The 72,089-nt window shown below is 37.7% G+C and overlaps 4 protein-coding genes across 6 annotated transcripts; 2 read left to right on the top strand and 2 right to left on the bottom strand.

The window, feature by feature from the left end:
• Positions 1 to 20,194: 20,194 nt before the first annotated feature.
• Positions 20,195 to 23,018, top strand: LOC111906999 (mechanosensitive ion channel protein 1, mitochondrial). Its single transcript, XM_023902783.3, has 7 exons — positions 20,195 to 20,326; positions 20,720 to 21,449; positions 21,550 to 21,827; positions 21,924 to 22,024; positions 22,105 to 22,212; positions 22,287 to 22,508; positions 22,678 to 23,018. Exons 2-7 carry the CDS (start codon positions 20,767 to 20,769, stop codon positions 22,768 to 22,770), a joined length of 1,485 nt encoding a protein of 494 aa, XP_023758551.1. The 5' UTR covers positions 20,195 to 20,326; positions 20,720 to 20,766; the 3' UTR covers positions 22,771 to 23,018.
• A 16,725-nt stretch (positions 23,019 to 39,743) lies between these two features.
• LOC111907000 (protein GRAVITROPIC IN THE LIGHT 1) lies at positions 39,744 to 42,301 on the bottom strand. 2 transcript variants are annotated; one of them, XM_023902785.3, is made up of 3 exons: positions 42,145 to 42,301; positions 41,326 to 41,388; positions 39,744 to 41,233 (listed from the first exon to the last, which is right to left on the bottom strand). In XM_023902785.3, exon 3 carries the CDS (start codon positions 41,183 to 41,185, stop codon positions 39,911 to 39,913), a length of 1,275 nt encoding a protein of 424 aa, XP_023758553.1. In that variant the 5' UTR covers positions 41,186 to 41,233; positions 41,326 to 41,388; positions 42,145 to 42,301; the 3' UTR covers positions 39,744 to 39,910. The 2 variants fall into 2 exon arrangements, with proteins under 2 accessions (XP_023758553.1, XP_023758554.1); XM_023902786.2 differs by having other exon boundaries at positions 41,326 to 41,399; positions 42,145 to 42,294.
• An 18,060-nt stretch (positions 42,302 to 60,361) lies between these two features.
• On the top strand, positions 60,362 to 62,841 carry LOC111907002 (arginase 1, mitochondrial). Of its 2 annotated transcripts, none has more exons than XM_023902790.3 (7): positions 60,362 to 60,548; positions 61,178 to 61,329; positions 61,393 to 61,552; positions 61,632 to 61,765; positions 61,933 to 62,142; positions 62,243 to 62,353; positions 62,442 to 62,841. In XM_023902790.3, exons 2-7 carry the CDS (start codon positions 61,195 to 61,197, stop codon positions 62,700 to 62,702), a joined length of 1,011 nt encoding a protein of 336 aa, XP_023758558.1. In that variant the 5' UTR covers positions 60,362 to 60,548; positions 61,178 to 61,194; the 3' UTR covers positions 62,703 to 62,841. The 2 variants fall into 2 exon arrangements, with proteins under 2 accessions (XP_023758558.1, XP_023758557.1); XM_023902789.3 differs by having other exon boundaries at positions 61,169 to 61,329.
• A 112-nt stretch (positions 62,842 to 62,953) lies between these two features.
• LOC111907001 (protein NRT1/ PTR FAMILY 7.3) lies at positions 62,954 to 69,220 on the bottom strand. The gene is made up of 5 exons (XM_023902788.3): positions 69,098 to 69,220; positions 65,139 to 65,253; positions 64,832 to 65,049; positions 64,027 to 64,583; positions 62,954 to 63,862 (listed from the first exon to the last, which is right to left on the bottom strand). Exons 1-5 carry the CDS (start codon positions 69,173 to 69,175, stop codon positions 63,037 to 63,039), a joined length of 1,794 nt encoding a protein of 597 aa, XP_023758556.1. The 5' UTR covers positions 69,176 to 69,220; the 3' UTR covers positions 62,954 to 63,036.
• Between the last annotated feature and the right edge of the window lie 2,869 nt (positions 69,221 to 72,089).

Below are 72,089 nucleotides of genomic sequence, written 5' to 3'. Positions count from 1 at the left end.
CCATTAGTCTAATCACTCTCGCTCGGGCCTCGCCCACGGGTCTCACCCAACCATACTACTGAGCAACCCTGCTCCCAAGTCTCATCTACACTGCTAATCTCATACGGGCCTCGCCCACGGGTCTCACCCGACTATATCCTGGAGCGGCCTCTCCCAAGGTCTCACCTCTCTAGGGCTATACAGGCAACTCCCTATCATTCTCATCCACTACCCATTCCTGATCCCTATCTGATCACTAGGAGATAAGGGTCTCACCCCAACTCCGCTAATGAAGCTACTAAGGAATGCTACGGCTTACCCGTAGTCTTACATCACCATCCATTGTTGACCGCTAGTGAATGCTACGGCTGCCCCGTAGTCTTACATCACTTCGTACCACTAACTGCTAATAAGAAGGCACCCATGTGCCATTAGCTCTCAAGATCCTCATTCCGACTCCCTCGAGTCCTACGGGCGATCCACAACCTGAATTCCCAACCACGTACCAACCATTACCATCACACACACTAGCTGATGGGGAGTTTCTCAAACTCCCAGCCCTGAAATCCTCAATCCATCAAACGATGAACCACTTCCTTTCCTTCTCGGAGGTCGCGCACTCATCCTGGGTATGCGTGCTGCTACCTTTGCACACTCGGAGGATTCTCCCCCACTTCGATCCCGCTTACCCCTTGTTACTCAATATTCAAAAAGAAATCCCAATCCTCGCTACCATTCCATTATCAATCTGCTGAGGAACCCAAGCTTACCATAGCTAGGGATCTAACTAATCCATCTCTAACACTATACAACTCCGATCTAGTGAGACATACCAAGTCTCTCCCAAGCATGCTACAGTTACTGCATCCTATGTAACCTTATCCAATAGGACACATCCCCTCACTACCATTCGAGTATCCAAGGTATGCAGATGGCATATAACTCGATCACAATCAACCGCTCAAAAATAAAATACTCATACCGATAATGATGCAGAACCATAACAATATAATCATGCACAAATAAAAGAACTGAAAACAGAAATCGCATACCTGCAACGTCCGGTGCTGATCGCGCCTCTAAGGTAGTCATCTGAAAAACTCTGCCTCCTACCGCAGGCGCCTCTGCCCGGCCCTGACGGCCATCTATGATCCTCAAAGTTGCTGGGGCAGGTGTCATCACCTGTCCTGCTGAAAACAAACTGGGGCACTGGCCTTCTTGTGGCCCCGCTGATTGCAGTGGAAACATATCAAGTCTGGTCCCTATGTCGTGGTAGCAGTACAATCCCTGCTAAAATGACCAGTCCGACCGCACTTGAAACAGCCAGACTCACCACCGCTACCACTCCTGCACGCGCCCCCGTGCGCCCTGCCACACTTCCTGCACCGGCTGCGGTCCTGATAATCCCTCGACCTCGAATCCGATCCCTTGGGCCTTTTGCCCGAACCTGTAGCTACCTGAACCTCATCCGGATTCCTCTTCCGGATCTGCTCCAAATCAATTTCCCTTTCTCTAGCCCGAGAAATCATATCTTCCAGCGTCTTACAGCTGGATCTGCTCACGAACTCCCTGATGTCATCCCTCAACTGATGGGTTTTAGCCATAAGAACTGTCCTATGTGCGCATGCAAAACCTTAATGCTTGGATCTAGGCTTTCTAATTAAACATGCTTTGAATCCAAGACTTCTAATGACTAATTAGGTATAAGAACAATACAAAATCAGATCTAGACGTTTACCTTTGAATCTCTTGTTTGATCTTGTTGTCTTGGAGCTCTAGAGTCACAATTGTCACTCCTCTAATGGCTTACAAACACCAACTAGCAAAGAGGATGATTTGAGAGAGAGGTTGGGAGGAAATCGGCCAGGGATTCCTTTCTTTAGAAGAGATGCCGATTCCCCTTGCTCTAGGGGTCTATTTATACTTGTAGACTCCTAGGGTTTCACCTTTAAACCCTAGCTGGATAATCTTTCCTTAAAGCAATCCAAATCCTTACCTAAGATAAGCCTTGGACGATTTTGAGCTATCCCAAGCCCTAGAATCCGTCCATCCTCTATCCAATAAGGATTTACAGTCTAAAGTGTAACTATCAAACAATTGACAGTTTATACCCTCTTATTTAATTAATCTCTTTAAGTCACCAAATTAATTCTAATTAATTCTATGACTTAAATTAATCAAATAACAATATTATTATTCCTTATGTTATTCTCATAATATATTAATAATATTTATTCTCTCATAATAAATCATCCTATCAAGTTGCTATGGTGAAGGCAACCCAAAAGGACCTTGCACAATTGGGTCAAATACTTGCCTAATATAGTTGCAGCCTTAGACACTATTCCAACAGTCATCTCATGGTATCGGGCGTTCTTCATCTCCTCATCCGCGACATACTGCGGTACAAGAAGAGCCCTCTCCCTGAACTTGGCGGTGATCTCCGCTACAGTTTTAGTGGTCTGCGTCAAATCCTGAAACTCTCGTGCCAACTGCTGCACCTCAATAATCGGTGAAAACTCCGCCCTGAACATGGCCGAGAAATCGCTCCAGGTCATTGCGTCCAACATGGCATCATCCCCCAAAGCATGACCAACCTCCTCCCACCAATCCCTCGCTCTGTCCTTCAGAAGACAGGAAGCGAGTCTGACCTTGTCCCCCTCAGGACACCGGCTCGTATGAAATGCATTGGCAACATCAGCCAACCATCTGCTGCTAGCGATGGGGTCCCTAGCCCCATGATAATATGGTGCCCCGCAAGCCCTGAACTCTTGAAATGTCAAGGTGCGCGCTCCCATCAGAGCCATCATCTCAGTACGGAAGGCTCCCAGCCTCTCATCCAAAATCTCCAATATACCCTCCTTGACCGTGCCAAAGATCACAGGAGTCTGAGCTAGAATACTGCGCGTAACCTCAGCTGATATCAACTCTCTCATCCGCTCCTTGAGCTGCTCGGCCCCTGAACCCGAGCCCGATCCCTCTCCGGCGTCTAATCCACCTGCTGGTCTCTCTCGCAACGTCACCATGCTAAAAGTATACCACAACCACTATCAGAATACTCATCACTGATGCGAGACCAAACACACCCTACCAGGTTCCCGGTCTAGTCTCGGCCTTTCCCGAATCGAGTACGGATCCTATGCTTTCAGTAGTACGGGCCCATACTACCTTCCACATCTATCCGTACTTTCCTCAGGAATTGCTTTGACTCCACCAGGTCCCTTAACCACTACTACTGCTCCCAGCACTATCTCATCCTAGGCTTACCCTAGGAAAACCTCTGACTCAACTCAAACCAGTCCTCAGCTGTTGAGGGTCTCCTTGTGATGCCAATTAGCCATCACCTGGATACCATCACATGTGACGAGGCTCAGATAATCCTTCAAGTAAAAGACTCGTCCCTACAACGGTTGGACTCAAACAAGAGCTGCGCAATAGGACCAAATCCAGCACTCTGAGATTATCCAACCCTGATCACATGTGACGTGCCGTATCCACCTAATGGCTAACTCCCATCACTCAGAATCCCATAATGCACAAAGCAAGCAACATTCAGACAAGGGAAAATCTAACCATAACATACTCAAGCAATCATATCCACGAGGCAAGAAACTGAACTAGCATGCAACACAAGCTCATAGACTCACACAAACTCATAAACTCAGTCATAACCTAAACAGGCTATCCTACTACTGTCTAATCAGCACTACTATGCAGCTCAAAAGCACAAATAACAGGCACATAAGGCATCATCTCTAGATCCTTAGTCCTATTCTAGCATGCTGTTCTATCAACTGATAATCATAACATAAGCTTGTATGGGTATTTTGGGGTACTTACTTGAGCTCGGTTGATTGCATGCACCACACCCTTTTTCTCTTTTCAAAGTTCTTTTCTTTCTGAATTTTTTTTGCCTTTCTAAAACTGTTTTCTTTCCCAAAACTCTCTTTTTACAAAACTGTCTTTTCATTTTGAAAACTTCTATACCAATTCCTTAGTTTGAGTTCAGACACACCCGAGAGTATGTCCGAATCCCTCAAACCAAGGCTCTGATACCAACTTGTAACGTCCCAAAATTCAAGACTAAAAATTTCTTTTAATAAAACATTACTTTAAGCAAACTCATCATTTCAAAACATAAACAGAGTATTAGTTTCCAAAATACATGTTCGTTATCATAGTAAACATTCTCAGGCTGTCTAAGCTATGGTGTGTGCCATGCGATCACCCCGAGCTCTTCCCTCCGCTACCGGAAGTACCTGAAACCAAAACTGAAAACCGTAAGCACGAATCGTAGTGAGTTCCCCACCCTACCACATACCATGCATAACCACATCCTGCACATACTGGGTCACGCCCGCTATCCTGGGCCTCGCCCGCTACAACGGCCCCGTCGCTCCAGGCCCCGCCTGGCTTCGTGCCCCGCTCGGATACATATCTGTTTCACTTAGGCCTTGCCTGTCATAGGGCCTCACCCACTAACATATAATAGCACACAAACATATCACATAAGCTAAACACATACTAACGGATCTTGTCCTAAGGCCTCGCCTATCTCTGGGCCCCGCCCCTGACCTGCTACTGATGAGTCACGGAACCCCGTCCATGCTCCTACTGGTAGTGAGATACGGGCCAAGCCCACACTCACTCCTTTCTTTACTTGGGCCTCGCCCCTGCTCTGCTGCTACTGAGATGTGGAACACCATCCACACTCTGCTATTGGTGAGATACGGGACCTCGCCCACACTCACCTCCCTACCAGGCACATACGAGTATCACACAGACAACAAGTATAAACTATCACATAAACCATTCCTTGGGCACCCGCCCTCAATCATTGGACCTCGTCCCGAGTATCATACTAGCATACTGTGCCTAGGTCTAACCCCCGGGTCTTCTACTCATAACTACATGGGTCGGCATTATGGCCGTAGACCCATTCATACAAAGGGAAACTCACCTGCACTGGCTGAACTGGCTGATGAATCCACTAGCTGCTGCCCGGCAACTCTCTGAACTCCTGCTCCACTCGCTCCCCGAGCTACCAATATCAATGCAACACTGAGTCTAACTGGCCCCCGAAAGACAACCAAGTCAACTTTGGTCAAAGTCAAAGTCATGGTCAAAGTCAACCTTCCAGGTCAACCCTACTCGCCGAGTCACCCTATTGACTCGTCGAGTTCATATGCTCAGAGTCCTTCTATTCGTGACTCGACTCGCCGAGTCAGGCCATGACTCGCCGAGTCTACCGATTACCGAGTCCTGACCTGACCAACTCACTGAGTCTCCATTCGACTCACTGATTCGAGTCTTAAGTCGAAGGGTTTGGGGTTTCGCGACCTGACTCGCCGGGTCCAAGAACAGACTCGCCGAGTCCAAGACAACCTTCAATAGACTCGCCGAGTTGTTCATCCAACTCGTCGAGTTCCTGCCCAACATCATCTGACTCGACGAGCTGTTCATCCCACTCGTCGAGTTTCTCTAAATCTTCATGCTACTCGCCGAGTCCACTCAAAGGACTCGCCGAGTCCATTCAGATATAGGATACAACTCCCGAAATTAGGGTTTTCCTCACACAGACCAGACTCGCCGAGTCTCCTTGGCCGACTCGCCGAGTCGGTCACTTACTCCTCGACCCGGATCCCGCTCGGACTCGCCGAGTTCCTCCTTGGACTCGCCGAGTTGCCCCTAAAAATTAGGGTCTCTTTCCTTTCTTGGCCTTCCAGATTTTGGGTGTTACAACTCTCCCCCACTTAAACTAAACTTCGTCCTCGAAGTTTGCCATGGTCCACCGCCTATGATCTGCTTCCAAATCCCACCCTCATTTCCTCACCCCCTCAACCCTCTTCTTTCTCTCTCTAAACTCTTTCTCTAAACCTTTCTAACCCTCCAAAGCCTAGGGTAACTCCCTAGCACGAGGCGGAAGCCTCGAAGCGCCCGACGGCTCCGAGAAAAGAGCCTTTCGGCTCGGGAACGTTGCTCCAGCGAAGCCCGGTTTTGCGAAAAACCCGTTGTAAGTGAGCTACGCCTACGCTATTTTTAATATAGCTTCTAATTAATTATAGTAACACTATTAGGACCTTAAAATAATTGTTTGGGCTATTATTATGAGTTATATTGAGTGTTATTTAACACTTATATTATAATAATAATAGCTAGACTCTTAATTAGTCACGGTTAACGTCAGACTAAACCCTAGTCATATTGATACTAGGTTTTGTCGAGGAAATTGTTTTAAGAGTAACGAAGTGATGTCCGAGTGCCGAGTCACCACCTAATCAGGTGAGTGCATAGTTACTTTCATCTTACACATAGATATGAAGTATTTAATATAAATTACGTGCTATGTGTGCATATTGTCGGAATACTTGTTGTCTATGTTGGGTGAGAGAATTTTATACATGTTTTAAATGTTTTAAACTGTATACGTATTTTTATATCTACAAAATATGTTGGGTAAAACATGGGTAGATGAAGGACGAGGGGTGAAAGCTGAAATAAAGGAATATTAGTGGTATGGACCTAGTGCCCTATAGGTGAACATTGGCAGCAATGGACCTAGTACCCTATAGATGAGCACTGGCAGCTGCGCCACAAACTGTAGATGTTGTTGATCTACGATAAACATCCTAGCAGTTGTGCTCTAATGATAATATCAACAGTTGCACCTAATAGAGAACATTATAACATTGACAGTAGCGTCTAAATGATGATACTGACAGAAGCGCCTCATATAGAATGTCACAACTATGGCAGCTGCGCCTAAGTGATAGAACTAGCAGCTGTGCTTGACAGCTGTGTCATTGACAACGATGGACTTCGTACCTATTCCTTAGGAAAATCCTTAGGAATGAATGAACGAGAAATAGCTGATTCTTAGGGTAGATCCTTAAGATTAAAGAAGATAATGGGGATGGATAACTGGGTTAACTGTTTGAAGATTAAACATAATAATTATATTATTGTGGGTTGAGAACCCTATGTACTCACCAGCTTTCCCAACCTGACCCACTCAGTTTATTTATATCACAGGTGTCGATATGAAGTCACATTACACTGAGAGATTAAGGAGATATAGATCACTACTGATAATGAATGTAAGTTCTGTTTATGCTTATGTTTCTGTATTGACGATGACATCCCAATGTATTAAATGAATAAAAATACATTTCTTCGGAAATGCTTTGATAACGAATTTATCATGTTTCACTGGGAACAAATTCCGCACATTTTTTTTAAAAAGAGGTACTCTGATTTTTATAAAGCATAAACAAAATCGGTATTTTCTGGCCGTGAAAATGGGGATGTCACATTAAATGTTTTAAAAAGTTTTAAATTGGCTTGAATTTTATGGGTGTTACAAACACAACAACCAAGCTTGGGGAGGCTTCCGGGACAACTTCTAACCAAGAACCCAACAAAATTTTCAGCAAAGATGTAACGCTTGGAATTGGTTATGTTCCTAGTTGCCCTTCATAGTTCAAAATTTCAATTTTGACCCCTGTAAGTAGTACGCGAGGCGTACAACAGGTTACATTTGGCGTACTTGCTTAGAAGCTAGTACGCAGGGCGTACCTTAGGTGTACGCTTAGCGTACTAGTGGATGATGGTCGCGAGTCCGAAGCCTCATACACTGGGTGTACGAGGAGTACGCATGGCGTACGAGGGGGGGGGGTAAGAAAACCCTATTTTTCAAGTTGTACCCAAAATACCGCTCTACTCGAATTATCTGAAAATGACATAAAAATGCTAGCAGTATGAGAATTCTGATAAAAAATCTGAGCTGAACATTATTTAAACTGGTGACATGCGAATGTAAATGCTAATAAAAACTACACTAAAAGATGCATAAAATGACATCTATCATACACATCTAAAATCGATTTGCAAGAACTCATGGAGGTGCCCCGACATTCATAATTGATTTTAGATAAAGAACTAGAAAATCGATATACAGGCCTAATAATCATCAAAATGTAAAAAAAAAAAAAAAAAAAAAAAAAAAAAAAAAAAAAAAAAAACTTGTCTTGTCACATACCTCATATCAAAATTCCATGTCTCTAAATGTATTGAACATCATTTTTAGATGAAGAGCTTGATTAATGGGGATAAAAATCAGATAAAATAGTAAAAAGTGAAATCAAACATGTGTCTTTTTGTGTTTTACTTATTGAAATTAGACATGGGCGAGAATAACACATCAATGTATATAAATGTCAAATTGAGGCTCTAATGTCAGCAAAAACCAGGTGTGTATCCATGTGGGTTCCGATGGTAGCAAAAACCCACCACCTTGACTTACACCTTCTAATAATTGCAACATCACTACCCCTTCTCTCATTGCGTGTGTCTGTATAGATTCAACAATTGAGATCTCCATAATGAATAGAAAATAGTTTAAGGATCAACCCTCGTGTATGGATTTTGATTGTCTCTATTGCTGTGTGTCGTTTGTGAGTTTCAACCATTCCCCTTAATTTTAACCGAAGTTGCCCTCGATCAAAAAGATTATTCCCAAACCAAAACCAACCAAGAATTTAACTCAAACCTTTATCTTTTTTTTGTTTGTTATGAAGAACAAACTGAGAAATAAAGAAGATAGTAAAATTGAGTCGATAGACCCCCATGAACACCCACTAATTTGGGTTTAATCAGCAATCCTGTAACGACCCGTCTCCGGTATGATGATTCCTTGGTATTTATTTTGAAGTTGCAAGAGGGACTCGGCGAGTTCATAGCCTGGCTCGCCGAGTAGGGACGGGATTTCGAGCACGTGTTAGCTGGCGACTCGGCGAGTCCATATTCTTGAATCGGCGAGTCTGTCTGTCTGTGAGAAACCCTAAATCCCCGGGTTGCCTACTATTTAAGCCACCTTATAGCCCCCAATCTCGCCTCCTTCACCCTCAGAGAGCTGTGAGAAAACCCTAATTCGTTCTTGAGTGATTTATGTGATCTTGTGTGCATTTGTGAAGGCTTGAAGAAGGAGAAGAAGAAAGGAGCAAGGAGAAGAGTTGTAGAGCAAAGATTCAAGGGAAAACCAGAGTTCTTTGAGGTATTCTTCGGATTTCCTTCCCTTTTATGCTTTAAAACCCCATTAGAACTCTTCTAGATCTAGTTGATGCTTTTCTCAAGCCTTATGTTGATATGGAAGCCCTTTTATGTCGAGATATCCTTAGATCTGTCCATTTAGGAGTTGTAGAGCCCAGATCTATTGCCTTTATGGAGCTATTTTGCATAATAACCATAGATCTACCCTTTTAAGTGCCTTTTTAGCCTTTATCCCCTTTTTCATGTGTTTGTACACGTAAAGTTGGAAACTTTACGTGGTAAATCAGCTTATTGGACCTAGATCTATCATTTGTATGTAATGGATTCAAGCAGAATCGAGTGTAGAATAGTTGCATGGTTGTGACTCGGCGAGTCGGAAGAACGACTCGGCGAGTCGAGTCGCGAGTCCCCGATTTCCTTCTTTTGAGCGGTGTCGAGTGGGACCAGTGAGTAGTGGAGTGGACTCAGCAAGTTCGAGGGTAGACTCAGTAATGGAGGGACTCGGCGAGTTGTTCTTATAACTCGGCGAGTCCAAGGCAATCTCCTTAAGCTCAAGAACAACTCGTCGAGTTGTTCATATGACTCGGCGAGTCGGATGAAGATTGTCTGAGTTCTTGGATCGAGAGGGTACTCATCGAGTAGATGTCATACTCGACGAGTAGCCACGAGTAGGATTGAGAAGTGAGATTAGAGACTCGGCGAGTTGGCGGCCCAACTCGGCGAGTCAGGTCAACTGTGGGTTGACTTTGACCGAGAGTTGACTTTGACCAAGGGTAAAAGAGTCATTTTACCCAGTGCAGTGTTTAGTATTTGATTGAGTGTGTTTATGGACTTGTAGCCGGGGAGATACCGGAGCAGCAGCAGTTAGCCCTCAGAGCCATTCACTTAGCAGCCAGTTCACGAGGTGAGTTTCCTTCCAGTAGGAACGGGTCTAAGGCCACAATGTCGGCCCGTTTAGCTAGCAGTAGTTTTCGGATGTTGATCTGATACAGTAGTTAGTATGTTTGATGCCTTCGTGGCTCAGACATGATTTATGTGTTATGCGTTCCGGGCTACGGCCCGATGTAGTATGCAGTATATGTGAGTTTATGTCGGTTGATATGTTATGATATGCTGTGTTCAGTTAGCTTCGGACTTCGGTCCGATGGAGGGGCAAGGCCCCAGTCAGTTAGCTTTGGACTTCGGTCCGATGAAGGGGCAAGGTCCCAGTCAGTTAGCTTCGGACTTCGGTCCGATGGAGGGGACAAGGTCCCAGACAGTCAGCTTCGGACTTCGGTCCGATGGAGGGGACAAGGTCCCAGTCAGTCAGCTTCGGACTTCGGTCCGATGGAGGGGGCAAGGCCCCAGTCAGTAGCTTCGGACTTCGGTCCGATGTAGGGGACAAGGTCCTCGTCAGTCAGCTTCGGACTTCGGTTCGATGGAGGGGGAAAGGCCCCAGTATGTGCTTGATATGTTACTGTTTGGTATGTGGTAGTTTGGGGGAGCTCACTAAGCTTCGTGCTTACAGTTTCAGTTTTGATTTCAGGTACTTCCGCAAGCAAAGGGAAGAGCTCGGGATGATGGCATCGCACACACCACAACTTCAGCTTTTATCCTGGGAGTTGATCCAGTTTTTGATTTAGATATGATACAGTTTTTCCCTCACAGTGTTTTTATTATGTTTGAGATACATCATGTATGGTTTTATGATATGACACTCAGATTATGGTTTTTAGTTATGTTGAAAAATGAAATTTTTGGGTCGTATTTTTGGGTCGTTTCAAATCCTATTGAGATGAAAACTACCACAATTTATGAAGAAGAAATCAATTTCTACGATGAAGAAGACATGAAAGTGTCACTTTTAAAATCAAACATACCCATACTAATTTCTATGATGGAGACATAGGTCTTACCGACCTCCCCTTATTGCGATGGTTGGAGGTAGAGGTCTTATTGGAGAAGACGACTTCCCCTTGTTACGATTTGGTGGTCGGAAGCGGGAGTTATATGGTTGCAACTCGATTCAAAGGGTCTCAAAACAACTTACTGACTTTTTTAAAAAGTCAAAAAAAAAAAATGTTTGGCAAAAAGAAAAAGACTTTTAAAACAACTTCTCCTTAACCTTTCAAAAAGGAGATTTTAAGATGTTAGAATTTATAATTTTTTTTCTAAATTCCTTGTGACTTTTTGAGTTATAAAAGTCAATATCGCCTTAAATTACTCATAAGCTAAGATAAACATTAAAAAAAACTTATTGATTTATTGATTTTTTTAACAACAAAAATTAATCCAAACATTTTTCTTTTAAAAACTCGTTTTCCTTCCACCATAAGTTAATAAGTTATTTTGTATAAAAATCCTTTTTAGAACACCTTTCAGAGATGTCATTTATTTTTGTTTGAGTAAATGATAATTGAATAAATGATGTATTTCTCATGTTTTATTAGGGATGAGCATCGGAACCGGGTACCCGCTTTTGGAACCAGAACCGCCTCGGAACTGCAGGTTTTGGAACTGGAACCGCCTTAAGCGGATTCAGTTCCGGTTCCTAATGTTATGGAACCGCCTTAAGCGGTTCCGGTTCTGGTTCTCGTTTTTTCGGAACCGTACCCCCTGGGTACCCGCCGGAACCGGTATATATATATATATATATATATATATATATATATATATATATATATATATATATATATATGTTACTTAGACCGGTTTATGATATATTGGTCCGATTTTGTCCGTCTTTGGTCCAAATTGATTTGATTTGGATCGAACTAAATTGCGGTTTTGTCAAAAAATGTTAACAAAATTAATGCGAACGGGTTATCCGCTCCTGGAACCGAAACCGCCGGTTCCGGGACTAGTTCCAAACATTTAAGAACTGCCTAGAGCAGTTCCAGTTCCGGTTCTAACTTTTTAGGAACCGCCAGTTCCGGTTCTTGCTAAATGAGGCGGGTACCCGCCTATGCTCATCCCTATGTTTTATTTTAGACAAGAACAACATCACTTATTTTGTTTTCATGTTAACCTAAAAACAAAAAAGGTAAATGTAATATTATAAAACAATCAGTAATTTCTTACAAAAACTGGATATTTAGGTTAATATGAAACATAATTGAAAATATAAATTTTTTCTACATATAAACAAACTAATACATGTATTTTTTCTGAATTTTGCCTTATAAGTAGAGATCTTGAGATTAAACCTCAGCAACATATTTCACATTTGCCACTCTAATGCTCCAGCGTACCAGCATCAATGACGTATGCCTACTCATAAATGATTATATGACAGAGAGATATAATCATACAAGATTATACATGTTTATACGTATATGCATAATCATAAATGATTATACATATATGTCTGTTTACAGACTGAGTAATCATAAATGATTATTACAGTTAGTCGCAGAAGAGATGGTGGTGACAGAGGTGGCGGTGGTATAAGTAATGGAGGCGACAATGGTGGGGTCGACTAGTGTCAGAGGTGGTGGTAATGGTGGTGGCGGTGGTGGTTACGATGGTGGGGATGGTGGCGGAGGAGAAAGGAACGGGTGGCACTGTGTAATCATTTATGATTACACCAGACCTACCGCGCCGATACGCCGAAGGATTAGAGCGGCAAATGTGAAATACCTCAAGATCTCTATTTTATTTTTAATCTCAACGGTACCTACCTCTCTCTCTCTCTCTCTCTCTATATATATATATATATATATATATATATATATATATATATATATATATATATATATATATATATATATATATATACCTTAATAAGCATTTAGCCACAAATGCTGAATTTTAAGAGGTACAATCCTTAATGCATCATATACAACAACTTTATGCATTCCAGAAAAATAAGATCCATCGAAAAGGGGATAAGATTTTGAATGAGTCAAAGTTTTGATCAAGTGATAAGATTTTGAATGAGTCAAAATGATAAGATTTTGAATGAGTCAAAATGATAAGATTTTGAATGAGTCAAAATGATAAGATTTTGAATGAGTCAAAGTTTATGCATTCTAGAAAAATAAGATCCATTGAAAAAGTGCTAAGATTTTGAATGAGTCAAAGTGATAATATTTTCAATGAATCAAAGTTTTGATAAGTGATAAGATTTTGAATGAGTCAAAGTGATAAGATTTTAAATGAGTCAAAGTTTTGACGAAGTGATAAGATTTTGAATGAGTCAAAGTTTTGACCAAGTATTTCTCATATCCAACTGAATAGGTCTAGCAAACTCCTCATTATATCACCTTATTCTCAGTTAATTATAGCCACCCTCCCTTTCCCTTCATCCAATTTTCAATTTAAAATAGACATTGTTGCTTGAGTTTTGAAAATTTAAAAATATTCTCTCTATAAACATTGTTATCAACATTACTCTTGACATGGGTTTCTTCAAAACTCTATCTCTTCACTTATAATCTTTTTTCCCAACTCAAGTTTTTTATTTTTGTTGCTTAAAATCTCTATGTTTTTTTAGTTGCAGGTTATGGAGGTGGTGCTTAACACCATCGTCAAGCTCAACACACACATACGTATTTCTCTCATCTTTCTATCCACAAACCCTAATCAAAGCCACCATCACCATCTTCACCGCTAACACAACCACAACCACCACTCTCCTCCTTCTATTCCGTAATCGACACCTTCAACACCACACACCACCATCCTTGATTTTATCAGTTACATATTTTTCTAATCTATGTTTTATTTGGATTTCCAGGTCTCCGATGAAGTCTGCACTACCATTACCGCCATCACCACCCTTAATTTGTTCCAGTCACGACCATCCATGTATGATTTCAGATAAGCTTTCAACACCTTCTTTCCTTCTATTTTGTTCACCAGGAGTCCGGAAGCATCCGTGAATTGAGTAAATGATACGGGGGTTGATTCTTCGCTATTTCTTCGAAGTTTAAGGTAAGTCTAGAAGAGATAAACCTCAAAGTCGTTCATCTTTATCCCGTCTCTCTTTGGATTGATCGGTTCATGTTAGTAGTCTGTTTTTATTATTTCTTTTTTCATTTTTGGGTTATATATGATTTGGTTTTATAGATAGAGATAACGATGATCAAGCATAACTCAAGTTTATGATGTTTCCATGAGAAAATATTAAAGCTTTCCGGAGATGTGTTGGTAACCCATAACTCAAACCTTGATCATTTCTTATCTTTTTTCTATAATTTCTTTTAAATCATCCTCTGTTTAGAAATTTTGGTTGGGATGAATGAACAATGATTTAAAGGATTTTGCAGGAGAACTATTACTTTCATATAAGTGTTTTTTCTTTTTTTCTAAGGTTTTTTGTTTTTTAGTGAAATCTATGTTCCATTCTGGTACTTTGAGAAAAGATTTGAAGAATGTATGTTGCTAAGCATTTGGATTCGGATTGCCATCTAGGTAGGCATGAAAATATTTCTAAAACTCTCATTGAAGTAATTTCAAGAGTCAAATGATATTTTGATGAGTGTCCAACCTTGATGTTGCGGCATACTTTGTAAAATTTAGTAAGTTATAGCATTTATTTTCAATTTTTATCTTACTTTAGGATTGTACTTTGAAAAATGTAACCAAAGTTTGCATGATGTATGACAGAATGATAGATGTTGATAGCATGTCTAAGGTTTCTTGCAAAACAATGCCAATTTCAACACTATAACATAATATGCAAGGTGGCAGTACCACAACTCCTAGAATGTCTAATCTCTCTTTGAACCGAATTAATATTTTTTTTTCTAATTTCTGCAGGTTTTTTGACATTCAGATCTCTATTACCTTTTGACTAACTCAGGTGAATGTTTTTCGTTTCAATTTTTCTTCTTTTGATTCTAAAACAAGTTTTTCCTTCCAGTATTGGATTCTTAATCACAACCGACCATGCATTATTCTTTCCATTGTTATTGCTAAAATAAATCAACATACTTCCCAAATATTCCATATGTGTGTTTAAAGCATCCATTATTGACATGTATTGCTAATGACAGGAAAAGACCTTGACAATAGACAATATAAGGGTATTTGTCCTTCCTGATCTGGCAACAAGGCTCTGTTCTTAGCCTATTGCTAAATTGACCCGACCCCACATCTCATTTACACTTTTTGGTTTGTAAAAGTTCCATTTTGGAATACTGGTGGTGTGGTAATTTTGTTCTCTTTAAATATTCTATGTATAATCATTTATTTGCACATTTCCATGATACATATCACTAAAAGTTTACTGAAATTGGTATTAATTTATGTTTTTGTATGCACGTATGAGTTTTGAGGAGTGTAGAATGAGTGGTGGCATGAACCGGTTTATAAAGAACAATTGAGTTGAAGGTAAAATTGTAAAACCATATAGGTAAAGGTGTGTTTTAAAATCACTTGATTTTTAGTTGGGGAAAAAGTATGATTTTCAAGCATTATATTGAAGATATGGTACATTTAGTTGAGGAAGTACCAATTGTAACATTGTAATTTCATTGGTTTGTATCTTTTGACATTTTACTTTTAAAAATAAAAAAATAAAAAGGGTTAATTACAAGATATAGCAATGTACATTTGTTTGTTTATATATTTTGGCACCATGCTTTTTGTTTCTTCCTATTATAGCGTTGTACTTCCAAATCTCAACCAAATTATAGTAAATTGGCCTAAATCCAATATTGGAGTTTGTCTGTTATCTGGTCTCTCTATATAAGTGTGATCTAATATATGTATGTATGATCAACAATTTTCAGATTTACCTATGTATAATTGACTGTAAATTGAAAAGTTTTACGAAAATCGGCAACAAACTGATCGTTTGGTGTCATACCTATTAGTTGATAGAAGAAAAATTATACATTTGTGAATACATTGTATATCTTTCTTTTAGCTACGTGTATTACAATTACAAGAGCAATTGAAAAGATACAGAAGCTTAGACTATGTGCATCATAATGTATTACTCTTTTATCTGGTTAATAATATTAAACTATCAAATATGATTTAATTACTGATATGTCCTTTATGTGTTATTTTCTACCAAATATGAGCTGGAATGATACCTGATCATATAGAATAGTAATTCAACCCTTATTTACTGAAATGGTCCTTGCTGCAACTAGAGATGCACATTTATCGATTTTGTTTTTTAAAACCGATTCGATTTTCTAACACGTTTTTTCTAGATTGGTTTTGGTTTTTGGGTTTTTTTTGAAGTGAAACTGATTTAAAAACCGGTTTTTTCGATAAAAAAATGCTTCAGTTTGGTTATAGTATAAAAACTGTTTATATATATATATATATATATATATATATATATATATATATATATATATATATATACATATGTGGGAAAAGGGAATATACATTACAGCCCCACCTAAGCTTAGGTACTAAACCTCTTGAAAATACATTGTTTTACTATATAAAGATTACGGTTAATGGATTCACGATTAATACTTCAAGATGTAAATTCAAGATCGACACAATAGGGTTTAGGGTTTAGAGTTTAGGATTAGGGTTTAGGGTTTAGGGTTTAGGTTTAGGGTTTAGAGTTTAGGATTTAGGGTTTAGGGTTTAGGTTTATGTTTAGGGTTTAGGGTTTAGGGTTTAGGGTTAAGGTTTAGGGTTAGGGTTTAGGGTTTAGGGTTTAGCTTTAGTGTTTAGGGTTTAAATTTAGGGTTTAGTAATGTTCACTTGGATGAAGTAATAAACGATAATTGAGGAAAGAAAACGGAGATGATAAAACGATAATGAAAGAAAGAAATGTTATGGAGAATGATATATTTACCAAGTGAAACCAAACGGAGTAAATTTAGCATGTTAAAACGACATATTTTAGAGGTTTAGTACCTAAGCTTAGGTGGAGCTGTAATGTATATTCCTTATCACCTATATATATATATATATATATATATATATATATATATATAGGGTTAGGTTATATTGTTTCTAGTAACTATTGTGTGCCAGAATGCACAAATCTGGACCATCGGATGAATAGAATCAACAATCATGATCTGATGGTCTATGATATTACAATAGGGTAGTATGTATCATATAATCACACAATTTTTATCAAAAGGGTATTTTGGACAATTAACTACATTTATAAAAGGAAATTTTCGGATTTTTAGGGATGATTAATTATCCTAATTTACAAAAATCTGAATTTTTTAATTAATTCAATTTCAAATTTTACCGATTTTATTCTATCAGAATATTTTTTGTTAGAATGATACTCTTTCAGAATTTTATTCTAACAGAATATTACTGAAGAAAGACAAAATTCATGAATAAGATGTTCAAATAACAAACATTCTAATATATTCTTATACATCCGAACTTAAATACAAATTCATACATATTTTTACAGACTAAAAGTCTTATACATTTTAATATAGTTATAAAAATTCTAAAAGAATATAAACAAAAATGAATAACATTCTTAAAAAAAATAACAACATTCCGCTAGAATACTATCGTGTGCCATGTTTGCTTCTTGAATTCTGAAAGAATATTGCTGTTTTTGGATGTTGAATCTTGAAATTCTAAAAGAATATTGTTGTTTTTCTTCATTCTTTGAGAATGAAGTATCATATATCTTTTTTTCATAAGTTTCCTCATCATTTCTGCATCATCCTAACAACTGCACCTTAAACATGCAAATAATTAATTGCAATTCTTTCAGAATACAACAAAAATATTCTTACAGAATAAACTATTCTTGCAGAATGGTTTTAAATATTCTAAACAGGAATAGAAGTAATTTAATAGGATACCTATAATCAACATGAACATAAGTGGAATTATCATAAGTTCACCTTGATGTGAACCAATGACATGAATCCATGTATCTTTCAGAATGTATCTCTACATTTGTTTATTTCTTTCTCTTTCCAACAATCCAATAAATTAAAAGAAGTTCATACAACTGTGATTTAAAAAATGAAACAACATGGATGAAAAACTTGAAATTGAAATATATACATATATGTATGGGTTTAGATCAATTTCATCCACGTACATGCCCTTTTGATAACGAAATCTTTCTAGCACTTCAGGATACCCACTTCAACAAAGGTTTTGTATTCAAAACCGATAAACACTCTTTTCACTCCGACTGAAAGCGATTCCAACAACAATATCAGTGGTGTTGTTAGTGGGTTTGTTGCCAAGAAATAACCATAATCACCTAAATCGAATCGTGGCACAAACTGAGTTCTCCTATCAACGGCCAAACCCAAATCCAATAAACGGGAACATCAGGGCATAAAGTGATCACCTGGAAATTTGAAAAACCAAGAGGAAGAAAGCAGCATATCATCAAACAGATCACGATCACAAAATGATCGGGTTTAAAACAAATCCAGTTGTGAGAATACCTCGGTATAAGCATCGATGGCGGCTCCCAACCGATTCTTCTTGAAATAGAGATTTCCATCTTGCTTAAGTTGTTCTGCTTGCACGGCTGCCGAACTCACGCCCTTCGCCATTACCGATCCTTCTGTGAGTGTAATTTTCTCTCCCTCCGAATCCTTGATTAAAGAAACGGATCATAAAGGGTGAGAAGAGAGAGCAAGAGAAAAAAAAGAGAATGGATTAGGGTTACTAAGATGAAACAATGATTTAAAAAGGATATATGTGATATTAATTTAATGATTTTCCAAATATACAACATTTACTTTTGGTTTATAAAGGTAAAATGACTAAGCTACCCCTTATTATTTAATTAATGATTTCTTTTTTCCTAAATTCTAATTGGAGCATTTAGGCACACAATATTTGCTATAAACATTTGAACCTATCTCTTTCTCTCTTTCTCTCTCTCTCTCTCTCTCTCTCTCTATATATATATATATATATATATATATATATATATATATATATATATATATACAAACCTATTACTAACCAGTGATTTGGTTATAAACTAACATGTTTTGGAAAAACATGTTCTCAAAAACCGTTTTGGATTTTTTTTTTTGTCGATTAAAAAAATGGTTTGAATGTACACTTCCAGCTTAACAAAGTCACATTCTTGAAATAACATTGGACACTCATATTATAACAAGGTTTGGATAGTCTGTGTTATATTTGCTAACATTTATGGTATAAAGTTTCATTTGTTTATAATACCACTATAAAAAATATTTAGCTTTTTAACAACACAAAATAATTATTTTGACATAAAATTGAACATATAACTTGATCACTTTTTTACTAATTTGTCGAAAAATAAATATTTAAGTGGACCACTTTTAGACTAATTTGACAACAAAAAATTACTAGATGGACAACAAAAATTACCAGCTGACAGCAAAAGTTACCGCTTTTCCAATTTAATACTAGGAAACACTTAAAATGATTTTTTGAAGGAAAAAAATAGTTGGTGTCTTCAACGAAGAGGGCGTAGTGGTTTCAATAGTTAAATCAAGTCATAGTGGTTTTTATGGATTTGACCTTAGATTTTTTCGGAAAGTCACTTTAACGAAGTTTCCGTTTTTCATTCCCACATAATTATATCTTCATTCATTATTTTGTTGATTTCTTCTCCAAACATTTACAATTTTTATTTTTATCAAATTGATTAACAAAAAATCAATAATTAAAAATACATACATAAAAGATTGTCTCGGTTCGGTTCTTCAATCCTAAAGGAAACAAGAAAATGGCTTGGTAGCCAACACATGAGTACATTCATATGTTTTTCTGATTCGTACGTTTTAAGCATCTCCATTACGTATGTTGCAATTCTGTTAATAATTTGTCTTGTCACTGTATTGATGGGTATCACAATATTGCATATAAATTGTTCACATAATCCCCCATGCAAACTGTAATCACTGAAACAAAATATTCGCCGAAATAAAACTAATAGCTTCGACAGATTCTGGACCAATCATTTTATTTATTTTAAGAAAATAATTAATGCATATTACATGTTGAAGATATAATATGTATTAATTACATCTTCAGCATTTAATATGCATTAATTACTTTCTTAAAATAACTAAAATGATTGGTCCAGAATCAATCATACATGCGCACAATAGATAGTGAAAACATTTGAACCTAACTCTCTCTCTCTCTCTCTCTCTCTCTATATATATATATATATATATATATATATATATATATATATATATATATATATATATATATATATATATATATATATATATATATATATATATATATATATATATATATAATGATTTTTACATTTTGGGACAATATCTCTTCCTCTTCAATAATAGTCTTCACCCTTTTCGAGTCTTCCGCACAGTCATATCTAGCCGTCGACGTGAGTCCGAGTAAAGCAATGGGAATACAGGTAAGGATATCTTTTTCTCGCCTTGCTGTCGAAGGCTTTGATTTTCCTTGATGAACTCTCGGTAAATATACGAGAAGATTTTGTTTAGTGTTTGAGATGCAGAGGCTCTTTTTCCTATACTTCCTAAACCTTTGGGATCTAGTGAAAATTTTCTAAAACATAAAACCAGAATACAATTTTATCATGTTTATCAAGTAATCTTGCAGCTCTGTTCATACCAAAAATTGAACCATTGAGTTCGTCATACTTTAGGTCTAGATTTTTGATTTTTTATATCAATTTAGTGTAATTCTGTTTTTTAGTTGATCTTAAACTCTAGTTTGAATATTAGAATTCAGATTTCGTTTACTTTCACGAATGTGCTACTCATCTGTCTCCTATTGATTGATTTAGGTATAGGATTCTTCTTACAAGTTAGGGTTTCAATTGGATGCATAATCATGACCTCAATTAAGTCCTTGATCCCAAAATCTTCTCATCGGGTGTATGCAAGGAACAGATTTTTGAATCAAGCTCAAGCAACTGCAAGACCGTGTTTTACTTGCATAGGCCGAGACTACTCAACAACCCGAAGAACCACAAGCAACAATGTCGACATAATCTCATCCAAATCATCAAACCTGCACCTTTGGAGCACTTCTCCTCTTCTAGTAACTACACATCTCTTGAATCATCGTCTATACTCATCATCCACAAGTAAAGATGTATCTGCTTCAAGTTCTACTGGATCAGGAATCAACGATACCAGTGGAATCGATGGAAATGATTTGCTTCATAAAGCGAAGGAGGTTTGGGCCTCAAGTGTAAATGTTGCATCCCAAACTGGTGAAAAGGCAAAAGAAGCTTTAGATGAAGTGACTCCTCATGTAGAACAATTACTCAATACCTATCCATATCTTCGTGATGTTGTTGTTCCTGTTAGTGGCACCATAATGGGAACCATTTTAGCATGGGCAATCTTGCCAAGGATATTTAGAAGGTTCCATAAGTACTCAACAGAAGGGTCAAGTACAATCTTACCAGTAGGATCACTGTGGGGTGCAGTACCTTATGAGAAAAGTTTTTGGGGTGCATTAGAGTCTCCAGTCAAATCTCTCATAACCTTCATGGCATTTTCTCAAATGTCAGTAACTTTTTTTTTTTTTGCTTACTTGTATAAATTAATTTTTTTAACTTTAATATTAATAATATATCAATATATAATGTTAATTTGTGGTTTATAGAGGCGTAATGGTGGCACCAACAACAATTGCATCACAGTATATCGCACCTGTGTGGAGGGGTGCTGTTATCATTTGTTTGGTGTGGTTTTTGCATAGATGGAAAACAAGTGTGATAACACGTGCTTTGGTTATGAAGACTGTTGTGGGTGTTGACCGAGATAAGCTGTTGACTTTGGACAAAATCTCTTCTGTTGGGTTGTTTGTTCTTGGTGGTATGGCTTTAGCTGAAGCCTGTGGGGTGGCTGTGCAATCTATTTTAACAGTTGGAGGAATTGGAGGTTAGTATTTTTTTTTTTTTTAAATAATACAGCGCCTAATAAATTGTTCAAAACATGTATTTGAAAAGTAATACTTGTTATTTTATATCTTTGTAGGGGTTGCAACTGCTTTTGCAGCTAAAGACATTCTTGGGAATGTCCTAAGTGGGTTGTCTGTACAACTTTCACAACCCTTTTCAATTGGAGATACGATAAAAGTAATTAAATAAAAATTTTATGTTATTTATTTTATGAATTTGTTATTATGTTATTTATTTTAATTTTTATTTGGTTGCAGGCTGGATCTGTGGAAGGTCAAGTTATGGAGATGGGACTCACAACCACCTCATTGCTTAGTGCAGAAAAGTTTCCTATAGTAGTTCCGAATTCCTTGTTTTCAAGTCAGGTGAGCATTAGTTCATTCATCTCTATCTTTGAATGTTTAATTTTGTAAAATTTTTTTTTTTTGGTTTTTGGTAGGCAATTGTGAACAAATCACGGGCTGGATGGCGTGTAATGGTGTCCAAGATTCCTGTTCAAATTGATGAGTATGAAAAGATCCCTGCCATATCAGAGGAAATAAAGAACATGATGAAATTAAATTTGAATGTTTTCTTGGAAAAAGAGCAGCCGTATTGTTATTTGTCTCGAGTGGAAAGATCTTTTGTGGAGCTTACTCTTGGATGCAATCTAAAACAGATGGTATGTGTACAAATATAAACAAATCATCCTTGCATTTAACTCTTTTATGAATTGTATGCTATTCACTGCAATAATGTAACCTTAATATTTAACTTACAACAATATGCTATTAAGTTGATGTAATATTTTCTTTTGGTTTTTGAAGCTAACGTCTTGTCTGATTGTGTAGAGTAAAGACAAGTTATTTTCAACAGAGCAGGATCTTCTTCTGCAGTCAATTCAGATAATCAGAAAGCATGGTGCCTCATTGGCTAACACATAGTGATTTCTCTGAATCTTCAAAGGAATACTTTAATTTAAGAGTTTGTTCCTTTTTCCTCTCTGGAGGAACCCAAATACTAAAGAGATTCGTTCCATGTACATCCGCGTTTGGTTTGATAACATTCCTTTTTGCTTATATTTTTATGTATAGGGTTGACGTTTTGATGACAAGAAAATACTATACTTTTGTTTTGTAACCCATTCCATTATTATCTTGATACTCAAATGGGGTTTTAGATGTGTCTTCAATCACCCTTGCAAATTATGGTAATGTCACCCATAATTCCAACAAATGAAAGATCATATATATGAAATGTCATGTGGGTGTGTGTAGACTTGACAAAACTTGGCACAACACGACAACCCGATACAAAATTAGCGGGTTTGGGTAAGAAATTTCGACACGGTTATGTAAACAGATGGACACGACACAACACGATAATTAAATGAGTAGGGTTAGGGTCAAGACTTTCAACTCGAAGATGACTCGAATATGACCCGTTTAATTATATATATTTTTATAAATTTCATATTTTTATAAATATTTTAAATATCATACATTTGTAGTAGCCCAAACTCAAGAATTAAAAGTAAAATTCAAACTTTCAAAGTGACTTAATTTTACTCTCTTTCACTACCTATCTCATTTGTTTTCCAAACTCTTTCCGTTTTGCTTTTAAAACTTACCATAATTTTTTTTCCATTCCACCTCCCAACTCAAGCATTTCGCTTTTTCATTTTTTTTTTCTCCATGACTCTTACTTTTCAATCTTTTTCAACCCTACGTGACATAACATATTTATAAGGTTTAAACCTTAACCCGAATCTCGACATAAAAATAAACGGGTTGATACGACACGATAATTAAATGAGTCGGGTTAGAGTCAAACACTCTCAACCCATTTAATGTCTTGACACGTAACGGACACAACACGACACGACACGTTTGCCAGGTCTAGGCGTGCGACTCTATTTCTTACTTTCTTTTGGCATAATATGGTCATTAATTTTATTTCTTTATTATTATTACTAGATGTGTGAGACCCGTGTATTACAAAGTTTTTTTTAAATAATATATATTGGTGAGCATTACATGCTTTTTTAGTAATATTTTTACATAAAGACAAAAATCTATAATAAATAAATTAACTATTTTAATATATAAACAAATAAATAAAAACACACGTATTCATAAAATGATGATGACAATAATGTTGTAAACATTAAACATTAATTAATTAAAACTTGGTAAATATATAAAAACAAAATGATGAATAAATATGTAAGTTAATGTTTAATAATGAAAAAAACTATTGATATAATAAAATAATATGTTTAAAATATGTATGTAGTAAATTAATTAAGCTTGTGTATTTTTACATGTTCAATCTTACTCTTCTTCTTAATTTTTTCCAAAACATAAATAATGTCAACATTATCTGTTAACTTGGAAATGTTGTAAGTACGACCAAATCTTGCAAAATTAAAGGTCTTTACAACAATCTTGAAAACCATTTTTTTTATCGAGCATGGCCTTCAACTCAATAGGAAACTCACTTGTATTCCGAACTAAAAAATAGTAAATAACAACAATTAAATAAATGTATAAAAAGTAAGTTTTATTAGCAATATGTTATTGGCTATAAAATGAATATATACCCTTTCATATCTTGATAATAAATCACCAACAGATATTTTCAGAATATTTCTAATTTAACGATCAAACATTGTAAGACCGACAACTCTAACTAAACTTTGAACTCGAACTTTGATCATAAAACTTAAAAATAAAACATATAAAATATTAAAAGGTAAAAATAAAAATATTTTTTTTCCAAGTACCATTGTTTTTTTTCATGATAAGATGTGACTTGTTGGTTTTAACTTTAAGCAGGAAACGAGAATTTCTGAAGGTTGAAAGATCATAGACATGGGATAACTTAGATAGACCAATGTCAAGATCAATAGCATGGTTCAGATGATCGATCCAAAAAAGAATCATCCAAATCCCTACCATAGCCTGGATATAGGAGAATTGGGTGACCTTAAAAAATTTGGAGATGATACCAGAAAAAGGGTACATCAAACCTAGAGAAAAAGGGTACTCCAGGAAGAAAATCCAAGTGGGGGAGATGAAGTCTAGCTGATCGAAAGACTTAAAAGTAGCATCAAAAGGAAAATCCCCATTTGATTTCAGGGATTCAATGTCTTCGTTATCAAAAGAACAAGTCTCATCATAAGACATAATCTTTTGATCGATGAAATCATCGTCGGGAAGAGCGATGATGCTAGCATGAAAACGAAACACTTTCTTGCCCATGATCAACGGAAAAGAAAAATCAGAAGAAATGAGCAAGAGCTTTACCATTAGGATAATCGATAGCGTATGAAAAAGAGCTATAAGAAGTAAAGAGGAATCGGGAACCTAAATGCCCTATTTATGCGAAGATCACAGAAGAAAGAGAAACAATTTGACAAATAATTATGCCTACATTAACGGATATAGTTCTATTCGTTAGAATTCAAATTTTTTTATCCGTTAGGATTGCGGAATCCCTATGTTCATTTTTGTTTTAATTATATGATAAAATTATACACTTTCAAATATTAGGAATTAATCCAAAATATTTTGTAGGTATAATTTTGTGACACCCAAAAATTCAAGCCAATTTAAACTTTTAAAACATTTTCGTCCATTAGGTCATTACATAGTTTGTTTTCAAAATACAGTTATCAAAGTATCCTAGTATCAAATCATAAAAGTCGTAAAAGCGAGAGGAGCGGTACGATCAAACCTTCGCCTTCCCGCGATCACCAGAGGTACCTGAAACAACAACTTAAACTGTAAGCTTGAAGCTTACTGATCTATCCCCCAAAATACCAACCACATAACCATGCCATATAAATATATAACTAAACAACAAGCATAATGAGCCTTCAGCCTGACTGGTCCGCCTCGCAGGCCTTCAGTCTATCTGGACCGCTCTCCGAGCCTTCGGCACGTCTGGACCGCCTAGCGGGGCCTTCAGCCTATCCAGACCGCTCGCCGGGCCTTCGGTCTGACTAACATACCCTCTTGGGTTTTGTAGACTATCCGGGCCTCCCTGGGTATGTTGGCCTTCAGCACAAAGCAGGACCGCCTAAACCCAACACCCAAATCAAACAACGTGTGCACATACATTCATAGGCTATCATCATAACAGACAAACCGATCTAACAGATAAAATAGCATAACAACGTCCTAAACCAGGACACCGACCTACCGAGGTCATATCATAGCATAATCCTATAACTAGGATATCGACCGAACCCAATCACTAAGCATAAGCATATCACCATCCTAACTAACAAGATGCGAAACAATGCACATATTATATAATAATCAAAATACAAATCCATAAGGCCGGCCTTGGTGCCTTAGACTCTATTGATATGGTGAGGATAACTCACCATGCAACTGACGTCTGAAACTAGAAAGCTCAACTCTTGGATCACCAACGTGAACTCCACCACCTATAGTTACCGTAAAACCTTTTTCATAAATCTCCGAATTACCAGAATACCTGCAGAAGTCAACTGGTCAACCCTTAGTCCATGTTGACTCGACTCGTCGAGTGCAATTCACCGACTCGTCGAGTCATTCCTGAACTCGAGAAGTTGTGAAATCCTTGATTGGCTCGTCGAGTTCCCCTTTAACTCGTCGAGTTCATATGTGTCCAAGAATTGGGAGAAACCTTAGCCGACTCGCCGAGTCTTCGAACGACTCGCCGAGTTCAAGGCAATCTTCAACGGACTCGCCGAGTTGTTCATCAACTCGTCGAGTTCATGACCATCTTTTTCCATGCAGATGCTTTTTAAGCCATGGCAAGGTTCCAGATTACAGATCCAAGCTTCTAAGGCACGTTTATCACATAAAGTTGCAAACTTATGCACATGCAAGGCTCTAAAGGCCCTAAATGACCAATTTAAGCTTCCAATGGAGCTTTACACCTTGGGAAAGTCTCATCCTTGCACAATCTGGAAACTTTATGGACTAAGAAGCCCAAGGGAGCTCAGTTCTGAAGTTACAACTTCAGATCTTAACTTGCACACAAGAAAAGCTTCCAATCATACCATGAAAACCCTAGGATTTGTCCAAAGAGGGGATCTAGAATGAAATGAAGTCAGGGTATGATTTATACCTTCCAAAAGATGCCCACTAAGGTAGATTTTAGATCCCACAAGCTCCTTGCTTTTGAATACTTGCTCTCCAAGCTCCTTTCTCCACAAAATCCTCTTCCAAGCTCAAAAATACACAAATGGAACACACACTCGATTAGGGTTTGAGAAGGAAAAGAAGCAGTAAAGGGGAGGTTGGGGGAGGCCAATGATCCTTTAAATAGAGTGCAAAACCCTGAGATTTATGGTTTCATTTGCCAGCTCCTACTCGTCGAGTAGGTTATTAAAATACGTGGACTAACCCACTGCTACTCGATGGGTAGGGCAATCAACTCGTCGAGTAGCCCTTGAAATCAAGAAACTCACACATTAAATCAATACCTGAGAAACGGGGCGTTACAATTCTCCCCCACTTGAACTAGACTTCGTCTGCTGCAGCGAATAACTCCGGGTAATGCTCCCGCATTTCAGCCTCCGGCTCCCACGTCCACTCGGACCCCCTCAGATGCTCCCATTGTACCTTCACCAAAGGTATCTCCTTATTTCTTATAATCTTCATCTTTTTCTCCAGTATGGCCACATGCCTCTCTACGTAATTTAGGCGTTCATCAACTTGAATATCATCCAGCGGCACCACCTCCTCTTGATCCATAATGCACTTTCGCAGCTGCAAAACGTGGAAGATGTTGTGTATCCGACTAAGCCCCTCCGGCAGCTCTATCCTGTAAGCTACCTTGCTAACCCTGGCAATGATCCTGAACGGCCCAATATAATGGGGACCCAATTTTTCCCTCTTCCTGAAGCGAATCACACCCTTCCACGACGAGACCTTCAGGAGTACCATGTCATCGACCTGAAACTCTAACTCGGAGCGGCGCCGGTCGACGTGTAACAGCCCGGAATTTCAGGTATTTCTTCAAATTATTTTTGGGGAACATTTAGGAGGGGACTCGGCGAGTTGGTGCACGACTCGCCGAGTAGGGCCATGGTCTTGGTCGCAGACGCGCGACTGGACTCGACGAGTCCAATAAGGGACTCGGCGAGTCGACGCTGTTTCAGTTGAACCCTAGCCGTTTCATTTCTGATCGTATATAACGATCTTATGGCCGTCATGTCGCGTCTTTTGGCCGGTTGAAGATCCCCTGGGAGTGTGTGAGCATCTGAAGCAAGAGAGAGGACTTGAGAAGGCTTGAAGAGATTGTTAGACAAGGAGGAGCAAGGTGGTGATCAAAGGAATCGAGTACTTGAGGTTTGGAGACACAGGGAACACGTTTCCAGGTAATCTTCGGATCGAAATCTGTAACTTTTACGTTGTATGCGAGTTTAGGGTTTAGGAAACCCAATTAAGGGTTAGTTGGATTATATTGTTGTTATAAGTGTTAAAAACCCCTGTAATAGTATATGTGAAAGTCCAGGAAGCCCTATATCTATATACTTCGAAATCATGCGAAATACAGGAGGCAGCGGATTGACTGCATGGCGAGGACTCGCCGAGTCCAATGATCAGACTCGGCGAGTAGCTTGAAGATTCACTGGAACTCGCCGAGTTGTTCTTCAGACTCGGCGAGTAGCTTGAAGGTTCACTAGGACTCGTCGAGTTGTTCTTCAGACTCGGCGAGTAGCTTGAAGATCTACTGGAACTCGTCGAGTCGTTCTTCAGACTCGGCGAGTGGTGTCAGGATGTCTATACTCGTCGAGTTACCCTTTGCACTCGACGAGTCCGGTCAAGATTGACCGTTGACCTGTATATATCTTAGAGGGGTCAGTTGTCTTGTTTGATAAGATCATTAACTAGGGCTGTGGTATTATAGGGAACCTGCGGACTAGCGGATTGTGTGCGAGTAGCTCGAAGAGGTTATAGCCTGCGTACTACGAGGTGAGTCTTCTCACTATACTTCACCCGGAAGGGTTTGACTGTTAGACCGGAAGGTCGTGTGTGTTATATTCATGCTATGTCAAGAGAGGTAGATGCTTTATATGTGATGTGTGCTTATATGCGATATATATTATGTGGACCGAAAGGTCCGGGCCGGAAGGCAATGTTATGTGGATCGAAAGATCCGGGCCGGAAGGCAATGTTATGTGGATCGAAAGATCCGGGCCGGAAGGCAATGTTATGTGGATCGAAAGATCCGGGCCGGAAGGCGTATGTGGGTAAGTCGTATACTGGGGAACTCACTAAGCATTTATGCTTACTAGTTGTTTATGTTTTTCAGGTACTAGTGATGACCGTGGAAAGGCGCCGGCGTGACACGTACACACTGCCACTGTTGAAGATCCTGGAGATTTATTATTTATATTTTGAAATAAACTTGGAATAAACCCTTTTGTCGAATAATGATGTTTTGTTTTAACGAAAAATTTATTTGAAAATTTGAGCTGTTACAATTGGTATCAGAGCCTTGGTTTGAGGGATTCGGGGGTACTTTTGGGTGCAACTGAACTCAGACCGGGGATTTGAGGAAAAAACTTTTTCTTAAAAATGATAAGGACGTAACATTTTATAAAGGGCAAGGCGGTAAAAACAAGGGTGGAACAGTGTGTACGAGCAGCCAGCGTCCGAACGGTAAAGATCCCCAGAATACCTTACGATGTTATGTTATGCACTGAATTATGAATTGTTATGCATGCTAGAAGACTAGGTATACATGATAGGAATAGAATTGCCTGTTTTGTGATGCCTTAGTCTAGGGAGATTGCTTATATGAGATATTTGGTAGCGTGCAAGTAAATAGTGCATACTAGAAGTAGAGTACTCGTTATTCGGGATTTGGGGAGGAAGATTTGGGACGAATACTGATACGGTGTGGTCGGTAGTATTGGGCCCGTACTATCGAAGGCACCGGATCAGTGGAAGACTCAAATAAGAATCCCTGGAAATCGGAGACTGGGTAGGGCGCGTATCGAGTACAATTGTACTTGGTGGAGTCTCTGATGATTTTATGTTGTATTTCAGAGACATCATGGTTATCACACGCAATGGGGCGAGTTCGAGCGGTGCGAGTGACGAGGAGATTCGTCAGATTATTCAGGAAGAGGTAGCTGCGGCGGTCCGGGCTGAGATCCCGGAGATGTTTGGGTCTATTAAGACCACGTTGATGGAGGAGTTTGAGGAGCGGTGCGCCGCAATTTCTGAAGCTGCAGTTGCTGCCGCTACCGCAGCGGTGGCTGCTGCCAGGCCGCAAGGGGGTGATTCATTACTATTCAGGGAATTCAGCAACACGAAACCCCCTGAATTTGATGGGACGCAGGATCCGATTGCAGCTATGAGGTGGATCGCCGACATCGAGGGGTGTTTCTATACTTGCTCATGCCCGGAGCACTTGAGGGTACGGTTCGCCTTGAACCAGCTCCGTCTGGGAGCGAAGGATTGGTGGAAGTTCGTGACAGCGAACTTCACTCAGGCAGAGATTTCGGCGGTGACATGGGAGAGGTTTACAGAGATGTTCAGGGATGAGTACGTTCCCCCGGTAGAGAGGGAGCGATTGATTCAGGAGTTCTTGACCCTTAAGCAGGGTACTGATTCCGTGGCGGTGATCACACGGAAGTTTCATGAGAGGGCAATGTTCTGCCCCGAGCTGGTATCTACGGAGCAGTCGCGAATGAGCCGCTATTTGGGTGTTTTGAAGAGGGAGATTCGGGAGTTTGTGTCAAACTCCACCTATCGTACTTTCACTGAGCTTCAGGCGAACGCCAGGAAGCGCGAGATTGAGTTGGAGACTCAAGCGAGGGAGGAGGCTGAGTCTCGGCAGGTGGATCGACGGCCGGCCCAGTCTCAGCCGGCAGCCAAGCGGACTAAGTTCGCTGATTCGAGGATGGGAGGTTCGAAGGGTCGCACTTGCGCGAAGTGTGGCAAGAGTCACGAGGGGGCGTGTCGAGCTAGTGGTTGCTACAAGTGTGGCAAGGACGGACATATTGCCAGGGATTGCCCTAAGGGGTTTATGGTTTGCTTTCACTGCAACCAGACAGGCCATCGGAAGGCCGAGTGCCCGCAACTTCGTCAGGGAGCTACACCTACTACCCGGACTACTGAGACCCGACCGGCGAAGGTCGAGGCCCCGAGGGCTCGCGGGAGAGCCTTTCAGCTGACTGCGGAGGAGGTCCGCGCTGCGCCCGATGTTGTGGCAGGTATGTTATCTTTCATGTATTTAATTAAAGGTCGAAATGTTATGCTTATGTTAATATATGTGTAGGTACTTTCCTTGTGAACTCTATGCCTGCTCTAGTATTATTTGATTCGGGTGCGAGTAGATCGTTTGTATCGTTAGCTTTTAGTCAGCACATCGGCATTAGTCGTGAGCCGTTAAGTCGGCCTTTGAGCGTTTCCATTGCGGCTGAGAGGGTGATTTGTGCTACGGAGGTTTTTCGGGGATGTGTGCTAGAGATCTTCGGGGTCGCATTTCCGATTGACCTAATTCCTATTGCGATGGGTGATGTCTGTGTCATTGTAGGCATGGACTGGTTGAGCCGATTCAGCGCTGTCATCGACTGCGAGCGTCAGTTGGTGACTATACGAGACCCTAGTGGGGGAGTTCTTACGGTGTACGGTGAGGGTACCCGTTCGAGATTAGCTTTTTGTTCGGCTGCTAGGGCGAGGCAATGCCTACAGCGGGGATGTAACGGTTTTGTGGCGTATGTGATGGATACGCGGGAGAGTTCCGAGAGATCGAAGACATTGAAGGAGGTTCCAGTGGTGCGCGAGTTTCCAGATGTTTTCCCCGAGGATTTGCCGGGAATACCTCCTGCGAGGCAAGTGGAGTTTGGTATCGACCTAGTTCCAGGGGCGGCGCCTATTGCGAAGGTGCCTTATCGTCTTGCACCTCCAGAGATGCAAGAATTGTCCTCGCAACTTCAAGAGTTGTTGGGGAAGGGATTTATTCGGCCGAGTAGCTCGCCGTGGGGAGCACCGATTCTGTTCGTCAAGAAGAAGGATGGTTCACACCGGATGTGTATCGATTACCGGGAACTGAACAAGGTGACAGTTAAGAACCGCTATCCGTTACCAAGAATCGATGATCTATTCGATCAGTTGCAAGGGGCATCTTGGTTTTCCAAGATTGATTTGAGATCAGGGTACCATCAGGTAAGGGTGCGGGATGAGGACGTCCAGAAGACAGCCTTTAGGACGCGGTATGGGCATTACGAGTTCGTGGTGATGCCTTTTGGGCTCACCAATGCCCCAGCAGTGTTCATGGATCTCATGAACAGGGTGTGCAGGCCGATGCTGGATCGGTCTGTGATTGTATTCATCGACGACATTCTGGTGTATTCGCGGTCTAGGGAGCAGCATGAGGGACATTTGAGGGAGGTCCTTGAGGTACTGAGGTCGGAGAAGCTATATGCAAAATTCTCCAAATGTGACTTCTGGTTACGGGAGGTTCAATTTCTGGGGCACGTTGTAAATCAGGCAGGGATATTGGTCGATCCGGCCAAGGTGGAGGCGGTGATGAGATGGGAGGCACCAAAGTCACCTTCGGAGATCAGGAGTTTCCTTGGGTTGGCAGGGTACTATCGAAGGTTCATTAGGGACTTCTCCAAGATCGCAGTGCCACTTACCAAATTGACCCGAAAGGGTGTTACATTCTCATGGGGACCCGAGCAGCAGACTTCCTTCGAGACACTTCGTCAGAGACTGTGCGAAGCACCAGTATTAGCCCTTCCTGAAGGGATGGAGGACTTCGTCGTATATTGCGACGCATCGATTTCAGGACTGGGTGCAGTGTTGATGCAGAGGGGCCATGTGATAGCCTATGCATCGAGGCAGCTGAAGCCTCACGAAGCGAGATATCCCACGCATGACTTAGAGTTGGGGGCAGTAGTGTTCGCCCTCAAAATTTGGCGTCACTACCTGTACGGGGTTTGTTGTACCATATACACGGACCATAAGAGTTTGAAGTATTTGATGGATCAACCCAACCTAAACATGCGTCAGAGGAGATGGTTAGACGTGGTTAAGGATTATGACTGTGAGATCCTATACCACCCAGGCAAGGCTAATGTGGTAGCCGATGCATTGAGTCGTAGGGCGGAGGGTACTCCATTGCGGGACGTATGTTTGAGATTGACGGTGGTGACTCCGGTATTAGATACTATTCGTGGGGCACAGGCCGAGGTTGTGAAGTCTGGGATGCAGAAACAGGAGCGGGTCGTCGGGTTAATTTCAGAGTTCGTTACGGATGGGCGGGGACTTCTGACATTTCAGGGTCGGATCTGGGTGCCATTCGTGGGCGGTACGCGTGTCATTTTGATGGAGGAGGCACATAGATCGAAATTCTCGATCCATCCCGGTGCTACGAAAATGTATCTGGATTTGAAAAAGGAGTACTGGTGGCCTTGCATGAAGAGAGACGTGGCTTGGTTCGTGGAGAGGTGTTTGACCTGCTGTAAAGTTAAGGCCGAGCACCAGAGACCGCACGGTAAGTTGCAACCCTTGGAGATCCCTGAGTGGAAGTGGGATCAGATCACGATGGATTTCATCACCAAATTGCCGAAAACTGCCAGGGGAGTCGATGCGATTTGGGTGATTGTGGATAGACTAACAAAGAGTGCACATTTCCTTGCCATTAGTGAAAGTTCATCAGCAGAGAAGTTGGCGGAGTTGTACGTGAGAGAGATAGTATCTCGGCATGGAGTGCCGACCTCGATCGTTTCGGACCGCGATGTGCGTTTCACTTCCAGGTTCTGGAAGAAATTCCATGAGGAGTTGGGTACTAAACTGCATTTTAGTACCGCATACCATCCCCAGACCGACGGTCAAAGCGAGCGGACGATCCAGACACTGGAAGATATGCTTAGAGCGTGTGTGCTAGACTTCGGGGGTAGCTGGGATGCGCATCTGCCGCTGGCTGAATTTTCCTACAACAACAGCCATCATTCGAGCATTGGTATGCCACCTTTTGAGTTGTTGTATGGTAGGAGGTGTCGGACTCCCATTTGCTGGGGAGAAGTGGGACAGAGAGTGATGGGCAGTACAGAGATCGTACTTCAAACGACTGAACAGATCCAACGGGTGAGGCAGAGGTTATTGACCGCCCAGAGCCGACAGAAGAGTTATGCGGACAGACGCCGGTCCGAGCTCGAATTCCAGGTCGGCGACTTCGTTCTCCTAAAGGTTTCTCCTTGGAAAGGGGTGATTCGGTTCAGGAAGAGGGGCAAATTGGGGCCCCGGTTCATAGGTCCATTTCGGGTAATTGCAAGGGTAGGTCGGGTAGCTTATCGGTTGGAGTTGCCAGCGGAGCTGAATCAGATTCACAATACCTTCCACGTATCACAGCTGAGGAAGTGTATAGCCGATGAGGCAGCAGTGGTTCCGCTAGAAGATATCCAGGTAGATGCGAGTCTGAATTACGCCGAGAGACCAGTAGCTATCAGGGATCGGAAGATCAAGGTTCTACGGAACAAGGAAATACCTCTGGTGTTGGTTCAGTGGCAACATCGGAAGGGATCGGAGATGACTTGGGAGCCGGAAAGAGAAATGCGGGAGCAACATCCGGAGTTACTCGCAGAATGAGAGACTTCGAGGGCGAAGTCTAGTTCTAGTGGGGGAGAGTTGTAACAGCCCGGAATTTCAGGTATTTCTTCAAATTATTTTTGGGGAACATTTAGGAGGGGACTCGGCGAGTTGGTGCACGACTCGCCGAGTAGGGCCATGGTCTTGGTCGCAGACGCGCGACTGGACTCGACGAGTCCAATAAGGGACTCGGCGAGTCGACGCTGTTTCAGTTGAACCCTAGCCGTTTCATTTCTGATCGTATATAACGATCTTATGGCCGTCATGTCGCGTCTTTTGGCCGGTTGAAGATCCCCTGGGAGTGTGTGAGCATCTGAAGCAAGAGAGAGGACTTGAGAAGGCTTGAAGAGATTGTTAGACAAGGAGGAGCAAGGTGGTGATCAAAGGAATCGAGTACTGGAGGTTTGGAGACACAGGGAACACGTTTCCAGGTAATCTTCGGATCAAAATCTGTAACTTTTACGTTGTATGCGAGTTTAGGGTTTAGGAAACCCAATTAAGGGTTAGTTGGATTATATTGTTGTTATAAGTGTTAAAAACCCCTGTAATAGTATATGTGAAAGTCCAGGAAGCCCTATATCTATATACTTCGAAATCATGCGAAATACAGGAGGCAGCGGATTGACTGCATGGCGAGGACTCGCCGAGTCCAATGATCAGACTCGGCGAGTAGCTTGAAGATTCACTGGAACTCGCCGAGTTGTTCTTCAGACTCGGCGAGTAGCTTGAAGGTTCACTAGGACTCGTCGAGTTGTTCTTCAGACTCGGCGAGTAGCTTGAAGATCTACTGGAACTCGTCGAGTCGTTCTTCAGACTCGGCGAGTGGTGTCAGGATGTCTATACTCGTCGAGTTACCCTTTGCACTCGACGAGTCCGGTCAAGATTGACCGTTGACCTGTATATATCTTAGAGGGGTCAGTTGTCTTGTTTGATAAGATCATTAACTAGGGCTGTGGTATTATAGGGAACCTGCGGACTAGCGGATTGTGTGCGAGTAGCTCGAAGAGGTTATAGCCTGCGTACTACGAGGTGAGTCTTCTCACTATACTTCACCCGGAAGGGTTTGACTGTTAGACCGGAAGGTCGTGTGTGTTATATTCATGCTATGTCAAGAGAGGTAGATGCTTTATATGTGATGTGTGCTTATATGCGATATATATTATGTGGACCGAAAGGTCCGGGCCGGAAGGCAATGTTATGTGGATCGAAAGATCCGGGCCGGAAGGCAATGTTATGTGGATCGAAAGATCCGGGCCGGAAGGCGTATGTGGGTAAGTCGTATACTGGGGAACTCACTAAGCATTTATGCTTACTAGTTGTTTATGTTTTTTAGGTACTAGTGATGACCGTGGAAAGGCGCCGGCGTGACACGTACACACTGCCACTGTTGAAGATCCTAGAGATTTATTATTTATATTTTGAAATAAACTTGGAATAAACCCTTTTGTCGAATAATGATGTTTTGTTTTAACGAAAAATTTATTTGAAAATTTGAGCTGTTACACGACGTAACTCTTTTGTCGACTTTGAGTGGTCTGCAGTCGCTACCTGATCTACTAAATCTTCTCGGTAGTCTGCAAGACCACCTCCGTCCGACCCATCACCCTATGACCAAACTCACCCCAACAAACCAGGGTGGGACACCTCCGTCCGTACAACAGCTCGAATGGTGGGGCGCCAAGGCTAGAATGATAGTTGTTGTTGTAGGCGAACTCCGCAAGCGGTAGGTGAGAATCCCAACTCCCACCGAAATCAATGACACACGCCCTCAACATGTCCTCGAGGGTCTGAATAGTCCGCTTGCTCTGGCCGTCTATCTACGGGTGGAATGTTGTGCTGAAGTGCAACCGTGTGCCAGCTCCTCGTGAAACTTTTGCTAGAAGCGATAGGTAAACCTAACATCCCGATCAGAGACAATGGAAATGGGAACCCCATGGCGAGACATGATCTCGCGAACGTACACTTCGGCCAATTTCTCGACCGATGAGCTCTCCCGTATGGCTAAGAAATGGGCACTCTTGGTCAATCGATCCACGATGACCCATATAGCATCAAACCCCTTCGCCGTCCTCGGCAACTTGGTAATAAAATCCATCGTGATATGTTCCCATTTCCACATAGATATCTCCAGGGGCTACAGCTTGCCATGCGGCTTCTGATGCTCGGCCTTGACCATCCTACAGGTCAAGCACCTCTCGACGTACCAAGCGATTTCTTGCTTCATGCACGGCCACCAATAGCTCAAACTCAAATCCCGATACATCTTGGTGGCTCCGGGTGAATAGAGAAATGAGACTTATGAGCTTCCTCCATAACCGTCTGCCTAACCCCACCCGACATTGGAACCCAAACCCAACCGCATCGGATCAATAGTCCCCGACTATCCTGCACGAACCGGGTATTCTCGCCCTTGATCCTCTCCAGCTTCCAATTTTCCGGTCGTATGCCCTCAACCTGGGCATCCCTGATCAAACTCACAAGCGGAGAATCCACCGCTATCCTCATACATACCGCTGGGGTGGAGCTGACTTGCGGCTCAAAGCATCTGCAACTACATTCACTTTACCAGGATGGTAAAGGATCTCACAATCGTAGTCCTTGACTACATCCAGCCACCTGCGTTGCCTCATGTTCAGGTTTGGCTGATCCATGATATATCTCAAGCTCTTGTGATCCGTGTAAATGGTACAGTGGACCCCATAGAGATAATGTCTCCATATCTTGAGGGCGAACACCACTGCCCCCAGCTCCAAGTCATGCGTATGGTATCTTGTCTCATGCGGCTTTAGCCGTCGCGATGCGTAGGCTATCACTCGTCCTCTCTGCATGAGGACCGCCCCTAAACTTGTGATGGATGCATCACAGAACACCACAAAATCCTCAACTCCCTCCTGGAGTGTCAAGACTGATGCCTCACACAAACGCTGACGGAGGGTCTCAAATGCCCTCTGTTGCTCGAGGCCCCATCGGAAATCCACCCCCTTCCTCGTCAGACGAGTGAGGGGTACTACAATCTTGGAGAAATCCTGTATGAACCTCCGATAGTACCCTGCCAATCCTAGAAAGCTCCTAATATCTTAGGGAGATTTCAAAATCTCCCACTGCATAACCGCCTTGATTTTGGCCGGATCGACCAAAATCCCCTCCTGGTTAACGAGATGTCCAAGGAACTGGACCTCTCGTAACCAAAACTCACACTTCGAGAACTTGGCGTACAACCGTTCTCGTCTCAGAACTCCCAACAGCTCTCGCAGATGCTCCCCATGCTGCTCTCGGGTCTTGGAATACACCAAGATATCATCTATAAACACTATGATTGAGCAATCAAGCATCGGTCTGCAGACCCGATTCATCAGGTCCATGAACACTGCTGGCGCGTTGGTGAGCCCAAACGGCATCACCATGAACTCGTAATGTCCATAACGAGTTCAGAACGCGGTCTTCTCCACGTCCCCCTCTTTGACCCTGACCTGATGATACCTAGACCTCAAGTTTATCTTGGAAAACCAAGATGTGCCCTGTAACTGATTGAAGAGATCGTCTATCCTCGGGAGTGGGTAAAGGTTTTTCACTGTTAACTCATTCAACTCTCGGTAATCAATGCACATCCGGTGTGAACCGTCCTTCTTCTGGACAAAAAGAATCGGCGCTCCCCATGGAGAACTGCTAGGTCGAATAAACTGCTTGCCCAGCAGTTCCTGTAGCTGCGATGACAGCTCCTGCATCTCTGGTGGTGCCAATCGGTACGACACCTTAGCGATAGGGGCCGTACCTAGCACCAGGTCGATCCTGAACTCGATCGCACCGCATCTACCCATGTTTTCTGCATTATGTGATTTTGGGATTTGTACTCTGATATTACTTCGGTATGATATACTTTTGGTTGTTTTGACATGGTTACTAGATGCTTTAAAATAAATTAAAAATGAAAATTTTACCTTCTAGTTTTTCGAATGTTACATTATCATAACCCTTTCCTTTTAAACTCACTTTCCTATAAGTCAATAATGATCCACCAACAATCATCGCCACAACTACCAAAGAAGAGAGTCTTACCGGAAAAGACACTATCTCGTCAAAGAAGAGAGTTGTCAAACTACCGCCCACCACCATCGATGGATCATAGTGCTCCTCTCTCTCTTCTCTAATCAGAATACTCTTTTGTTATCTCGCTCTCTCTCCTGCTCCAATATGAATACTCCTCTTTTTTCTACTTCTTCTCGACTGCTGCCAACGATCTCCGTTGTCACCTTTGTGTTGCAATCGATCTTCGTCAGGTAGGGTTTCATCACATGTGTGCTGTCATCGGCGTCAACTAGGGTTTCGACAGATGCCATCGATCTTTGTCGGTTTGGGTTTTGAAAGATGTCCAGATAAATATGCCTCCATCATGGCTGAGATGATATCATGTGCAAGGTGGAGAAGACGGTGAACATTGCAGGGGCATATTCATATACAAGGAAGAAGGCATGTACAAGGTTTTCAAATTAAGGTTTGATCGGATGAGGTGTTGGTGGTGACAAGTGGTGGGGAATAGCTGGTGGTGATATGTGGTTGTGTCGGAGGTGCTGGCGATGATAGGTGGTAGCGGGTAATATGTTGAGAATCTTATTGTATGAACTAGGGAAATGGAAGGGGAGGGGTGGGGTTATTTGTTTTTTATTAACTTAAAACTATTAAGAAACAAAAGAAATTTGAAAAATGAAATTATTAAAGACAAAATATTTATTTCATGTCAATATGGATGAAACGTATAAGTTTAAAACAAACGAGGGACCATTCGAATTAATTTTTAAGAATAATAACTAAACGTTAATTTTAACATTTGTATCATGGACCCTTATTTATTGTCCATTATTTATTTTAAAGGTATATTGGTTTCTTTAATAACCTGATTACTGCCACGAGGAAACAATTTTTTGTGATTATACTTAACATTTAAAATTATTTAAGTAAATTAATTTGATTATAAATGTTTCTTGTTTACCAACCCCAATCTGATCCAAGCGTTCGGCCCACATAGCATATAGCTCTACGGCTCTACCAATAACAAGCCTATTATACTCTATATATACTCTATACTCCATAACTGTATAGACAACAAGTGCGTAATTCTTTAGATGACATTATCCTACATTCCTACTAGAAGGATAATGATTTTAATGACAATTTGATCATTCAACATTTGTTTTCTTCCTCTCCTAATCTCATATCAATAACAGGTTCTCAAACTGCAATAATCAACGTAAGGGCAAGTTAGTCATCAAATGGAATCTCACGACAAAGAGCAATTTTTACACAAGAACTTGTTACAAAATACAACACATACTATTTTCATTCTCATTCATAACCAGCACCACATAATATATATATTATGAAAAACAACATCAAACACATCACAACCCACATACACTTTTACATATTTCATCTTACTACAAATTTCAAGACATCTTCTTCAAACAATACAACACATCTATTCAATCTCCTTGATTCCAGTCAAATACACCCGACACTGAATCACACTCCCACCAATCCCAAACCCTGGCATCACCATCAACCCAACTTTCGGCTTCTCACCACTTTCATCCACCACAAAATTCTTCACCACACTTTCCATATAAACCTCTGAAAACTCACACCCTTTACTCACCTGATACACCTTTATCACAGGCTCAAACGAATGACTCAACAAATGCAAAACCCAAATCGCTTTCGCCAGTTTCAAAAACGCCTGATAAAACGGCGTCCTCGGATGCCCTCCTCCCATTATATAATTCCTATGATCCAAATTCCCGAAAAAAGACGCTTCCATTTTCGGATGCACCACAATTACGTATTTACCCCTGCAAAACTTCCCGAATTCCGAATCCGGGTCTTGCCCCACCGAATCAAGCGGATCCGTGTCACGTAACGCGAGATACTCACGAAAGAACGTGTCTTTGTCTTTGTCTTTGTTTTCATTGTTTAAACCGAAATTTTCTTGTTGAAAACCGGTGAACATTTTTTGACAAATATGGTATTCAAACGCGTATTTCTTGTGGGCCCGTTTCGCGTATTTAATATCCGGTTCGATCGAATTCGCAGCAGCATCAAGGTCCCACCCCGCAGCCTTCATCATGTTGATTAACGGTTTTGAAAAATCATGAATTGCTTTAGAAGCAAGTTCAACAGCCGACTTAAAAAGCTCGGGGGACAAAACGGGAATATTTTCATTTCCATCGATCGATCCCCCCTCGGAATCTTTCGAAGATGATGATAGCCCCCTCAGCTTTAGATTCTTTTCAAGTTTAGCCCTTTTGAGAGTCGCGTCTTGGATATGTTGTTGTAATTGTACAATCTCGGAATCTTTGTTGTGGATTTCGGATTGGAATTTCTTCACCATGACTTCATACGTTTTTAAGAGGCTTTGCTGTTCTTGAATCTCTGCAGCCAAACGGGAGTCTTGTGGGGAAATGTAAGTGGGTCTGGGGTTGTTTTCGCGATAAAAGTGTTTGAGTTCTGAGAGATTTTTGAGTTCTGAAATTACGAGTTTGTCTGCAGCTTGGATTTTGTCAGGGTCGTATGGGGTGTGAGCAGCTTGAAGGCGGATGTAAGCGGATTTTAAGGATGAAATGTTTGTGAATATTTTTGAGACTAAAGCTTCAACAGCTTCAGGGTTTTGGTTTGCAGTTTCTTCCATAGGTTGAGGGTGGACCTTCGGGTTACTGCTGTCACGGATTTGGGAGTCTTTTGCTCCACCAAGTTGCATAGTTACTTCCTATGGAAGGGATGGTATGTGGGTCCCCCACCCAATCGCCTAAAAGATGATAATCAATCATTAACATAAATAAATATAAAGTAACACTAACACCCCAAAGAAGTAGGAATAAAGTAGCTATCTAATTATACCTGCAAAATCAAGAAACTGGTAAATGGCAGTTGGATTCCCCCAGCAACCATAATAGTTTCAACCTATAAAAGTGCTTTTGGTCAACAAAATTACATTAACACATTGAAAAAAAATGAATTCAGAATCTTCTTTAGGAACAGAGTAGCAACTTTGGACGCCACATCATGTCAACATAGACAGTAGAACCTTCAAGTTTTGCATCAAAACCACTAACCCAAAACCCCAGCAGCACATCTATGTCACAATGAGGGAGGTTGCAGGAACATGCATAAAAAAGAAATATGACTAACAGCCTATAATAGCTTAGATAAAATGTCAGTAACTTCTTTAAATTGAACGCCTTTCTTCAATGTTTGGAAATTACCAAACAGGTGAATTCTGGGAAGAAACAGAAAATGAACTTTCAAATTGCAATGTGAAAATGTAGTTGTCTTTCTCGTTTTAATGCCAATTCCTTTTAGATTCAATCTCTGAACTAGGTTAACCATTTAATGTAGTGCAATTGTTTTTTAAAGTTCAAACTTCTTATCTTTTTTTCTAATTACTTAAGTAGTATAACTTGTAGCGAAAACTCCTAGATCCACCTCCGATCGCAAACACGAGACTAGATTCATATAATTACCACTAGTTGTCAACTAATCACTGATGATGCTCTCAATGCAATTTACGACTATACAAGTTTACACCACTCTAGAGCTAATCAAAAGTATCAATTTCGAATTCTATTCTAAAGTACCGACACCAAAAGGTAACACAGCAAAGAAAGTGCTAATTTTGTTGTAGTAAAGAGAATACAGCCCAGGTAGATCGGAAAATACCTAATCGGAGACTTCGCCGGATATCTGCCGGAGAGATGATGAGTACATGCCTGTGTTCTGCCGATTATAGTACGTTCTAGATATAGGAAGATGGAGAAGAATACGAGATTTGAGGTTGATTGAAATGGATGGAACCCTAGGAGAGAGAAGAATCATTGTTGCTTTATATTAAATTCATATATATTTTTTTTAAATCTATTTTACAATCGATTGGGCTTTTCCTATTCGGCCTATCTCAATGACTTAATGTCTCAATCAACTGGTTTAAACTTTTAATCCAACCCATTTAAAATTATATTGACCTATTTTCAAATTTTTGAAGTATTTATTTTAATCGTAAATTTAAAGTTTAAGATCTACGTTTTTCTTTGTGTCACTTTATATGCAAGCCTCTTTCTTTCTATGTAATAGAATATTATTGTATTTAATTGATCTTAAAATTGTATTTTATTGATTTCATATAGTTGTTCCAGTTTGTTCTTCCAAAACATTAGAAAATGACTTGCAAAATTTCAAACTTGCAATCCAACTTTGTTTTTTCGTTAAACACAAAATGTAACATCCAGATTTTGTTGAAATTAAGATACCTTGTGTTTTTGTGGTTTAAATGAATCGAATTTATTTACACGTAAGAGTATTAATGGTTTGGAAATTCGATTAATATATTAAACAAAATTTATTGTTTGTGGACCCTAGCAAATAATAAAATGAAATATATGAATTTACTGTTATGACAGAAGTATACAATCAACAAGATTAATAGAAATGAAACAAACGAAATTGAAATATATATGAAATATACAAGAATCGGTTTACAGAAAACATACTTGATGGTTTATGTTTACAACTGAAACACAAAAAAAAAAACGAAATTATGTAGATTAAGGCCTGCAAATTGTAGTGTCCTAAGACATAAATTTCTCTGCTGGGATCTGTCTAGACGATACAACAATCAACCAAGAACTTCTCTTGATTCTGACAAAATTCTCTATGTTCCCTTCATTGTATTTGGAGTATGAAATTATATGAGGAATCTGATGGGTTTTGGTCATAAGACATCCTATGTGCTCATACAAACCCTAATGCTTGGATCTAGGTTTCTCTATTGTACATGCTTTGAATCCAAGACTATAAACCCTAATTCTAGCATATGGAAATCAGAATTCACATGTAAATAGGATTAAGAACATACCTTGATTGTTATATAGCAATAACAATCTAATTCCTCCTTGAATTGACCTTGGAAGGCTTAGAGTCACAAGTGTCACTCCTCTAATGGTTCACAAACACCATAAGCAAGAGGATGAAGAGGAGAGAGGATGGAGGCTGCCCAAAACGTGTTCTAACCCTAGAAGGTTGCTTGTCCACGTTTTTGAGGCATAAGGGGTCTTTATATAGTAAGGCTATTAAGGTTATCTAACAAGGAAACCCTAATTTGGTTGCTTAAGCCCTAAGCAACCCATGGAGCCCTTTTCTTAAAGCCTTGGACGACTTCATATGGGCTTCCTCATTAGAATTCGTCCACCTTATAATAAAAGGCAATCCATGGCCCAAATTGCAATTATCTTATAATTACAATTCCAGTCCCTTAAGTTTAATTAATCTCTTTTAGTCACAAAACTAATTACAAATTAATTCTTGACTAATATTAATTAAACAATATGATTTCTCCTTTAATATATTATTCCCATAATATATTAATAAATCATATTTAGTCATTTCTCTCCATAATTCATCCTATCAAGTTGCTTTGGTGAAGGCAACCCAAAATGACTATGCACCATCGGGTCAAGTACATACCAAAATAGTTATGGACTTAGACACTAATCCAATAGTCTCCCACTTGGATAAGTCTAACAACTATTCTGCGTATGACTTCGGATCCCGATCTACAATCGTAGCTTTCCAAAGCCGCTGTCAACTCTGATCCTATCAGATACGCGTGTCCTTAGATAAGGGATCATATATTCCTCCATTCTAGATATCATATGAGATATGATTTCAAATCATTCTCTTTGTACTATATCTCGATTCTGATTTATGACGACAGACTAATTGAACAAATCAAATTAGCCCTAGCCCGGCCGAGCATTTACGTTTGTCATCACTAAACCATCGAGGGGCCCAAAGATATCGCTTTTATCCTACTTTGAATAAAAGGAATGGATAAAATTTGATACAATGCTCGCTTGTACTCACGCACCGAATCACACACAACAATATGTTTTATAACACCAAGTTACTGGTGCGTTTACATATTATCAATGTGCAACCGATTCGCAAGATACAACTCACACATCTCAGTTTCAAGAATATAAGATGTTATCGTCTCACCAATCACTCGTGATACAATCCATGGAGTGATCCAAGTGAGCGTGGGTCTAATCCAATGCTCAAATCACATTCATAAGCACTCATGAACGTTGCAGCAAATATTTGCTTATGTCTAATACTCTTTTAGACAATCCACACACCAATTCACGACAGTCTTCAGTTATATCTACTTCCAACATATGAACGACTGTGACCCGTTTGAATAATTCGATTATTCTTAATAAACTCAATTATTTTGGAAGTCAAAACATGCAAATGTGAAACACAAGAATAATAATAATCACATATGGCCTCAAACCTTTGAGTATAAATAAAACGCCTTTTATTTATCACCATATTGATTACTCATTATTTGTCGTTTCGGGTAATCAACTTCTTACTTGAATTCCAACACTTGTCCCATGCTCCTCGCATGAACACAATGTTTACCTATGGTTCTTACTTTGTGAAATAGATCTCATTAAATACATTTCCAATCCTTCTCATTTCACAACTCCAAATCCGTTTTTCATAAGTCAAAGAATATCAAATTCTTGCTACTTATAGAATATGCTAGATTCTAACATTCTTTGCAACTATCCTTTCGTAATGTCACTGCACCAAAGTCACAAAGACTATTGCCAATGATATTACAAAGTCCTCTATCGGAGATTGTTACAAGACAATTCCATAGACGTGATGTCACTCACTCAAAGTACATTCTTTGAACATCCTTTTGCATAGAAGTTTCTAATCTAGTCATAGATTTCTCAATATTCAATTCCCAATATGGACACACTTCCATATGTTCCATATGACAACTCATTCTTAATAGAATCTTATCTATTCGTAATGATGTCGATATGGTCCATCCAATATGGACACATTTCCATATTTTCCAATACTATACTTCCAACTATTCACAAGCGACCAATCCTCGTCGAACTTTGGATTGTCCTTTGATAGTTGTTTAATTGTTTTAGTCAAAACCAATTCTAGTCCCTTTTCCCTCTAAATGCGCTCGAGATTTGGAAAATTTTAGAATGGTCAAACATTAAGCATTTGCAATCGATCCTATACCCGAAGCGTATGGGACACGACGCATAATGTTTTATTTGCTATGTTCTCAAAATTCGAATTGTGAAAAGGGATGCCGTAATCATAATCGAAATTTTAAGAACACACTATGTACCTTTGACTAAATTTATTAACATTTCTCAACCTAATCCTTTAGATTTGAAATGAAGCATAATATTCTCTCCCTTAATTATAGCAAAACAACCTTTCAACTCTTACAACTTTGCAAAGTATGACTCTTGTTTTCTATAATTAATATTGCTAACCTTGCAATACTTTCCTTAATAATCATACATTCATAACATTTGTGCTCCCACTATCATGATGATTATTATAAAACATAACACTTATGCTCCCACTAGCTTCGACATGTATTCATAAACATCTTAACTTTCAGAAAAACAATGCTTATTGAATTTCTTAAGTTCATGTTTCTAATACTTAGTGCTTTGATAATCCTTTATCAATGCTTCTTGAACTTATACACCTTTGCTTTCGATAGTTCATATGTGTGTCTAAACAATTAAGACTAATTGCCAAACCTCACAATTCAAATTATGGAAAGGGATGTCGTAACCATGATTGAATTTGAGAATGCAATTTTACAATCACTATCTTCTTAAAATCTCTCTTAGTGAAAGCATTTCTTCACAATCATTTTCATGAAGGAGGAAATCTTATGACACTTAGATTTGAGCGGTGTATGTGTTCCTATCCATGTGAATTTGTTAAAACCATAGTTTACGACAAATTCAAAGTCATATGGACCGAACTATCTTAATCTTGATTTCTTGCCTTATGGTAGCACAGCTGCCCACCACGTCTTCCAAGTAGTTAAGCATCTCACCTTTTCCTATCAATGTACCTTTCATTGATTAAGGTGCTTTGCCTTTTATGCATTCAAGGTGAGAACTCATAGGACTCATATGCATAATTAACTCAATTGTAGCAGCACATAATCAAAATAATGTCAACACTATAGGTTGTAAACCTCAACTCGTGTGCTAGTGATGATCGATAAGGTTTATTTGATTTGTTCTTGAAACCTTTCAAGACCATTAAGACTCCCACTGACTCCTTGACATATAAGATTCTCTTGTCAAAACATTTCTTGACAAACAAATATTCAAGAGTTAGTGTAGCTTTTATCAAAACTCTTCATAAATTGGTCCTAGTTGGTCTTTGTCTTATCTAAGACATCACAACTTACCACATTTAATGAATGTTTTAAACCTTCTTAATACTTTTCACTCATTGTCACAATCTTAACTCTAAGACTTGTTTTGGAACGAAGTATGATTGACTTCTTGATTTGACCATTTCTTCAATCTTTGATTCCTCTTCTTGGACATACAATTGTACCAAGACTCACTTAGAGGATCAATTGAGATATGGTTCTTAATCATTAAGACCTATCATAAAGCATAAAAGGTACTCTCCCTTCTTCTTAGAATGGAGAAACTTTTATCTCTTTGCCTACTTGATTCTTGTTATTCGTTCTACTATTGATTTAAACCTTTTCAATCAATTCAGAATTACACTTAATCTTATAAGTATAATCATATTTACTAAACATTTAGTAAATCATGACGAATATCTCGTTACTCTTATGGTGGAGTTCGATCAACACACAACTTTGTGTACTCGATCTCCTAGTCTTTCACTTGACACTTTGTCAATGAATTAGTCTAATTTCCAAATACGAAATTTTTCATTCATCGTGCAACCAAGTTGCATGATTCCAAATTTTTGTCCAATTGAAACTTGGGCGATGAGAAACTCTCCCTATTTGGTAAATTCTCGACTTTTACATAAACAACATAACTAAGAATCATATCCATTCGTTGTAGAAATATTCAAACATCAATTTTCATAACGATTTCATTGCAAGGAAATAAACAAATAAATAAATAAGTTAAACAAAATTTATTTTATTTATAAAAGCAGCGGAAAAATTTGTCCTTACAATGCAAAATCCATTGAAAACTATGTAAAAGGACAATTTCTAACAACTCTATCATAACTATTTAAGCTCAAAATCTAATCTTCAAGTCCATGCGATCAAGATCCATCTCTTGGTGATTAGATTCATCTTGCTCTCTCAACAAGCTTCCTTTCTTTTCACCGATCCTGCAAAAACACTCAAATGCAATCTTATTACATCATGTATTAAGAATCAATGAATAGGAACTTAACGGAGTTAGATAGTGGATTCTTACCTAAAGTAGAGCCATACGTTCTGACTCTCCCATCTCTTAGATCTCTTAGGTAATTAGGGCAACTTCGTCTCCAATGCCCCTTCTCTTGGCAATAAAAGCAAAATGACTCTTTTGGAACAACACATGGAACTACTTTAGACATCGCCTTTCTCTTATGATCAAACTTTTCGATCATTGCATGTCTTTCATTGCCATTGTCTATATCCATAGAGGTCTCGAAGGCAGATTCATCAATCAACATTGCTTTTCTATTGCGCCAAATCATTTCTGATTCAGCAGCAATAAGCATATAGGTGAGATCTATAAGGGTCACGTCGTAGTTCATCATATAGTACTCTCTTACGAACTCACTATATGAGTTAGGAAGTGACTGAAGAACCCAATCAACAGCCATTTCCTCACAGACAACGGATCTCAACATTCTTAACTTATCAATGTGTGACTTCATCCATAGGACGTGTGCACACACGGAGTTTCCTTCTTTATGTTTACTTGCCAAAAGGGCTTGAGTGATCTTGAACTTTTCAAGCCTTTGAACTTGTGGGTTAGGGAGAATAATTGGAGGAGGTAGAGGAAGTGAAGCATGATTTCTTGTTCCTCGATCGAATCGTGGAATATCATCTTCATGTGGAATGCTTGTTCCACGGGATTTGAGGAGACCATAATTGTCGAACTTTGACATCTACAAACGGGAGAAAAACGAATTCAAGTTAGTTGATAGATTGAGTCCTTGGTAGATCACCCAAATGAAATTCCAAGGCTAGGACCCAACACAATGCGCTACAACCTAGAAAAGGGATGTCGTAATCTAGTTGCAGAATATTTGAAGGTAAGTGAATGACGATTCACTAATTTCCACCATGAAAAACGAAAAAGAAATTTAAGTTTTAAATCTATGAAAACTCCTAGATCCTTTGAGATACATTGAACTTTCAATGGCATGTTTATATCTCGATATGCCCCTCTAGTTTGTGACTGGGATGCCGAGGATCACAAAGCGGGTGTGAATAACCATGCAAACTTACATGGTGCCCTCACATATTACAGTCACCTATTCGATGTGTCGGTAAACCACACACGCTCCATCGAACTATGACAAACATTGAGTCACCCTTTGCTACCTTTGCTTAGACCCATTTAGTGTGCCGGTTAACCACACACGCTCCACTAACGTCTTCGCAAGGGCACAAAGTGTAATTTCATGGAATTGCATCAATTCACTTTTGCCTAAGTAACTAAGATTGGGAATTTTGTGAAAACATTTAGTTACTTTAGTAATTCATTATACTTATAATGGAAGGTTTCGTCCTATCCTACCCGTTCGGCTAACGACCCTCCACTAGTCAAGAGTGCGGTGGGTAAGAGTGGATACCCATTCAATCGCCATTTTATAGGCAATTTCCTTAAACACCCCTTATAGACCAGCTTCGTGAATGAGGCCTACTAACGGTAAGACTGACTTTTAGTTATACATATATATAATGTTAGACTTTTAATGTTATATATAGTATAGGGTGTATTTTATAACTTTTAAAATACTATGTGGTTAACTTTAACAATTACACTTTTAATCTATTAAATGGTTAACCTAAACTTTTATGGATTTATTAAACCTCTTTTAATTATACACCTTAATTAATTAATAAAACCATAAGGGTGTGATTTGAACTTTTTCAAAACAATACAAGAGTTTTAGAATTTAACATTTGTAATTAAACTTTTAATCAACCTTTAAATTCCAAAACTTGAGGGCAAGTTTTGAAACATTTCAAACCATAAGGGTTTAGAATTTAAATATGCATCAAAATTAAACTATTTAATCAAAATTTAAATTCCAAAACTTGAGGGCAAGTTTTGAAACCTTTTTTCAAAACATTAGGGTTTTAACTATTTAAATTTCAAAACAACAAAACTTTTGGGGTTCAAATTTAAACTATAAAACCTAAAGGGATAAATTGAAACTATTTCACAAGATAATTCAAATCTAAATTACAAATAATCAAACTTTATCTAATAAAACAAGTGATTATCTAAATTTTGACAATTATCTTCTATTTAGGTAAGGATAATCACATAATAATGAAAAAATTCGGATTTTATCACAAAAACGAGTTTATGGTAATTATCCAAAACCAAAACAGGAAGAAAATCGCGAAAACGAGCTGTCAGACACTTTGACTCGTCGAGTCTGGGCTTGGACTCGTCAAGTCCAGCTGACTCGGCGAGTCAAACCTTCAAAACTCAAAAAAACCGATTTTCAGTGCTTATTTCGATCAAATATGCATCAATACAATAGAAACCAATCAAGGCTCTGATACCACTGATGGGTTTTGATCATAAGACATCCTATGTGCTCATACAAACCCTAATGCTTGGATCTAGGTTTCTCTATTGTACATGCTTTGAATCCAAGACTATAAACCCTAATTCTAGCATATGGAAATCAGAATTCACATGTAAATAGGATTAAGAACATACCTTGATTGTTATATAGCAATAACAATCTAATTCCTCCTTGAATTGACCTTGGAAGGCTTAGAGTCACAAGTGTCACTCCTCTAATGGTTCACAAACACCATAAGCAAGAGGATGAAGAGGAGAGAGGATGGAGGCTGCCCAAAACGTGTTCTAACCCTAGAAGGTTGCTTGTCCACGTTTTTGAGGCATAAAGGGTCTTTATATAGTAAGGCTATTAGGGTTATCTAACAAGGAAACCCTAATTTGGTTGCTTAAGCCCTAAGCAACCCATGGAGCCCTTTTCTTAAAGCCTTGGACGACTTCATATGGGCTTCCCCATTAGAATTCGTCCACCTTATAATAAAAGGCAATCCATGGCCCAAATTGCAATTATCTTATAATTACAATTCCAGTCCCTTAAGTTTAATTAATCTCTTTTAGTCACAAAACTAATTACAAATTAATTCTTGACTAATATTAATTAAACAATATGATTTCTCCTTTAATATATTATTCCCATAATATATTAATAAATCATATTTAGTCATTTCTCTCCATAATTCATCCTATCAAGTTGCTTTGGTGAAGGCAACCCAAAAGGACCATGCACCATCGGGTCAAGTACATACCAAAATAGTTATGGACTTAGACACTAATCCAACAGAATCTATGTGTATTTTTTCTGAACCCGAAATCTGGTCTTTGGTGATCTATTTATACATATAGATTGACTGGTTTTTTCTTCCAAAACTGCTAACCGAAAATAACTGTCAAAACAGTTAAAACGAATTTAACAGTTTTTTAATCCTTTTTAATAAATGAAAGTTTTTTTTGCCACTTGTCACACTCTCATGCATTATGCCACATGTCATTTTGTCATAATTTTGAGATATTTATTTTCTACTTGTCAATTACTTCATTTATCATTATTGAATATATACCATTAATTTAGTTTCTATATATTAAACATACCATAATAACTATATTAATTTCAAATTTTAAATTTTAAATTTCAAATTTCAGTTTCAATTTTAAATAAATTTACAATTGAAACCTTCGTATTTAAAATTTTGTTATAATTGACACATTTAATATTCGGGTCTAACAACTAAACACATAATTTTAATTTAATTTTTTTATTTTTTTTTAATTTATACTTATTTCAAATTTCAAATTCAAATAAAACTTATTGTTTAATCATTTGTATTTAACATTTTGTTTTAATCAACCCGTATATTATACGGGTATCACAACTAGTATATAATAAAAGTCAAAATCGGAATTAATATATATAAAATATTGTAACTAGTCAATGAGACCCAATGCTCAAGGCCAATCTTTGACCATTAAATATATATATTAATATAAGCTTTCAAGACCAATTTGACTAGCCCAATTATCAAATCCAACCCAATCTCTCTAGTTTAAGCCTTTGATCTAATTAGTAAACAACTAGTAGGAGGCTTTTTAACGGAGTATAAGTTTCCTATTTCTTCCAATGTCCCAAAGAGAGTGTTTTCCATTTAACAAAATTCCAACATTTACTTACTATAAAATTATAAAAAAAACCTCCAAACTGGTGGTAGTTTTGTATGGTCCCCACAAAAAAAAAATTTAAAATAATAGGGAACCAAAAAAGCATAGAAAATTTTTATTTTACGTACTCCGAACTCATTCATATTTTTATGAAATCAATTTTTAAAAGAACAATTTTTTAAAGTTCTTTTTGCGGTGATGATCTTCAAAGACATTTTCTCAAAAAAAAAAAAAAAAATCAAGATTTGGATTGAAGAAAAACATAGTCTTAGGTTGAGAGTTTTTACAAGAAAAATTAACGTAAAATGAAAAAGAAAATCATTAAATATCCGTTGATTTTGTAAGGGTCATTACGAAATGTTGTTGATTTTTTGTGGGTTTTGTTGTGCATTTTCAATATTTCACAGTGCACAACGAAATTGATGGTTGGTGGGGGAATATTCTTAATTTTTGTCTAGTTCTTGTAAAAAAAACTTAATAACAATGCAGGGCTGGCCCATAGGCCAAGGCAAGCCGGGCAACCACTCCGGGCCCCCAAATGCCAAATGGCCCCTATTTTATACTTGTTATATTGGGTTATATATTGATAATCCATTGTTTTTTAGCTTAATGGACTGGTTCAGAAGCCCAACAGTCCTATACTGATTAGGCACCAAAAAGGGAGCGGGAGCCATTCCGATCAGGGCTGGCTCATGGGCCAGGGCAAGCTGGGCAACCGCCCCAGGCCCCTAAATGCCAAAGGGCCCCCATTTTGTACTTGTTATATTGGGTTATATATTGACAATCGATTGTTTTTAAGCTTAATGGACTGGTTCAGAGGCCCAACAGTCCTATACTGATTAGGCACCAAAAAGGGAGCGAGAGCCATTCCGATTAGAGAGAGGCGCGCGATATTTCCAAATTTCAAGGCTCATCAACAATTTCAGTCATCTAGTTTCTATAGAAACTTTAAACGCCATCGCTTCTACTTCTCTAGATAACGGTTAGTTCTAGACTTATTCTATTTCTTATTCTTCTTCTTTGATTTTTGAGTTCAACCATTTCTTATTCTTCCTTTCTGATTTCTTTTGATTTCTGAAACTCAATTCTTATTTCTAAAATATCACAGGCACCAGATCATTCCTTATTCTTTCCTTCTTATTTTTGATTTATTGTTTCTAAACTAGTACTACTGCATCATACGCAAGTTAGTGAATGGGAAGTTCTTTCTGAATGCGAACTTCGAGAATTAAGAGTAAGACTTAATTAATTTCTGAATCTGAATATGTGTAAGTTTAAAGCTACTTGAAATTTCTAATTCTTTCTAAAGTTGATTCTACCATTCTAAATTTTGATTTTTTTTCTTACACTGTGCAGTACGAATTTCGAAGTCTGATTTCAACTTTTTTATAATGATGTATTGGCTTTTTTCAAGTGAACTGCTCGGAGGTTTTTAACAACTAGCAATAGCAGGTTTAACAGGTTTTTGTCCCACATGCTACCGTAGTTGTTGGTTTAAGGCTTTCATACTAATTTGGCTTGGTATTTTGCTTTTGGGAATGCTCGTGTCTTCATAGAAGCACATTGCTCAAGTTATGTCTAACGCATTCAATCTCTAAAGGCTTTAAGATCCTTCTTGGTTTGCTGTTGAACAATAATTTAATGTACCTTGCTATTTGTGTTATATCCCCACAACAGTTGTGTATTGCCAAGGGAAAACATGAAAAATAAGTATTTTTAAATTGTTGCTGCTTGGTTCATACTTCCTGATGTTAATTTTCTATTGATTTGTTGCAAAGGGTAAACATGGAAAAATAAATATAATTTATTGTTGTAGATTGTGGCAGCGGACTTGCATTATACTTTTTATTCATTTGATTGTTCTTATACCTCTAGAGTATTTTTGGTTTATTGCTTTTGTTTTGGGCCTCAATTAATAAAATATCAAAGTGATCATAATTTTTTTATTGGTAATGTTATATATAATTATAAGTATATCATTATGAAAAACCACATTATTTTGTTTGGTTAAAATTTTAAAACTAAAAAAAAACCCTTAAAAAGGCCCCATTTTTTTGGTTTGCCCCAGGCCTCTAATCGGCTTGGACCGGCCAAGTAAAATGCTTATTTTTGTTATTTTCTCTTATATTGGGATCTAAAAATAAGTAAATTAAACTATTAAACAATAAAGTTGATGATTGGATTTACATTAATAGACTGGATTGTTAAACCTGAATATATAGAATATGATTATAGAATGAAGGTTGAATACAATCTTAAATTTTTGAAAATAACTTGTGAAAGAGACAAGTTAACATAAGGAAAAATGGAGGTTTCATGTTTATTCAAAATAAAAAAGTTTGTTATGATCCCATATCGACCGAAACTACTGTAAGTTGGTGGCTTATAAGTCTAGGTGTCCCCTTCTCTTTTAAGTTAGCTTTTGGGAGTAAGTTGTACCAAAATTTTAAGATTGTATTCAACCTTCATTTTATAAAAGGTTAGGCGCACCTTTTATGGGGCCAGGAGGGGTTGTGGCCCCTTGAATTTTGGGCTAGAAATAGAGTACGAATGCTTAACTTTTAGAGTTATAGGCCCAACAATGTGTGTAACGACCCAATTTTCAAGTCTAAAAAATTCATTTTTAATTAATTGATTTATAAAAACATTTATAAGAAAACACCAGCTAGCAATAACTTTTCATAAATCCACAACTCATGTCAGAAAACCATTCACAAAATAAAACAATGTCAGAATACAATCCCAAGAAACTTTATGCGGAAAACCAACATGTGTGTATGATGTGTCGCTACCGCGCCAGCTTCCTTCCCTTTCGTTGAAGAGGTACCTGAAACCAAAATTGTAAACTGTAAGCATGAAGCTTAGTGAGTTCCCCCATCGTACCACATACCATACAATCACATAACATACATACTGTTGGACAATTCTGGGGTGCCCGACCTACCCGGTACGACTATTATGGGGTGCTGACCAACCCGTACGACCATTCTGAGGTGCCGACCTACCCGTGTCAAGCCATTTTAGGTTGCTGAACTACCCATGTCAAGCCAGTATGGGGTGCTGACTTACCCGTCGGTCCTAACAACCGACCTTCGGGGACTATTCCACACCCTACTGCTACCGTCACATATATCATAACATAAACATACTATCAGACATACTTGGGGTGTCCGAACTACCCTTCGGTCCTAACAACCGAACTTGGGGACTATTCCCCTCCAATTACCGCTATCACATTTAACATATCATGCCAACATATAAACATATAATCACATAATGTCAGACATATCTGGGGTGCCTGACCTACCCTTCGGTCCTAGCAACCGAACTCTACCACTATCACGTATATCAAATCATGCCAACATATAACATATTATGTAGTAGCAAACCTAGATGATATCACAAAGACAACCATCTAACATACAACTCCTACTGGTGGGCCGACATTGTGGTCGTAGACCCACCGCTACTGGAAGGTAACTTACCTCCATCAAGTAGCTGTTGTCGAATTGTGTGGGAAGGTTCTTCCTGGTGCCGCTCCGGAAATCCTCCGGCTACAATCCCTACAAAACACTAAGTCAGAACTGATATCTACTCCTAGGGTAAAATGACTATTTTATCCCCAGACAAGTCCAAGTCAAAGTCAACTTCAAGTTGACCCGACTCGCCGAGTTGGGCCGTCAACTCGTCGAGTCCCTCACCCTTTACTCGTCCTTATCCACGTCCCGACTCGTCGAGTTTGGCATCGCCTCGACGAGTTCCTCTCTTATATGAACATTTCATGAAACTCAGCCGACTCGCCGAGTTGTACGAACAACTCGTCGAGTTCACCTTTGTGACATCCCCAAAATCACGGCCAGAAAAGACCGATTTTGTTTATGCTTTATAAAAATCAGAGTACTTCATTTTATAAAAAGGTTGCGGAATTTGTTCCCAGAAAAACATGGTAAATACATTATTAAAACATTTTCGAAGAAACGTATTTATTTCATTTTAAAATGTTTGGGATGTCATCGTTAATACCGAAACATAAGCATAAACAGACTTAGAATGATTTACACTAGTGATCTACATCTCTTTTAAATCTCTCAGTGTAATGTCACTTCACTTCGTCACCTGTGATATACATAAACTGAGTGGGTCAGGTTGGGAAACCTAGTGAGTACATAGGGTTTTCAACCCACAATAATATAATTATTATGTTCAATCAAACAATCAACCCAATTACCCATCCCCATTATCTTCTTTACTCTTTAAGGATTTAACCTAAGAGTCATCTATCCTGCATTCGTTTATTCCGAAGTCCCTTACTTCCAGGGTTATGGGACTGGCACTAAATCCATAGCTGCCAATGTTCGTTCATAAAGCACTAATTCCATAGCTGCTATAGTCTATTCATCGGGTACTAAATCCATAGCTACCAGTCTTTATCTAATAGGTACTAAGTCCATAGCTACCAATATTCAACAGGTACTAAGTCCATAGCTACCAATTCCTACAGGTACTAAATCCATAGCTACCAACGTCTAAAAGGTACTAAGTCCATAGCTACCGGTGTTTGTCCCATAGGCACTAAGTCTGTAGCTGGCAATGTATACTCACGTCATCTTCTATCTCTCATCATTCATCTACCCATCTCATACCCAACATTTTCGTATATATAAAATACATATACAGTTTAAGTCCTTTAAAACATGTATAAAACGTTCAACCAGCATAGACAGCAAGTATTCAGATAATGTGCACATATAGCACGTAGTTTATATAAAATACTTCATATCTATGTGTAAGATGAAAGTAACTATGCACTCACTTGAGAAGGTGGTGACTCGGTACTCGGACAGCGCTTCGTTTACTTTAAAATAATTTCCTTCGACGAAACCTAGTATTATTACCACTAGATTTTAGTCTAATATTTACCGTGACTAATTATTAGTCTTATTATTATTATTATATAAGCGTTTAAACAATACTTTCCAACCACTATGTACAGACAGGGACCATACATAAAACACCGGAGGGCAGGACCATTTTGGCATATAGCACTTCTGAAATCCAACAACCCTATGCGGCCCTTTAAACCAGATTCCCCGTACCGCGAGTAGTTAAAAAGATATTATAACGACACTTATATAAGTCATAATAATAGCTCAAATATTTATTATAAATTTATAATAACAATACTAATTTTAAATATAAACTATATTTAAAATAGGGTAAGCATAACTTACTTACAAGAGGATTTTAGCTAGGAGTCGGGCTCTGTAGGGGCAGAACTTCGTCGCTGAATCTTTCTAAGAAAGATTCGTGCAGCGCTTCAACGCTCACCTTACTATACTAAAACTACAGAAAGAGAAGTCGAATCACGAGGGACCGAAATGCTCGGGGGATAAGGAGAGAAAGACTCTTGAATCAAGAGAATGGTGCAAGAAATATGAGAGCCCAAGCCTCTTATTTATAGTAATTGAATTTACAAAAACTACCCTTCATAATTACTTAATGACCTTATAGTTATATAAACAACTAAACACCCCTTTATAATACTATTTTAAATAGATTTAATGATATTTGCACTAAACTAATGTCGAAAGAACTCAACATTAGTCTTATAATGACCGCATCGTCGATACCTTTCTAATGATATATACATATGTATATATATGTGTACGTATATATGATTTATACTTTATTTTAATACGTAAATATGCTATTATAATTTGTAACTCGTTCATACGAACTCCGTTTTTGACGTTATTTATATCCACGCGTAGGTGGAGACGTACTCTACAACTTTCATTTAGACTCCGTCGGCTAATTTTGACTTTATTTTTAAAGTTATATTTTTAACAGGTCGGGATAGGATTGGTCCGTTAAAATCTCATAACTTCTTCATCCGATGTCCATTTTCGTCTGTCTTTTTATTGTTACGCTACTAATAATGAGATCTTCAATTCTCGTTTAGGTTGTGTCGGATAAAAATCGCTCGATCTAATATTCGAATTTCGGACTGTACACTACTAATCCGAAACTTCGAAAAATCGTAACTTCTTCATACGAAGTCAGATTTGGGCGTTCTTTTTATCGAAGTTCTTAGTTTAACATATTCTACGACTTTCGTTTAGAGCGCTAAATCTAAATCTCGCTCTATCATAAATTTACTATTTACGCTTCCCGGCGCCGTGCCGGTTCCGACGCGAAACTTCGACGGGTCATAACTTCTTCGTTATAACTCGGATTTCGGCGTTCTTTATATGTACGGAAATCCTGTGACATATTCTACAGCTTGGTTAATATTATTTATTCTAAATAATCTTTTTGTCGAAAAGTCGTTTTCGACCCCTATTGCCTCTAAATTGACTAGCCCGGATCTGCAGGCGTTACAACCTTCATCCGAAGAACAAGTCTGACCTCGACTCGCCGAGTTGTATGAACAACTCGTCGAGTTCATATTCAATCTTAAGGAGATTGTCTTGGACTCACTGAGTCTGTTCTAGCACTCGTCGAGTCCCATGAACTCCAGGTCTAAAACTAAGTCCAATGTGTTGGGTCACCCTTTCTGACCTTCTACAGTCCTTCTAACACCGAGCTAAGTTCTTTAGACCCTTAACAGATATGAGACTTTAGGTCTTGGACTCGCCTAGTCCCAAGAACGGACTTGCTAAGTCCAATCTTGACCAATTCCATACAGTAGATTTAAATGATATCTAACACACCAAAACCATAGATTTGGCCTCCTAATGTCCAATTTATACGTAAAGTTCCAAACTTGATGCACATGCATGGGGTTTTTAGCTCAAAAATCCATATAAAGTGTCCTACAATGTGCATGGGGCTCTCATGGCCCTAAAGTTGGCACCTTTATGCCATGAGACCCCTCTTTAGGTTCAGATCTGAAGTCAAAACCCACTCAACACTTCCAAATTCGAAATATGGCTTAGAAATCCAAAGAGATCCCAAGTTAAAGATGAATAAACACATAGATGAGTCAAGACATGGGCATTATACCTTGAAGCTGCTGCAAATGAAGTAAAATCCCTAGATCTACTGGCCCCAACTCAAGTTCCAAGCTCCTTCCTTCCTTCTAAGTTTAACAACCACACAAGAACACCAAAAATGGCCTCAACAAAGCATAAACGGCTAGGGTTTCAATGAGAAGTGTTTTGGGGAGCATAAGGGACAATATGGCCGTCATAACATTGCTTAAATGGGGTTCAAACCCTCGGATTAGGGTTTTAGTCCAAACAGTACCTACTCGCCGAGTCCGGGACCCGACTCGCCGAGTCCATCACTTAAGTCTCGCGTCACATCCCGCTTCTACTCGGCGAGTTGGTCATTCAACTTGCCGAGTCCAAGGCCAAAATGCAAAAATATATAAATAGCTAACGAAAGAAATACGTACCAAGAACCAGGTGCCACAATGTGAGTCTTAGGCTGTGGCCCCTTCATGATCCACTGTTCGTTTGCCAAGAAGCCGATCCACTAGAGATAGAGAAGTAATCGTTCCATCGACCATCGTTCAATCTGTAAAGCTTCCATCCCAATCCCTCAAGCCCCATCCTCAATTCTTCGCTAATCGCAAGTCGCTAATCCTTAAATCGAAGCTGTCGGCTCCGGCGCTCCGCCATTCACCACCATCACCTGTTGCATTGCTACTGCCTGCTGCTGTTCAACTGTTCTGCGCAACTGCAATTCTGTTGTTCGCTTGTTCTTTCATGTTTCATAACACATAAGTGAAGAAAATCACGTAATCAGGTATGCTTTCACTTCGGTCTTTGGTTGCTGTTCTTACCTGTTTCGTATTCTCTCTTTTCTAATTTCTATTATTGTACTTGTTTGGCTGTTGGATACTTGGAATTAGAAAGTTGGAATTGTTGTTGGAATTTTAGGAATCAACTAATTACACATTGTTAAATATTATCTTCTTGCCTTCTTGGTTCAACTAATTAGTGATGGATGATTAACATTGTTTATTTGCTTATGTTAATCTAATATGTGAAATATGAAAATCATTCATTATTTTTTCAAAAGAAAGGTTGATAATGAAGAAATTCATGATGAAAATCAAGAGATTAAACGTTAATTCTAGTTTATAATACTTTCGGCCCCAAATAAATTGTTCAAGCTCCGCCCATTGTTGACAAGTTCGTACCATATCAACCTTTTGTAGAAAGTACTTTCATTTTTTTTTTTTTGGAAAAAATTGTTTGCAATAGAATCAACGGTAAACGCACAAACGTTTTCTATTGAAAGTTCCAATTAAGTCCCAAAATTTTTATTCATTTAATGCAAGTCCGTTTACCAACTACTCCAAGGAACCTGTTACAAGATTCGAGACTATGACTTCACTAGGTGATATATTAATACGACTATATATCTTCACTGATGGTACAGAATACAACACAAATAATTCATTTAGATACTTGAATAATTTCATACAACTCATTTTTCAATACAAACTCAAGGTTTTGATTTCCAAAATTTAAATTTTATATATTAGTTTTTAAATATGAAAAAGAAAAGAAAACATTCCCCTTGGTGCCCACCTCAACAATTAATCCATTTGTTGTTTCTTTCTACTTTCCTTAAAAAATATCACCAAACACTCCCCTTTCCTAATTATTTTTAATTGCGCCAATAACTTACGCAGACACACACCCCAATACACTCACACACATGTATAAACACCATCTTCATATCAGATAATCAATCCTCAATTTTCTTTTTTTCCAAAATTTCACCTGTATACCCGCCCGCTGCTGTTCTGAATCTCAGTTTCTCTCTAGATAACGCTTTAATCTATTGGTAACGCCTTTATCCTTTCAATTTTTCCCATAGTTTTCGTTAGATTTACGTCTGCTCTGTTTTTTTTCGTATGTGTTGATCTATTTCTTTCTTTTGGTGGAATTAATTTAACTTTCACGAGTTGAAATTCTTTGAGATGAGACAGAACTGTACCTTTGAAACCGATTCATATGTATATCAGTAACATCGATTTTTTTTCGTGACGAGATATACGTAATACGTTCATGTTTGAATTGCGTGTAATTGTTTTTGTAGTGTATATGATCCAGTTAAACTCTTTATCCGTTTTGAAAGTTTAAGGGAAATTTTGTCCATAATTTTGATGTGGTGATTCTTAATCTGTAAATAGTTGAGATTAGAACATTAGGTAATCTAAAAGACTATTGATTACTTGTTCAATCGGTGAATTTGCTCAACATCTGAATGGAACATTTTGGGGGAAAATATTTGTTTGCCCGGCCTACTGCCCAGTTCAACCGTATGTTAGATAGTAATAGCAAAACTGCAAATTCACCCTTTTTCTTACCAAAATTGGTTAAAATTGAGATACAAAGGCTAACTAAATGAGATAGCATAGTTCCCAGCTTAAAATTTTTTACTTAACTTGTTCTCTCTTGTAGCTGCAACAGATATCTATCCAACAAACATGATGAAGATTGGGAGAAGAGGAATTCATTATCTACACACATTAAACAGTGTTCCTAAGGATGTGATAGAGAAGGGACAGAACCGAGTCATGGAGGCATCTCTTACACTCATTCGTGAGAGGGCAAAACTTAAGGTATGTCCATACTTCATTATGCATTTATAACTTAAGTTTTGACAATATGTAATTTTTTATAAGGGAGAGCTAGTTCGTGCATTAGGTGGTGCTAAAGCTTCAGCATCTCTTCTTGGAGTTCCTCTTGGACACAATTCATCATTTCTTCAGGGTCCCGCATTTGCTCCACCAAGGATTCGAGAGGCCATTTGGTGTGGAAGTACAAATGCCACCACAGAGGAAGGTATAGATAATTAAATACATTTACAATGTGTCATGGTGTGTAATTTGAAAACATGAATTAATCATGTTGTGTGATTCAGGGAAAGAGTTGAATGATCCTAGGATTTTAACAGATGTGGGTGATGTTCCTGTTCAAGAGCTTCGAGATTGTGGAATAGATGATGACAGATTGATGAATATCATCAGTGAGTCTGTCAAACTAGTGATGGAAGAAGTAAGCTGCTTTTCACTGCTTTGTTTGTTATATTCATTTCTTCATATTACAGCATTTTTTCTGTGAAAAATCTAAAAGCAATTTTCCTTGTTACAATTGGTTAGATTTTTCAAAGTATAATATGTCCTAATAAGAAAAAGATGGTAAAGTATATGGTCTTTTTGCAGAGTCCATTGAGGCCTTTAGTTTTAGGGGGTGATCATTCGATATCATATCCTGTAGTGAGGGCTGTTTCTGAGAAGCTTGGAGGACCTGTGGATGTTCTTCACCTTGATGCACATCCTGATATTTATGATTGCTTTGAAGGAAATAAGTATTCACATGCATCTTCTTTTGCTAGAATTATGGAGGGTGGTTATGCTAGGCGTCTCTTGCAGGTATTCCTTTTGAAATAGTATAACAAATTAAACTAATAACTAGTACAAAACTTGGTTCCTTTTCTATTTTTTATTTATGAATTCTTGTTTCCTTTTTCAGGTTGGCATCCGATCAATAACAAGTGAAGGACGTGAACAAGGGAAAAGATTTGGAGTTGAGCAATATGAAATGCGCACATTTTCAAAAGATCGACCCTTTTTGGAGAATCTGGTAGTGGGACTTGCTCTTGATTTCTTGTCTGTGCAAAAAGACGTAAATGCCATTCTCATCCTAATCACTGTTTATTGTTATTATCCAGAAACTTGGAGAGGGTGTTAAGGGAGTGTATATCTCAATAGACGTTGACTGTCTTGATCCGGCATTTGCCCCTGGTGTTTCCCATATCGAGCCGGGAGGCCTCTCATTCCGAGATGTTCTCAACATTCTCCACAATCTTCAAGCCGATGTTGTTGGTGCAGATGTGGTTGAGTTCAACCCACAACGTGATACTGTTGATGGGATGACTGGCATGGTTGCTGCTAAATTGGTCAGAGAGTTGACTGCAAAAATATCTAAATGAAGAAACCACTTTTCTTGGTTTATCATTAAAAATAAATATTAATGATGTAGCTTCATTTGAGTTATTCCGTTGGTTTATTTCCTGTTTAAATCATATCTGAAGAACTCAAGTTGATCATAGTGAAAACCATCTTTACTAATTTAGCTAATGTTAACAAACTAAACGACATTATGTTAACTCAGGGACCAAAAATGAAAAAATATTCATTTTTGGATCTAAAACCACCAACCAGAAAGACCAAATCGGTAATATACTCTATAATTTAACATGCTATATTTCTTTCTCTCTTTGTATCTTATTTAAACAAGAACAACAACAACAACCACAAGGTAATTCAATCCATTTCACGTGCTTCATCTCTTCTCTCTACAACTATATTCTTATACCTCTTAGCACATGAAACAAACAACACAAGATTAACCGCAGTCAAACCCGCACAAAGGAAAAAAAACCGATCCAAATGCCCGTCATTCAAGTTCGCCGGGACCCACCCAGGCTTCCCATCTTTCGAAGTAATCTTCATGACAACCGACAATATAATACTGCTAATATAGCTCCCCATCGCGGACGAGCACATAGACAATCCAAGCCCAATACTCTTCAACTTATCCGGAACTTGAGCTGCAAAAAACTCCCATTGAGCCACATAAGTAAACGCCTCAGCAACCCCCACCAACACATACTGTGGTGTTTGCCAAAATATACTCAAAGAGCTTGTTTCCTTGGGTCCTTTACTTTTTAGTCTGTGATGTTCGACAAAACCAGCTGTGATAATGGCTAATGTGGCTATAGCAAGTCCAATTCCCATTCTTTGTAACTCGGTTGGAGGGTTTGGTTTTGTTTTTGTTACTTTGGTGTATAGAGGGAGGATGAGTTTGTCATAGCATATGATGAAGGCGGATGTGCTTATGATGTCAAAGATTGTCATGCTTGCGGGTGGGATGTGGAAGTTTGAGAGTTCTCTGTTCATCGCAGCACCTTGTTCTACAAATAGAGAAATCATTTGTATGAATACTACGGATGATAGTATGGTGCATAGCCATATTGGGAGGAGTCTTAGCACGCATTTTACTTCTTCGACTTGGGTGATGGTGCATAGTCTCCATGGGTGTGGGTTTTGGGCGTCATCTGGGGTCATGATTGATGCGCGATCAAGAAACCTGTAAAATACACGAGTCTCAGAAAAATGGAAGTAGGAAAATGAAAAATGAAATAGATTTTTATTTTTCAAAATAGTAATAGAAAAATGAAAGTAGGATGCTATTATAAACAAATTAACAAAACATGTTGCTATCTATTGCGTTTAATCTGAAACCGAACTTACTTGAAGTCATTAGTGTGATATATTCTCCTTGTTCCGCCTTCATCTCTAGAATAATCTTCATAGAGCCCATCTCCATTAGATGGCACCTCAAGCTTAATTTTCCTCATAGAAGCCACAATAACTTGAGAGAATCTCGAGATGGGATTACCACTAGGCTTAAAATGCCGATATCTAAAACTCCCACTCAAAACCGACATCAAAGCAATAAAACCACATGCTGTAGATATCCAAAAAGCCACCACGTACTCTCCCATGGTTTCAATATAAACTAATAACGTCTCTGATATCAAAGATCCTAAGTTTAGGGCAACATAGAAGTAGCTCAAAAAAGTCGTTTTCGCCCTCTTTTCTTCTGGATCTTCCTCATCAAACTGATCAGCACCAAATGTAGCAAGGGCTGGCTCGGCGCCACCGTTTCCAAGGGCAACTAAGTAAATTGATAAATAGAAAATTGCTTTTTCCACCGATGAATGAGCGTTGCATACTTCTCCTATTTTGCCACAACCTTTTGGTTGTAACATAAACGCTTGAGTTGTCAATGACAATGCAACCAAACCCTGCAACAAAAGCCCAAATAAAAAGTTTTAAGTCAACACAGTCTCAAAACATCTGAGTTGGCCTACACTGTCTTGTCTCCTTCCTGCCATGAGCATCACATCATGTGAAATGTAAATAAAGTAAACGACAATAAATAGTCAAATCCTCATTGGAATTGAGACTCTAAGGATGTAACGGTTGAGACTAGAACTGGATTGTAATAAGTTTACGTGAAGTTATGGAGAAATGGGGTAAAGGGTTGACTTACAATGGTCAAAATAACTTGAAAAATGACACAAGTGAGGTATCTTCCCAAATATGAGTCACTAAAGAAAGCACCCAAAAGTGAGAACAAGTAAACACTCCCCATCCAAGTGCTAAACATGGTGGCTGATTCTGCATTCGATTGTCTCAAAGCAGACTTTGAAAACAAAACCATATTCACTTCCACTCCTGTGAATGCAAGTGTTGCTAATCCTTCATTCACTGCACAAACAAATCAGCATAAGGTACAGCTCATAAAGCACAAATTTAATTTTACGTTTGAATTCGAATTTTGTGACTTAAAAACATACCAAGCAAGAGCATCCCGGATTTCCATCCTCCGGTTTTTTGCTTTACTGCCGGTTTTCCATTCCAATCCAAGGAGCCGTCTCTTGTGCACTCGTTTAAGAGTTTGTTTTTAACACTCTGCATGATATAATGGATCAGAATGAATAAACACCACTCTTAATTAAACAAGATTAAATACTTTTGTATTTTAAGATTTTAAATTCAGATTTGATTTTTATGTATTCTACCCTAATAAATAAAAATGATTTTGCCACATGTCATTCTCTCATTCAATTGGCCACATGTCATTTTGTCATAATTTTGAGATATATTTATTTTCTATTTGTAATTTATTTCATTTTTTATTTCCAATATATCATTAACATAACTTCCATAAATTAAACATACCATAATTGCATACCATAATTGCAGTGAAAGAATTGCAAGTACGTTTCTAATTGCAGTGAAAGAATTGCAAATTGCAATGGCGTAACGCATGTTCTTCATGTGAATAATTGTGTATGATTACTTTTGAAAGCCATGAAACTTTCTTTTTTAATTTTTATTACTTTGAAGATAATCTTTAAAATATTAAAAAAAACGGAAAAGACGATGATGGTGTTCGTTGAAAGTGAAAATCTTTTTTGGTGTGAAGCTCAAGAAATAATTTGACTCCACTTTTCCTCACTTTATTTTTCGTGGGTCAAATACAATTAAATACCACACTAAAATGAATATATATATATATATATATATATATATATATATATATATATATATATATATATATATATATATATATATATATATATATATATAAAAGTTCAAATAAAAATACTAAATAGTGTGAAAACATAATGTTGTTATTATTCTATAATGAATGTTATATATGTATTATTGAAGCAATTCTAATGTTAATATTCATATATTCATTAGAATGTTATTATTTTATTATAAATTTTGTGAATGTATATTATTATAATAAATTCTAATATTAGTTTTAACGTGTCGTCATTCATCTATTTACTGTTGAATAATAACATAAAGTTGGAGATATAAAATTCATTATAGAATAATAAAATAAAAATAATATATTTTACGTTTTCAGTTTATATATATATATATATATATATATATATATATATATATATATATATATATATATATATATATATATATATATATATATATATATATATATATATATATATATATATATATATATATATATATATATATATGCAAATGATTTTCTCTCTTTGGCAATGGCATGCCGAGAAAGGTTTGTTTTCACAACATGTCGAGCTTCATATCAGTCTTACCAAAAGACTTTTGCCATCCACTTCTTGAAATCTAAGTGTTTTCGGAAATGGTATATATGTATGGGGGTATGCATGATTTAGAAGGGCATTATAGAACATAATATTAAAGTAGCTAGATGACATTAATTTTTATCTTTTGTCACAATTAATTGATTGGATATTAATTCTTTTTTAGATAGTAGTAATAATCGTTGTGAATTGTAAAAGTGAGAATGATAACTTGGGTACCACTTGGATTTGTATATTCATATCAATCAAATCCTAAGCCAGCTTTTTAGAATATACAATCTTTAAAAGTGTTTTCAAATCATAAGAATTATAAGTGTGTTCCCAATTTGGGGCATACAATATAATTCAAGACTTGCTGAACTTCATCATGGTTCATGTGTTTTATAAATAAAAAAAGTTATGCAATTTTCCTCAAAGTCAAAGAATTAATTGATGACGTTTTTGTTTTATGTTTCTATGATCATGTTTTCAAATAAGCATAAACATGATAAAATTAGCAATTGTTTATAATTTTGAAAATTGAAAACAACTTTAATAGATTTTTGCAAGCATCACTAATGTTTTTTAAGTTTGATTTCAATATTGTCATGGTATGCAAAATTGACTTCGAGCAAAAACATGCATCAACCATTTAATTTTGACGAAATCAATTTTTCCAATCCAAAAAACAAAAACGTTAATTCCTTTTTTTTCATATTTGAAACCATAATAACTTTGTAAACCTTATAAAATGTGACAACTAATTAGTAAATAATAATATATTTCTTATGGAATAGAACCTGCTTAAGTTTTATTTACATTTTTTGATACATAAACAAAGTTAATATAATTTTTTTGACTTTCGTTTATTTTTTTCTATACTAAAATTAAAGTTGTCTAAGCAAAAATGTTAGTCAACTACATAAATAATTACCATTCTGACTTTGAATTTATAAAAAAATAAAAAAATATATTGAATTATTATAATAAAAATGTTTTTTCTCTTTTAAATTTAAACAAGTGCTAAGTTAAATAATTAAATAAATTAATAAGCTTTAATTTTGAGATTTTTGAAATTAAAATGTAAGTTCATTAATAAATTGATATCTATTTATTATTATATTTATTGTAATTATTATATTAAAATATTACATGAAATTAATAAAATAAAAAAATTCATAAAATGACATGTGAAAAAAAAATTAATTTAAAATAACTATAGAATTTACATTTGACAAATTGAATAAGAGTGAAAATGATAAAAAAAAAAAAAAAAAGAAACTTCATTTTTTAAAAAGGATAGTTTTACTAACAAACACCAACAATATATAGTTATTAAATGCAAGATTTAGCAAGGTAATAACATCTGTTTTATTCGGTGTTTACTTCCTTTTTTGTATTATAAAAATTATATTAACTTTCTATCACTTATAATTAAAGTTTGCTTCAATAGCTATCAATTTTCTAGATATATGATACGAACTCATCCCATACTAGGCCCGTATCATGCCATAAGCCCAAGTGTAGAACTCACTCCCAAAAGCCAGCTTGTGGGAGGAGGGGACACTTAGACTTATAAGCCACCAACTTATAGTACTTTCGGCCGATGTGGGATCATAACAATACCCCACGCTTTAAAGAGCCAACGTCCTCGTTGGTCACGGTTGGCACCCCCTTTTGGTCCAAGCCACCACTCCGAGTCATTGTTGGTCACGGCTATGTTGGTCACGGTTGACACCCCTCTTTTCAGGTCCAAGCCACCACTCCGTAGGCCACCACTCCAAGTGTTGGCACCCCGAAAGATGGGGACGACTCTGATACCAATTGATACGAACTCATCCCATACTAGGCCCGTATCATGCCATAAGCCCAAGTGTAGAACTCACTCCCAAAAGCCAGCTTGTGGGAGGAGGGGACACTTAGACTTATAAGCCACCAACTTATAGTACTTTCGGCCGATGTGGGATCATAACAATACTCATTGTGTTTCATAAAGAATTCTAATATTTAATGAAACAATTATTCAATAAATATTATATAATTACTAATTATATACCAAAAATACCATTTTATAATTAATAACAAATTACAAAAAATAACCATATGTAGTAAATATATATGAATAAATATGTAAACTAAACTCGAACATTTGATAAAGAAATTACAATTAGTAGGGGAAACCCCAAAATCAACACATGTATTCAAAACAATGCCAAAAAATGATAAAGAAGATATCTTCATCGATGGTAATTAAGAATTTTACCACCGCTGTTTAATTCTGAAAACAACTTTATATTTTCTTCTTAGAGAACAAAAGCATTAGAAACACACATGTTCTTCAATGACATTTGAAAAACACACATACAAACACAAATATTAATTAATAACATAAATCCAAGCATAAATTCTAACAATATGTATATCAAGTTATTATACACATACATACACTGCACATAAGCACACACATGTATTAATGTATATATATTACATTTCGTGGCTATATCCAGAGTTGTTTAATGTATATGCATGTATCTGGAGATGTATGATAAGTTTGCTTGTCGTTAATTAGTTAAACAAAATCCATGCATCCGATCTTAGTACTCATCAATTGATTCAAATACTTTAAAAAGATTTATGAAAATTGAGTTATATTTACTAAAGAAATGCAGTACCTGGAAATCATTGTTGCATAACATTGACAGGTGATCTGTTGTTGATGGAAGCTGATTGGATTCTTTTCTTGACTCCATTTTTAGTGTGTGTTCTAGAGAAGGAGAACCAAAGGGTTTATATGGACTCACTCACTCAATATATATATATATATATATATATATATATATATATATATATATATATATATATATATATATATATATATATATATATATATATATATATATATATATATATATATATATGTATAAAGTTTTTTTTTCCGGTAAATTGTCCAAGTGTGAGAAAACGAAGTTGTAGTGATTTATACGGCATGTGTACATGCAAAGATGATGTTCGAAGTTTAAGATAACTTACTCCGATAGAATCTCATGGATCAAGTAGTAATTTGTATATTGTAAAACAGAACTGTAAATGTTCTTAAATTTGGATATTTTGTAGTGACAAGACACCAAACATTGAGATTATTTCCATTTCCATTGTTACGGTTTATTTTGACTTATGAACTTCTAAGTAGGTAGTTTGTTGAGGTATTTATACTTTGATTTGATAAAATCCATTTAATGATGGCGTAGTGATTTGTATCTTGTTAATTAAGCCGTACACGCACATATGGATGGTGTTTTACACTAGGTAAATGTGGGTTATCTACGTACAAACAGATATAGACAAATGTATAAGATGGAAAGAAAACTAAATAACACACAAGATTTACGGATTCACAACATTAGGGCAATTGTTCTTTTTCCACATACGAACAATTAAGGGATGTTTATTAATTTTGTAATGGGGTTTACAGTTATCAAGGTCAATATATAGAGCTAGTTTTTATTATTATTATTATTTCGACCCTAATCAAAACTGTTAGATTTTCATTTCAACTCTAAAACTGGTTATAGGTCGGGCTAGCAGGACCACATTCCTGAGTTTCAGTAGTAATAATAATGTCAAAGAACAATCTGACCTCATAATTTAACATACAGTTTATTTGCTTGCATTATTTTACTATATAGTTTTTACTTTTGATCTTTTAGTAGGTTGCTAGTAGAGAGCGTTCGCCATATAAAATCTAAGCAACAGATGTTCATCATGTTGTTTTAAGACGTGTATGATACTTACGATATATGAAATTTACTTCCAAAATGCATATCTCAAATAAGAATATAGACAAATCTATATAAATTAAGGCCATAATGGGCCCAAGTCAACTAAACTTACTACATCTTGGGGCTGTATATATTAGGGTGATCTCACTAACTACTTAATTATGATAACTCAAAATATTGTTAGAGTATAAAGGATGATGTCCATAATACTTTAACCTGACTAGTGAGCTATGGATTCACACAACTTTGCCATACTACTATAAGACATATAATAGTTTCACCAAACATTATGTGAATGTCTTAAATGTTGAGTTGTGAAGTATAATATGTCCATGGACCTGAAACTTAAGAAATGTTCAAATTTTACATTAGAGAATGATTCAAGAGATTCGAAATTAGAGATATTGACCAGATATTTGAGACCATAGATTCTGAACCATAGAAAAGGGGAAAGTACATGCCTATGACTCTGCCTTCTTATGGAGTTCCTTGAGGTTGACTTGGGTTTTGGGGTTTTGACTCATACATATTTATGCCCCTTTTCTCAATTTACATAGATTTCGTGTATCTTGTAAACCCTAATGTTCTGAATTCAGTAGAAATATCGTTACTTCATATGTAGATATATAGATCACGTTGCCCAAATCTTGTGAACCTCATTAATTCTTGTGGTATATATTTATTTTTTTTGCATATATATTTGTTATGATCAACCATAACATCAAGCCGTGTCACTTTCTCGTGTACGTTTGGCCGACTCCTTTATTATATAAGAATATAAGAATATATATGTAATATGTACGCTTGTCTTTTGATGAGTATTACAAGTTATTAAGTACAAGAATTATGTTTTACAGGATCTTTTCATTTTGGATCTTAATTAATAATGGAATAATTTTATTATTTAAAATCAAATGTTACAAAATTATACAAAATATAGGATTAGGCAAAACGTGGGTCCCATATCCTAACAAGTTAGGTGAGAGATACAAAATGAAAGTGTTTAAATTTTAGGTGAAATGTTGTTGAAAAGTATAATCCATGCAATTTTAGGGAAATAATGTTGTATATTCTTTTTATTAGATGAATGGATATTTTTAGAAAGATATTTGATGGTTAGTGTTTCCAATATATATATATATATATATATATATATATATATATATATATATATATATATATATATATATATATATAGAGAGAGAGAGAGAGAGAGAGAGAGAGAGAGTCAAGATCAAATAAGAACGAAATTTTTGGAAGGTAAAAAGTTTTTTTTCTACATATTTTTTTCGCGAACAAACAAAATGAATCATTAGATGATTCATTTGTAAAATGATTCACAAGAAAAAATTCTCAAAAAAACATCGTGATGATTCATTTATACAATGATTTTGTTGTTATTCACTAAAATTGTCACAAAAGTGAATTTTTTTTTAATACTTAAAAATAAATCATAAAGATGTTTTGTTAGGAATTTTTTCTTGTGAATCATCTAATGATTCATTTCTTTTGTTCGTCAAAAAAATATGTAGAAAAAAAACTTCCTACCTTCCTACCAAAAAAAATTTCTTACCGGATCTATATCCTCTATATATATATATATATATATATATATATATATATATATATATATATATATATATATATATATATATATATATATATATATATATATATATATATATATAGGGGACGGTTCCCTTTAGATTAAAAAAAATTTAGAGATCTTGAGATTGAACCTCAGTCACGTATTTCTTACTTGCCGCTCTAACGCTCCAGCGTACCGGCAGCAGCAGACTATGCCTAATCATAAATGATTATATGGCAGAGAGGTATAATCATATATGATTATGCACGTTTATACATATATGTTTAATCATAAATG

Source organism: Lactuca sativa, chromosome 4 (assembly GCF_002870075.4).
Source record: "Lactuca sativa cultivar Salinas chromosome 4, Lsat_Salinas_v11, whole genome shotgun sequence".
Classification (NCBI taxonomy): Eukaryota; Viridiplantae; Streptophyta; class Magnoliopsida; order Asterales; family Asteraceae; genus Lactuca; species Lactuca sativa.
Note: the sequence above shows the minus strand (reverse complement) of the source record. Positions and strands in the feature narration are given on the sequence as shown.

Excerpts from the sequence above, each read along its gene's own strand:
- LOC111907000 (XM_023902785.3), bottom strand. The coding sequence starts at position 41,185 with ATGCAACTTGGTGGAGCAAAAGACTCCCAAATCCGTGACAGCAGTAAC.
- LOC111906999 (XM_023902783.3), top strand. The coding sequence starts at position 20,767 with ATGACCTCAATTAAGTCCTTGATCCCAAAATCTTCTCATCGGGTGTAT. Across the intron at positions 21,828-21,923 it reads AACAGTTGGAGGAATTGGAG|GGGTTGCAACTGCTTTTGCA; the intron begins GTTAGTATTTTT and ends ATATCTTTGTAG. Across the intron at positions 22,509-22,677 it reads GATGCAATCTAAAACAGATG|AGTAAAGACAAGTTATTTTC; the intron begins GTATGTGTACAA and ends CTGATTGTGTAG.
- LOC111907001 (XM_023902788.3), bottom strand. The coding sequence starts at position 69,175 with ATGGAGTCAAGAAAAGAATCCAATCAGCTTCCATCAACAACAGATCAC. Across the intron at positions 65,050-65,138 it reads ATCCGGGATGCTCTTGCTTG|TGAATGAAGGATTAGCAACA; the intron begins GTATGTTTTTAA and ends TTGTTTGTGCAG. Across the intron at positions 63,863-64,026 it reads TATCACACTAATGACTTCAA|GTTTCTTGATCGCGCATCAA; the intron begins GTAAGTTCGGTT and ends TGTATTTTACAG.
- LOC111907002 (XM_023902790.3), top strand. The coding sequence starts at position 61,195 with ATGATGAAGATTGGGAGAAGAGGAATTCATTATCTACACACATTAAAC. Across the intron at positions 61,766-61,932 it reads TCAAACTAGTGATGGAAGAA|AGTCCATTGAGGCCTTTAGT; the intron begins GTAAGCTGCTTT and ends GTCTTTTTGCAG. Across the intron at positions 62,143-62,242 it reads ATGCTAGGCGTCTCTTGCAG|GTTGGCATCCGATCAATAAC; the intron begins GTATTCCTTTTG and ends TTCCTTTTTCAG.